Source organism: Globicephala melas, chromosome 13 (genome assembly GCF_963455315.2).
Source record: "Globicephala melas chromosome 13, mGloMel1.2, whole genome shotgun sequence".
Taxonomy (NCBI): Eukaryota; Metazoa; Chordata; class Mammalia; order Artiodactyla; family Delphinidae; genus Globicephala; species Globicephala melas.
In genome coordinates this window covers 75,719,555-75,790,523 of record NC_083326.1, presented here as the reverse complement: position 1 = coordinate 75,790,523, position 70,969 = coordinate 75,719,555, and the positions used below count along the sequence as shown (strand labels likewise).

Below are 70,969 nucleotides of genomic sequence, written 5' to 3'. Positions count from 1 at the left end.
GGATTCGGTGAAATGCAGTCATTTTTAATCAGGCTGAAATGTTCTAAAGAGCTTCTGGCCCAGATTCATGGTTCAAGATGCAGTTCATGTTGTCAGATGTTTCTGATGGTTGCTCAGGCCTGAGAAATTCATGTTCATCTAAGAATCTTTTTTCAGCTACTCTCTCTTGGCAAATGTCATTAACCACAGCCCTCACTACCACATGCCCTTCCAGTCACCAACTGGACTATTTATATGATTTAATGAATTCCAAAACAGTTCTTAATTGTGATTACAGGCCAGTCTCTATACGCTTTATTCCCATGAGCGATGAACACATCTGGCAAGGTACGGCATGCAGTGTCATGCGTCATGGACGTTTGATGGTTTGAGCTTTCTGTAAACAGTGGTCAATGAAGGCTCATGAACGAGAGTGCTTGGGCTGACCCTTCCAGGCCAGAATGAGATGAGAATTTGGATAGGCAGAAAAAAAGAGGAGAGGCTATTTCAAGCAGAGAGGAGAGGTTGAGAAAAATCAGATGTCATCATAGGGTAATCGTTTGTTACATGCCCATCTCCTTATTAGATCATGGTGAGGCCATTGAGAGTAGGGACTGGGTCTTACTTGTTTTCGTACACCTGTTGCCAAGCAGAGTGCCGGCAACCTAGTGGCCATATAACATAGCAGTAATTGTCAGGACCCGTGCAGTTCTCAACTTAGACCACTCAATGGACAGAAACACAATTCAAAGTGGCTTAAGTGAGAAAAGAAATCAAAAGGAGAGGGTTTTATTGCCTCATTAAATTGGGAAGTCTAAGGGCACGTCGGCTTCAGGCATATTTGCATCAAGGACCTCAACAATGCCTCTTCATCTTTTGGCTCTGTTTCCTTCTCTGTTGGATTCATCATCAGATAAAGTCTTTCCACATAGTAGTTACTGGATGCTCTGGGTTTATAGCCAACGAGTGCTCACTTTCTCTCTCTCTCTCTCTCTCTCCATATATATATATGGATACCTTTATATACACATGTAGATATGCACACATAATTTTTAACGAACCATCTAAGTTAGAGACATTGTTCCTTTTATTCTCAAAGCAACAGCAACCATTTACTAAACACGAGGAGGTTCTCTTATGCAATCACAGCACAGTTACCAAATCAGAAAATACAATATTGATTCAACACTATTACCAAATCCACACTTCACTTCCATCAGTTGCCCCAATAATGGTCTTCTTAGTCATCCCGTCTCCTCTGCCTCAACCAGTTCAAAATCCAACCCAGGATCATGCATTGTATTTAGTTGATATGTGCTGCTCTCTTTCAATCTGGAAGAATTTCTTAGCTTTTCTTTGTCTTTCTTGACCATGACATTTTTGAAGAGTACAGACCAGTTGTTTTGGAAAATGTCCCTCCATTTGGGTTTGTCTGACGTTTCCATTTATATTTTTGTGAACGTAATGTTTCTTTTTTTTTTTCTTTCTTCCTTTCCCTGCCACCATCCCTGGGACTGCGATGGTGGGAGGGAAATTATCCTTTGGATAGCGATGGCTTTCGCTAGAGATCTAATATGGCATTACCCCAAACCTTTGGCTCCTGTGAACTCCATGGAAGTGGGCTGTGAAGGAAGCCCGTCAAAGATTCCTGTGTTACTGGCTCACGATATCTTGAGGCTTGTTGGCCAAACGTTTATGGGTGCTGGGTTTTCAAAGACCATGTGACATTTTGGAGCTACCTTAAGCCCACAGGCCATTTTAGGTCATCTTCATCTAGGTGTGTCTGCTTACAGGTTTGGGTTACTCTTAAGATTTGTTCAGGAAGGCAGCCTTCCTGTGAAAACATAAAAGTCTTTGGTTTCCTTTATTGAATCACTTACACTCAGACCATTTCCATTGCTTCGTATTCCAACTTGTCTGAATTGACTTCGTACCCTCTAATCCATTCCCATAATTGAGGTTTTCCTCACAGGCTTCCCTTACACCAATTATGGTGGAGTTCTGAAGCGATTCTTTATTAAATCACATCACTTTTATTCTCTGAGCCTCAAGTGTTCTTATCCATAAACAGGAGACAATAACAGTATCTATTTCCTAGGTTGCTGTGAGGATTAAATTTGAGTTAAAGAAAGTGCCACATTTAGTAAACTGCCTGATACGATGCCCATACTCAAATCCTTTTCTGTAGCTCGAGCTATGTATTTGTATGTGTATCTGTGTCTCTATTTACCTCTCCATAGGGGTAGATTCCACCCTTGACTTTGCAAGTAAAACCCCGCGTGATCCTTTCCAGAATTGCACTGGAGAGAAAACCGGGAAGGATGCAATTGATACAGAGTTGTCCAAGCCCCTTATTCATTTGTGGTTGAGCAGCATGACGTTAGAATATGAGCTTCCTGAATGCAGAGATGTTTACTGATTTTGGTCACTGTTGCAACTTCAGCAAAAAGAATAGTTCTGGGCACACGGTAGACACTACCAATATTTATTGAAACTGCAAGCCCCTCCTTGGTAGCCTTGGAGGTTGGAATAAGATGGAGTTAGAGTATTAAATGAATTCCAGGTATAGCTCAGATCTCTTCCAGCTGGTCTGGAGAAAGGGGTGGAAAAGATGCTCTCAGCCTTAGACCTCTGAAGCATTAACTAAGTGCCAATATTTGAGCTGAAGCGGGGTGTAAAGGGAACAGCAGGGAGCTAAAGCTCAGTAAATGCAGTCTCATGGGTGTCTTCCTCTGATTCACCACTTAGGATTGAAATTATACTCGAGCCATTGTGCTTCTGCGCTGCGCCAGCCATGCCACAGGCCTTACTTACAATCCTCAAAATCTCCCTGCAAGGTGGGTGTTCACAGTCTCAAGGCTTCAGATAAATCGTGAGGCAGAGGGACAATCTACTCAGGAGTGGCTTTTTTTCCTCCTGTTAAAAGGCCTGAACGCTTTGTTGTGGGTTAAAGGAAACAAGCTTTCTCAGTTCTATACATTCTACACATGGACCACAGAGAGGAAGAAGGATGATTTTATCACATCTGGTGGCCCTCTGGCAGTGGCGTGTTAAGTGATAAACATGAATATCTTACTTAATCCTCTTAGCAATCCTAGAAGAGAGGTACAAGTGTGTCCATTTTGTAGAAGAGGAAATGAGGCTCAGAGAAGCTTAGTAACTCACCCATAGTCACCCAGGTCCACTAATGCCCTTCACAGGGGATCCAGCTACTGAGCTGCGCTGGAAACGTGTTTCATGGAATCCATGGGTGGTACGTGAATGAAGGCAACTGCCCAGGGCTACTGAGATGCGAAAGCTGGGCGGTGGCTGGTACGAGTGACCGCTAGCTCGACCCTCTGGCCATCCAGATCCGTGCAGACGGCAATGACTTTCAGCCAGAACGTGGGCAGAGAGATGAAAGGCCTTAGTTCAGATTTCCCAACCCTTAAGCCAGCCACCTTGACGTTAGAACCATTCTCTGAACCGTCTTCAAAATCCAGCGTGAGAGGAGCTATAGAGCAAGACCACCCCTATTATTGCTTAATAACTTCCTGGGGGTCTCCTGGTGTATCGCTTCCCCCAATGGTTTGCTTTTCCTTTTAAGGGGTGTGAAAGGGGAAATAAGGCTTTGATCTAAATAAATGGATACTAATATTCTTGGGAAAAGAGGACGTAGTCCTTGTGACCCACGTGGGCTGTGCAAACATCTTCCTTCATTGAAATGTAAGTTGTTCCGGGTCAGTGACAGAGGTCTCGTGGCAGATGGGTCAACACACATTCATTCAATGTCTTTTTATGTAAATTGAGTCGTGACTACTTGATGAGCTACAGGGGCGGGGGGTGGGTGTGTGGTGGGAAAACTGGACCGCAACAGCCTGTAGCTGTGTTGTCATAAAACGGTGCCCAGATGGCTCCAGGTGTCTGAACCAACACCCTTGCTTTTGGCTGTTGAGCTGCTGAAGACACTGTGCAATCTTAGCTTCATTCACTGCCGCATTGCAGACACTTCCTTGGGAACGCAGCGTGAGCCAATGTCTCACCTGGAAGTCTCCTCTTTCCAAAGAAGCGTGCCCCACCTTGCCCTAGAGATTTGAGTCAAATGAGCTGAGGCAGAAATTTGGGGTGATGTACCTTGCTTGACAAGTCTCAGCTCCAAGACTGGCCTCCAGAACTGTGAGATAATATATTTCTGTTGTTTAAGCCCCTCAGTCCGTGGTACTTGGTTACGGCAGCCCTAGGAAATTAACACAGCCCCAGAGGAGACGGAGACAGTGAGGACGGTCCTGAGAATAAATGTAACCCAAACTCAACTGACCCTCTGCACACGGTACCTTCTGCGGTGGCCACATCTGCGCCTCTCGTGACCGGGGAGAGTTCAGGGTGGCTCATTTCAAACCTCCCCTCACAAGAGCAAGTCAAAGGACATGCCTGATTAAGATTAGGATTTTCTTTGCTTAGAAAGACCAGCCTGGAATTTTACTAGCTCATCTGGAAGTATATGCCATACAATATGTTTGCCGGCATCCATGTACACATGGAAAGCATCATTATAAGGATCTGTTTATTTTTAGTTACAAGTTAAATATCAGATACAGATCTAGGCCGATGGTTACACCGAATTCATCACAATAGCTAACATCTACGGATCACTCGCCTGGTAGCTTTTCGTGTATTATCTCATTCAAACCCTCCTAATAATTCTAAGAGGGGACACAATTATTATCTCTTCTTACATGTGGGAATACTAAGTCCTAAGGATGTCAGGCGCTTGTCCTTTTGGGCAGCTCTCCCTTGGTGGAGCAAGATGGTTATCAGCGGCACTAGGCTTTCCATCCTTAAAACTCTAAGTCCGGTAGACCGAGACCTTCTTTTTTTTTCATTAAAGTATAGTTGATTTACAATGTTTCAGGTGTACAGCAAATTGATTTAGGTATACATATATAATATATATAAATTCTTTTTCGGATTCTTTTCCATTACAGGTTATTATAAGACACTGAATATATCAGTGCTATACAGACGGACATCTTCTTTTTCCAATATTTCTGGCAAAAGTCCCACAATAGCCTCTGATTGGATAGGATTTGGACACATGCTCATTGTTGAACCAATCACTATAGCTGGGGGATGGAATATGCTAATTAGCCGCCTCTTGGGTAATTGAAGAATGGGTTGCTTCCCAGGGGGTATCAGAGTGTTGTATCCAGAGGAGGAAATGGATGTTGTCTACTCTGGCCTGATAATGCGTTCTACAGAAAAACCTGCTGTAGTGTTTCTCGGAAAGCGCTCACTCATCCTGCCTCACTAAACCCAGATCTATGTGTTTCAGATTAACCAGGAAATTGTTTCAATGTAGACCTGACTTTATAGGAACTCTCCCCGACTCCTTGTCTCCTCCAGTTTCCATGGTCTGAAGCCAGAAGCACCAATCTATTTCTCATGCTTTAAATAACCAACCCTTGAAATTAAAGCCTGAGAATTTGCAGCTGGAACTTAAAACGTCTTTCCTTAAAAACTGGAATGTGGGGATAGTCAGGGCTGGATTTGGCACAAGACCTTGTATCAGCTACCTACTGCCATGATAGTGCTGCGTAACAAATAAGCACTACCACCAGTGGCTTACAACAATAACGTTTATTTTCGCTTATGAGTCTATGGGTTAGCTGCAAATGTCTGCCAGTTGGTGCTTACTCAGATGCTTGTGGTCACCTTCAGTCAATAGGTGATTTTCCTGATCTTGGCTGGTCTTTCTTATGTATCTATGGCCTTGGCTGGGACAACTGGGCTGGCTCAGCTCTGAGTCTCATGCTCCAGCAGGCTAGCCCTGGCTTCACATGGAGAAGACAGAGGGACAGGATAGCAGAAATGTACAAGGTGTTTAGTCATCCCATTGGCCAAAGCACGTCACAGAGGCCAAGTTCAGTGTCAGTGTGGGAAGGGGTTACCCAAGGGTATGGGTATCAGGTGGTGGGCAATGTTTGGTCCACTACCAGAAGTGACAGGGTCAGAATTTGAACCTGTGGCAACGCCTGGGAGCTGAGCCAGCCCACACAGCCAGCTTCCTCTCCAGGCGTTTTCTACCCCAGATATTTGCTCTCTCCTCAGTTCCTGGGCACACTTTGGGTCCAGATCTGCTCTAAATATAATAGAATACAAGAAATAGAATACAAGAGTGCCCTCCTCCATGAACCCAAGAGAGAGAAGTGGAGAGATTAGTCTAGAAAAATCAGTTTGGGAAAAGCCCAGCAAATGTTCCTTTTAAGCTGACTCTTCACTCAGCTCCCTAAATCTCCCCTCTCACCAGAAGCCCAGTTGTCCTCCTCCCTGGCCCCTGGGAGCCTCCACCCAGGGAAAAACAGGAGGTCAGGGGGCGGGCGACAGGCCAGCAAGATCAGCGAGAAACAGTTCTTTTTTTTTCTGCCGGCGACGGGTCCACACCCAGGGTGCATAAATCCTTTCTTTTATTTTTATTATTATTACAGCTCAGGGTCTAGCATGGGCCATAAATGGATTTAAGAGGCTGCAAGAGTATAGAATTTAATACAGTTGGCACCATTAAATAGTGGCATAGCAAACCCACTTGGAGAAGTGCGAACCCTCCCTCACCACCACCCGCCCCCTTCCCCATCGCCTCTCACCTCCCTTCTGATCCCCCAAATCCTTCTGGCAAAGGTTTCCCTCCCCACCCTGGCAGAGGGGGAAGGGCAGAGGGGAACGGGGCAGACGCAAGGGCAGAGGCAAGCGGGGAGAGTGTCTGCAGCCCCAGTGGAGAGGGCATTGGGCAAATGGCCAATTAGGGACATTGGGGAGATGGGGCAGAGCTTTCTAGATAAGCATGTTTTTTTATCAGCCTATAAAAATACCACTTTCACTTATCTGCTGGCTGCTTGTCCAGGCTTCTGGGAACAGATGGAAGGGGGCACAAAAGAAAGGCCCAGAGGACAGGGGAGGGACAGTCCAGGGTAGGGGGCATTTGGGGCAGGGAGAGAGGGAGCGGCTCTGAAAACCAAAAATACGCTGCAGGGACGTTTTCTTCCCTCCAAACTTACCACCATTCAGACTTCTATTCTTATTTTATTGCATGGAGCAGGGAGAGTCCTACAGTCTTGTGCGTCCTATGCATTTTATTGATTCCGATGCATTTATTGATGCTTTGTCTATGTCTCCACATCGTTGGGTCTGAGCCCATCTGTTACAATACCTTCATATATTCTAGTCAACTGACATTTCTCTAGTGCCATGTAGAAGGGACAGATGCTGTGTTGAATAAGACAGTCGCAATCTCTGTCCTAGGCAGTTTAGAGCCTATGGTGGAGGCAGATAATAAACAAACACATAACAAAGGTGATGGAAGGAGGCAGCCATGAGGAGAGCTGGGAGCAGAGGCAGTGGCACATGCAAAGGTCCTGGGGTGGGAACAAGGGTTGGTGCAAATGAGGAACAGAGAAGGAAGCAGATGGAACGTGGAGGCACAAAGGGGGCGGGAGATGAGGTGGAAGGGGCCGGGAGGGGACAGCTCGTGCAAGGCCTTAAAGATACAGAAAGGAGTTGGTTGGTGTTTTTTGTTTTTGGTTGTGCCATGCAGCTTGTGGGATCTTATTAATAGTTCCCCGACCAGGGATCGAACCCGAGCCTTTGGCAGTGAGAGCGTGGAGTCCTAACCAGTGGACCGCCAGGAATTCCTAAAGAACCATTGACTTTTTTTTTTTTTTTTTTTGGCCGTGGCACGTCTTGCATGATCTTTGTTCCCTGACCAGGGATTGAACCCACACCCTCTGCAGTGGAATTGCGGAGTCAACCACTGGACCGCCAGGGAAGTCCAGGAGTTGGGATTTTATCATAAGCTCTTTGAGCTGCCCTTTGGAGGGTTGTAAGCAGGAATGAGATGTGGTCTGATGACTCACTTTTGCTTATGGGCGGGTCGCTCAGGCATCCTTGGGCCAGTAGGTGGAAGGGCGGTGACGGCAGTGGTGGGTGGCGTGTCCAGTAATCTTGCAGTGTGGTCTGCATGAGGGGCAGAGGATGGGGGCCCCAGTCCTAGCTCTGCTCCAAAATCCTTGGGAATTGTGTCTGTTTCCTTCCCGGTCTTTAGACCTGTGAACTGTGCCTCTAGACCTCAGTTTCCCGAGATGTAAAATCAAAGAGTTGGACTAGTTATTGCTGAGGGCTCCCTTGGATCCCACTCCCTAGATGAGCCCCGGGACCTCTGTGGGTGGTTGACAGGCAGCTAGGGAAGAGGCGGACTGCAGGGCTGAGGGCAGAGCTGGAGAGAGGCTTCTCCCTCGCCTGCTGCAAAACCCCACGTGTCCTTCCTCCTCCTGACCTGGAGAGTTCCTGCCTGGGTGGGGGAGTTGACTCAAGGGGTTCTCTCCAGAGGAGCCCCCCGTGCCTTGGTAACGATCCCTGATCGTGTCACCCAATAACTGCCCAGCTGGGCAGGGGCACCCTGCCTCTAATGGCACCGTGTGCAGGCTGCAGGAGAGGAGAAGTGAGCGTCCAGGATAGGGGTGGACACAGTGACTGAGTGCAAACCATGCATGAATGGATGTGAATATGACTGTGTGTGTGTGTGTGTGTGTGTGTGTGTGTGTGCGCGCGTGTGCGACTCAGGGTGAAGGACTGTGATTGTGTGTGTGGCTTTCTGTGTGTGACTGTGGGCCAGTGTGGCCGCTTGTGATTGTGACTGCGTTAACGTTCACATATGTGCAGGTGTGAGCCTGCGGTGTGTGTGACCATGATTGTGTGTGTGTCTGACTGTGAATGTGGGCCGGTCTTTGTGTGACGACGAGCATGAGAGTGTGTGTGTGACTAAACGGGTGTGTATTTGCCTGTGGGAGCTTGTATGAGACTGAGTATGGGAGGGAGTCTGTGTATTCATGTGACAGAATCAGTGTGTGTGTGTGTGTGTGTGTGTGTGTAACAGAACTGCTGCCCCTGTACATGCAGTGGGTGGCCGTGCACGGCTGTGTGTGCTCCAAGTAACTCCCAAGTGGCTGGGTCTGGGGTACCTTGTTGCTTGATCCCTTGGGGACAGAGGGCTAGGACAGTGGCATCAGCGAGGGGCCGGGACACAGAGCTCAGTCAAGCCAGCTCCCTCCCAGCACCGTGGGACAGAAGTGGCTGGAAACCTCACTGCTTTCCGTGCAGGGGTGATGGAAGCATGGGCTCAGCAACCCAGATGAGCGCTGTGCCCCAACCTGGACCCCAGAAGGACTGGCTGCAAGTGGCTGTGGCCCTGGATGGATAGGGCTCCAGGGGCAGATCCACCCTGGAGCGAGCCCATCAGGCCCACGGCCTTGGGGGACAAGGTAAAGGCCACTTGGGAGGGGCGGGTCAGGCACTTGTTACAGGGGCAGCCAGGATGCAGCACGTGATGTCTTGAAACCAACTTCCGAGAAGGAAACGTGGTTGGGATGTAACGTCACCTCCCCGTCCTCTGGGACTGCGGAGGGCTCTGGAGGTGTGTGCAGGGCGCGCGTGCACACCTGGGTGTGGGCGAATGCTCTGGGCCGGGGGTGGGGCGTGCTTGTGTATCAGCTGCCCCCCTCCTGCACTCTGCCTGCAGAGGAATTAACTAACCTGCCTACTGTCCAGGTGTGTGGCCGGCACACTTATTACACCTGACACTTTCAACCTGCCAGGCGTGTGGGCCCTAAGCCCCCGGGGGGCAGGGTTGAGAGGGGACTTCATGTACAGCACTGACCCTTCTACTCGCAGGCATCTTCCAGCCAATCCCCAGGAAGTGACTGTGGAATTTGTTTCCAAATATAGACTCTGGTGGCCCGGGCCGCCTGTACACGGCCCCTTTGGCCTCCTAGCTGAACAGCTGGGCTGTGACTGCCTTTCAGGAGACGCAGGCGCGCAGACCTCCGCTTGGCGCTGTTGGTAAAAATAATAATCACACAAGTGGCCCATAAAAAAGGAGGGTTGCCGAACACGGGGTTATGAGCCCAGGACACCGGTTGCCCCGTGATGATCTTTGGGTGGTGGCTACCCTGCAGGCTATACGCAGACACGAGGCATTCCACAAGGACACACGGACCCACACCAACCTGCACCATACACACTCGGGGCCCCAACACCGGGACTCACAAATGTTTTCCCATAAGGAGATGCACAGAGAAAATATATATGTATTTTCAGTGTTCTCTCTCAAGGAAGGACACACGACAGCACACACACACACAAACACAACAGCAGAGAGACACACAAAGTCCCTCCTCAAAGGACACACAGTCATCCAGAGAGACTTAAGGATAATGTCATGTCCTTAAGGAGGAGACACACAGCCCATCTCTCCAGGTGGGTGGAAGAATCTCCAGCTTTGTTACAAGATGGAAACTGGGCAGGAGGCTGGGGAGTGAGCTAGAGCCAGCCCTGGCCTGTGCTCACATGCAGCTGTTGTGGAGTCAGGGACCCACTCCTGGGTCCTGGGCACTCCCTAAGATGTACCAGGAGCCAGTCCTCCTTGGGGCAGCTGTTGTTGGAGGACTGGCATGGGAGAGGTCGGGGATAAAACCCCAAGAACCCAGCTGGTGTCTGTCCCCCAGGGTCCTGGAAGTGGGAGGTACGCAGGTGGTGCTGGAGATCCTGGAGACGGGGCAGCCCAACGGAGCGCGCAGTTTGCATGGAGGAGGGAAGCATTGGTCCCCGAAGGCCATGGGGTCCGGCAGGTCCCGGGAGGAAGCTGGAGTGAGGATCACTTGCGCCTCCCTTTGGGGCGCTGTCCTGGGGTTTGCATCTCAGAGTTCCTCACTTTCTAAAGGAGTCCCTCCCTTCCTAACTTGGATTTGCGGCAGCCAGTGCTGCGCCAGGAGCCGGTGTGGCAGAGGTGCGCTCCCGGGCACACGGGTGGCAGGAAGAAGGGTCTAGAAGTGGGAAGGCGAGGCAGGCGCGGCTGGGGAGGCTGCAGGACTGGTGCCAGGCACAGACTCCTCCGAATCCCAGGTCCGGAGCCCCTAAGAGGTCTGGGACTTCCCTGAGACCCACGCCACTGGCGCACTCTCTCCACCCGAGCATGGAGTGTCTGGGAACTGCAGGCGGCTCCATGCCTTCAGCAGGCTGAGCCTACAGGCCGCGCACACTCCCAAGCGGCTAGGGTCCCCTTTCAGGCTCCCCCTGAAGGCGCAAAGCCTAGGGATGGGCACGGAGCTGGGTGAATTTCCAGCAGAGGCTGTGTGACTCTACCCACCCTCTCTGAGCTTAATTATTTGTTTCAAGAAAAGGAGCCAGGCACATCTCCTCTCCTCCTCTACCCTACCCACCCTATTTCTCTCCCTCCAGGGGACAGCGTGTACTGGCTTGAAGCTGTGATAAATACGGGCCAGGGTTTGGGAACGGAACGCTGAGGTTTGGAGAGGAGGACTCAGCATCTCCCCATCTTCTGTCCCATCCTGCCAAGTGCTGTGGATCCGGGGCTGTGTGTCCACAGGCCCCCTTTTGGGTCCCCCTGCCTCCTCAGTGAGAGTGGGGAGAGGAGATGGTGACGCGAAAAGAGATCTAAGCGTTTATCCCACGACTGAATGTGCTTTTAGGTGCTTATAAAGTGCCCTTCGCACCCCTCCCGCCCGCAATCCAGGAGACCTCTTCCCATTCCTTCCCTTTCCCTGGCCTTGTCTTGTGAAAGAGGAGCTCCTGGCTTCTGGAGTCAGAGTGCCTGGGTTCAGGTCCCACCAGCATGTGACTGGCCAGAAGCCACCTTCTCATGGAGCTATTTAGAACTAGCTGAGCTGAAACCATGTTACAGGCGCTCCTGGCCATAAATGTTAGCTCTGATGGCATCTCGAAAGCTAGTGGACCTTTGAGCCTCTCTCCTTGTGGCTGTGTGGACACAAGCAGGACTCTTCTGCAGATACGAATGCAAAATGCTGGGGAGGAAAGAAATGGGAGCCTGAGTGTGCTAAGGGAACCCCTGCAGGTTGTCTTCCAGACTCAGACGGAAAAAGTGGGTAGCAACACTGCAAGGCCAGCCCAGAGTTTTTGGAGACATTGGATGCCCCCATTGGAAGTAGAGGGAGAGAAGTTTTGTCTTTCCTGACCAGCTGGGAGATGAATGAGGTCCACAGCAGAGAGTGAAACGAGGCGGGGATGGACTCAGAACAGGAATTGCTCTTTCGGCTACCTCCATTCCGCCAAACCCGGCCGTCCAAGCTGGTCTGCAGCCTGGTTCTTTCTGAGGGCTTACTGCCTCCAAAATGAGAACAGAAAAGTTGTCCTGTATTGTCCATTGGCCACCCCACAGAGGGGCATTTCCCCCTGCAGTTTCAAGGAGAAAGCAATGCAACCCCCAAGTATTATTTAATGCTCTTTATAGTATGCCCACAATCCAACATTTTTCTCTCTTAAAGGAAAAGGAATATAATTTATTTTTTCTCTCAGTGAGATCTGGCAGACATTAATGCCATGAGTTTTAGCTCCTGGCTTTTCTCCTCCCACTTTGGAGACTTTTTCCAGGCAGGAGAAACCGTTGCCTGGACGGACGCGCGGGGAGCCTCAGGTGCCATGGGGGTGGGCAGTATGCGTGAAGAGAACCCCCTGGGATTCCTCAAGACCCAGGTCCCTAGCTGAGATGTGCCGGATGCGGGCTCGGATGAAAGTAACCCACCCGCTGCGTGAGCGCACGTCTCCGAGGTCATCATTCGCCATTCAAAGTGGGGGCTTTTGCTGGAGACCCGAACCTACCCAGCAGAAGTTCTACTAAATCTCGATTTTTCTCCCCCCGTTTATAAAAAGAGGGGAGTTTTTTCAATCCCTGCCGTGTTGAGCCCACTGAAGAGGCTCTGGGAAGCCAAGGGCGAAGCACGGAAGCGCCTTGCAGGCCTCAGGGCGCGCGGCAAAAGTGCGCGGCGATTGTCCTCCGGGCGCCCGGTGGTTGAGAGAGGTCGAGGGGACTCCAGGGTTGCCATGGCGACCAGGAAACCCAGGGCCCTTGTGGAAACAATTGCCGGGAACTTTTCCACCGTGAACCTCTGTCAGTTGCACCCCACGGCCAGCCTCTGTCGGTTTCACCCCAGTGTTTTCCGGGTGTGATTACAGCTGTATCGGAGGAGCAAGGCGTTTGGGGTCCCCGTTTCCGGAACCTTCTGTCGCTGTCGAGGCTGTCCCCAAAGGCCAGAAACCCAGTACAAGGAGCCCAGAGGCGACCCGCTGGGGCGCTCTCGGCCCGAGCTGAAAGGGAAGAAAAATTAGAGGTCTCGACCAAGCAATCGTTTTGGTGATAGATCCTTCCAGTTTGGGGTTTGGCCGCCCTCGTCATCCATGCCCCCACCCATCTCCCTTCACCTCCTCGAGGTCATTACTAGAGTTTTCCCTCGCAGCTCCAGGCAGGGTGGCCTCCTCCATCCTCCACCCCGGCACCGGTGCAGAACTCCTTTCCGGCAAGTTTCTCCCAGAAAGAAACGAGGAAGGGATGAGAGGTTTAGCCCTGCAGATGAATCTGCCTCTTCCCGCGTCTGCAAAACAGCCTCTAAGGTTCTCTTAAAACAGACAGGCCCAAAGCCTGATCAGACCTTAGGGTTTTCCGAAATCACTGGCCTGGCTCACCCCGGCCATAGGGTGAGTGTTACCTGAATCACTGGGCTGACGGGGAGATAGCAAGCTGAACTTTCTTAAAGGAGGTCAATATTCTCACAACTGCCATCTTCTGTATTTTCTTTGCTGTTACGTGTTCTGCCTCTCCGCAGGTAGACGGAGAGAAACCATGCCCCTTCCCCCTTAAATAAAACGCTTTGTGAAACATCGGATCGAATTGTCTCCGGTGGGGATGCCATGCTCCGTGAGACCCGGGCTGTCTGGAAAGAGGCCCGCGGGCAGCCAGAACTGGAAGAATCCGAGTTTCGTCTCCGTTTTGAATTCTGCCCTTTGAGCAAAGCTTAACACGTGTGGATTTAATTTCCCTTTCTTTCTTGCTTTCTTCCCCCCAGCCCGCCGCCCCACCTTGCGAGGAAACAAGAAAAATAGTCTGCCGTGTCGACAGCGCGACACCGTTCCCTTTGCCAAAGAAAATTTGTCTTTCCAGAGCCCCGGAGAGCAGCAGGCTCCCAAGTTTCCACCGCACCCTCCAGCTGAGGGAGGGAGTGTCCAGACAGCCACCTCCCGCCCCCCATCCCGCCTGCATCCCAGACCTGGAGGTATTAGCCTAAATCTCTATCTTTCCAGGGTCAGAGCCCTGGAATGTAGTCTCTTCCCCACCCCCCACTCCTTTCGGGGCTGTGGGGACATTGTGACCCTGCAGACATGGTGACTAAATGAGGAGGCCTTTCTACAGGTTCTAGGCTGCGGGTACGATTGGAGTTCTCAGGCTCAGAGCAGCCTACGGAATCGGGAGGGGGGGTGTGTGATCCAGGTTTTCTCAGCTCAAGACCCTCGCCCTTCTCTTCCACTGGGGACTTGCCAAGGTGGACGGAGCAGCAACAGGGGCTCCTTTGCCTCCAAGTGTGGTACTGCCTTCTCTGTTCTTCTGCAGATCTCCGGCGCTGAGATGCTCCAGGCTGAGCCTCTCGAATGAAGTTCCCGCCCGTAGCCATTTCTTATTTCATTAACCTGACTGGGGTGGTGGTGGCCGTGGGGGAAATCTCGTCCACCAAACTTGGGGAAGTGGAGGGAGGGGAATATTTCCAAAGCACAGGGGGCAACCTCAACATGCCTGCTCAGTAAAGTAAGTAACAAAACTAATTCTTGGTGGAAATATTGGAGAATAGTGGATATTGAAATAATCATAACCGCCAGTATTCCCGGATACTTCTGGTCAAAAGGGAGGAAACCAGGAACCGAGTAAAACATTGGGAAGGAAGATACTGCAGTCCTGGAAAAAAATACAACAGAGCCATATTTAACTAGGCAGCAGGGAAAGTGACCGCCTGAGAAACGAGGGAATTTCCCACCCTCAGTCTGACCCTCTCTTCTGCAAAACGAGTTGGTCGAAGTTTGCTTTCGCCATCATTTCTACTGTTGTTATAATTCTTATTAATTTTCCCAGTCCCATCTGCACTTCTACCTACTTTTTGCCTTCGATAGAGATCCGAGTCAGGCGGGGACACATCTCGGAGAGAAACGGAAATGGGGTGAATTCTTAAGCGAGTTCTCTTTTGGGAGGAAAGAAATACGGTGGTTTGGAATGCGACTTTCTTTTTCTTTTCTTTTCTTTTCTTTTTTTGCGGTACACGGGCCTCTCACTGCTGTGGCCTCTCCCGTTGCGGAGCACAGGCTCCGGACACGCAGGCTCAGCGGCCATGGCTCACGGGCCCAGCCGCTCTGCGGCATGTGGGATCCTCCCGGACCGGGGCACGAACCCGCGTCCCCTGCATCGGCAGGCGGACTCTCAACCACTGCGCCACCAGGGAAGCCCCAGAATGCGACTTTCTTAAAAGTAGAAGGCAAGAGTGAAGGAAAAAGATCAACAGCGGTCGCCCTTGCTTTTATTGTTTTCGATTTTTAACATAGGAACTTCTGCTTTCCTATCCACTGCAATATTAAAAAGAAGGCAGGAATTTTGCAAAATGAGGAAAATACATTTCGGGAGAAAACCGAGCGCGGGTGGGGGTGGAGATGGGGGTAGGGATGGGGGTGGCAGTTCGGGGAAAGCATCGGTCCTCCGAAAGAAGGAAGGGAGGTTGAAGATCGAAGCCTCTCTTTCAGGTTAACCGTCCAATGACTGGGGAAATAATGGAGATTCTCAAACCTAGTTGAGGTCTTCAGTTTATTCTACCAGTGGTGCGGCCTCCGGACCCTCTGGGATAGCGGAGCATACGGAATCCTTTGTGAGTCGGTCCGGGTCGTTGCGGGGCCCGCGCCAGGGATGCGAGAGAAAGGAGCGAAACGGAAAAGAGCTCGCCCCGCTCGGAGTTTCGCTTTCCCCTTCCAGTCTCGGCGGGGCCCAGGCCTCCGTTTCCGGCCCACCTCGGCCCAGAGGTCAAATAGAAACCCATCTCCAGGTTCTGGGCGAAGGATTTGGGGTTGCGCTCTCGGGCATCTGGGAACAAACGCTGCACCCAAAGGGCCTCGGAGTGGGTAAAAGATAACTATTAATAATTTGGGAAATGAAAGCGAAGCTCGGGAAAGTCACTGCGGCCCGGCCGAGAGGAGAGACACGGGTTCTGCTTGCTGGAAGCAGCAGAGTCTGCCGCCCGACTGGCCCGGGCGCCCGCGTCCGGCGCTGGAAACCACTGCCAGGTCTCCCCGCGGGCCAGACCTTAGCTCCAGAGGCTGCCCGGTCGACTGCGTTCCTGCACTTTTTGTTGCTGCTCCAGCCCCAGACAGACGCGGCCTGGGGCCAAGCCGTGCTTCGGAAAGCCCGGGGGGTGGGGTGGGGCTGGGGGCACGCGCGCAACCCAGGCTCGAACCCCGAAGCTGCGGGCAAGTCCAGAGTCCGATGTACGGCTCCTTCGGGGCCCCTAGGAGGGGAGCTTACCCTTTCCAGAAGGCCGGGCGCTCGCTCGCTCGCTCCGTGCTGGGTAGGCCTAGCTCTCCTTTCAGCGCCGCCAGGGGCGTCTATGCGGTACGTTTCGCAACTGAACCTAGTGTGTTTCCAGTTGCGCGCAAAAGCTTGTGCGCATCCGCCACGCGGCTGCTTAGAAGGTATGCCCCCTGACGAGACTAATATTAATAATAATAATCGTCATTACAAAACAAAATAGAGCGCCTCGTCCCTCTGCAGGACCCGGCACTACAATTTTTCTCTGCACAAATCACCCTCCCGCACCCCGCCCCCGCCGGGCCACGCTGGGACCAGTTGCATCCCCCGACCTAGCAAAAGGAGGATTCGCAGAATGGACTTCTTCTAAGCGAGAAACGCTGCGGACGACTCTCTCTTGCTCCAAACGTCTCTGTGTCTTTTCCCCTCCGCGATTAACCCAGTAATTACTTCTATGCACGCCGGCAAGCGGGCAGTGAGTTATCGCGTCCCAAACTTAATCAGCTAGAGAGGCGCCTCAATAGTCATATGCTGAGAGCTCCTCCTGGGAAAAAATTGTTTTTAAATAATGAGAAGACTCTTACCTCCTGCGAGAGACCTCGATTCCAACGCCCCCCCCCAGCCCCCGCCAACTCGGTTTTTTTCCAATCCATGGGCTGATGTGGGCTCCCACCTCCCTTCGCCAAAAGACCCCCTCCCTCTCCCTAAGCAAATCGATCTTGTCTCTATTTGTGGCTGATGTCCGCCACCCCCATTTCCCCAGAGAGCGTTGGATTTGTTTATTTCTTTATTTATTCCCGTGGCCCAGGCGTCTGAGACTTGTGGCTGCGCAGACCCGGGCGGGAGTGATAGGCGAAGACGGAGAGGACTCAACGTCCCGCCGCTGCCCCCCAGTCGAGCGTGACAGCGCGCGGGCCGGTTGCGTGACTCGTGACGTCTCCAAGTCTTATAGGTGCAGCGGCTGGTGAGATAGTCGGTATCGCCTGGTTGCCTCTTTATTTTATTGGGGTATGCCTGGTAATAAACAGTAATATTTAATTTGTCGAAGACCACAAACCAACTTCGAGCTGGGAGGTACACACTACTCTTGAAAGACGCTGGAAGAAGGCTTGGCCTAAAAGGGGTCTCTTTTGGGGGGTCCTTTCCAAACTCTTCATCTGAACACATCCCTCCCAGCGAGGCGTTACTCTCGGCATCTGCGCTGGAAAGAAGAGGTAGGATTTTTGGAGGTGAGTGTCGCCCTGGAGAGCTCTGGGGTGGGGGGTAGAGGATTCTCTTAGCACTGGCCTGCCCACGGCCCCTTGGCTTCCCTCCCCAGCTCGGCCCTGATGAATCCACTCCACTCCCAGCCTTGCTTCTTTTTTTCACCGTGGAAATAAGAATGCACTCTCTTGCTCGCGAGAGTGTCACCTGGCAAGAATAGATTCGCCCTTGAGATGTCAAAATCCCAATTTAACTTGGTGGCCCGCAGAATCTGCACTTCACAAACTAAGTGAATCTGGGCCAGGCAATTACTTGGGGGAGTACAGATTCTCCCTCTCGGGAGGGACCTGCAGATTATTTATGGGACTTTATTTTATCCGCAAATCTCTGAGAATGTAAAGGGATTGGAGAGCTCTTTCTGGATTTCCCCTTCCTTTTTGCCAGAGATGCGGAGATGCAGGCTTTTCCTGAAGCCATGTTTGTTTTCCGTCGTTGGCCGGGGGTCGCCCCCTGAGCGAGCCCAAAGTCCTCTGAGCTGACATTTTGGAAGGGTGAGGGTGTTTTCACAAATAAATAAACTGTCTCAGCAAAAGGCTGTTTGAAAACAAACCTGGAAGGTGGAGTGAGAACTCTAGAGAATGCTTGGGTTGGTTTTCTCCCCAGTTGCCCCACTTTTAGGGTTGGACAATCCACTTAGGAATTTTGCAGCGATGCATCAGGCCTGCGCTGGGATTTTAGTTCCCGGGGCCATAGAGGATGGTACTGAGGCAGCCTCAGATCTCCCTAGCGGTTCTCCTCCCTCCATCCCTCTCCCCAGACCTTGGCCTGCAGGCTTGAATCTCTAGACAGAGGCTGAGAAAAGAACAGGGTGACAGAGACATGGGTAAGAAACAACAACGGGGACTCTGACGTTTGTTCCAAGCACTAATTCTTGACTTTCCAAGCTGGGTCTGCTCAGGCTAAGACCTACTGACTGTGTTTACGCTTCTATTGACCTCTTCAACTCGACCCTCAAAATAATACATTTCAGATAGGGGGAGGGCAGGGAGAGGAGGCGAGTGGAGATGAAAACCCCAGCCAGCCCCCAGTGACTGTTTGATTATTTTAATAAAACTGGGCACGGGAGGTCTGGTGGCCCTGAGGGGGTGGGAGCGCAGGGCGATTTCTGGGCATCTTTGATCTTGGCCCCCATCCGCACGCACCTTCACCCTGCCTTCACCCCAGAGTCTCTCAGAGTCGGGGTGATGAGTGGGGATGGGGGGAGATATCAGGGCGGCTAGCGGCGGCAGGCTGGGCCAGGTGGGGTCAGGCAGTTCTCCGTCTTGAGGTCAGCGGTGGAGAGAGAACGCGGGCGAGGCTGCAGAGGAGGCTCCCAGCGCGTGTGTGCACGCCTCGTGCGTTCCTACTCCGTTCTCTGCACAGCCGCGTCACCCAGGTTACTTCCCGGGCAGAAGCCGAGCGGGTTTGCGATGATTTGTGCAGGATTTTTTGCAGCCTCCGAGCCGCGCTCAGAGAAGCAGAGATGGATGGAGGTTGGAGAGCGGGTGGAGAGGAGGGGGTGATCTCGAGGTCTGGGTTTGAGAGTCGTGTTGTGATTTGAGTGTTCGGGAAATCTAATAGAAAAGGTGGTTGGGGGAGGGAGTGGGAAGGGAGAGGGAGGAGGGAGGAGGGAGGAGGGGAGGGAGAGAGAGAGAGACAGACAGAGGCAGGCGGCGTGCAGTGGGAGCTAGTTGGATAGGCAATTTCAGTACTTTGTAAGCATCAAGGCAGCCCAACGTCACCGAGCTCAGCTGAGTCGGCTTGTATTTCTGAGAGAGAGAGAGAGAGACAGAGAGAGACAGAGAGAGAGAGAGAGAGAGGGAGAGAGACCGACTCTTACCTCGGATTCCGGAACTTTAACCCTGGAAGCTGCGCTCAGAAAGGACGTCGACCATTCCCAGGCTCCCTCTTGTCTCCCAGTTTTCCCTCCCTGCGGGCACAAGGGAGAAGCAGGGCACTGAGATTATATTATTGGAGGTGCTCCCGGAGGCTGCTTGTTTTGCTTCCTTCGGAGCCCTTCTGGCGCCTGACGACTTGGAAGTCTTTAGGGAGCGCGAGCGCAAGCGGAGGAGGTGTGTGTTGAATTGTGGGCAGTCACTGCCGAGGCTCCCGCGGTGGGTCCTCCTTTGTAGGCAGCGGTAGCCGCTGGTCTGGGGAAGCAGTCCCCCCCCATAGACCCCGGAGCCACCATGCCCGCGCCCCCGCCTCGCCGCCGGCTTCCCTGCTAGGAGCCAGAAGGGATGCAGTGAATGCACCGGCTTCACCGAGCGAGGTAACAGTTCCGCAGATGGCCCGGGAGGCTGGGGAGGCAGCCCGCCGGCCGAGCGGCTCAGGGAGGCGCGGAACGCGGCACTCGAAGCCTGGCCTCGGATTTTGCAGGGCCCGGCTCGCGGAGATTTTGCGCGGCCCGGAGCTGCCCGGCGTGTGGAGCCGAGGAGGCGGCCGGGGCTGGGGGAGAGGCGTTGAGGTTTGCAGGACGCGCGGCCCGGTTCTGTCAAGCCGCATCTCGTTCGGCCCCGCCAGCCCCGAGCTCCCCGGGACCCCGGCCAGGGCTCGCGGTGGGATTGTCCCTGTGGCCGGCGGTGAAATGGAAGCGCACGTGGGGCACGCCAGCCCCACTTTCTTTTGTTATGAGCAGGCTTCGGGGGCTCCTATCACCGCCTCCCCCAAACCCCAAGGGCGTGGTGCAAGAGGCGGCTTGGGTGGGAGTCGGGCCTCAGAAGCTGGTCTTCTCCTTGGCACCATTTCTGGGTCTCCGGCCACTGCAGACCCGGGGTGGGATCCAGCCTTTTGCCCAAGCGACTGCTAAGATTTGGGGGAGGGGGGATGCATTTCTTGCGCCTCCTTCCCAGTCTTCCCGGCTTTTGAGGGAGGAAATCCCTACTTGGGAACGTAGAGGATGTTGGAAGGAGATCAGAGCAGGAGGCAGGCTCCTCCAGGCTTGAACCGTTCTGCAGCTGTTATTTTGTGTGTTCCAACCTCACATGCCTGTAACCCCGGGCCATTCTGCAAGTTGTGTCGGACCTCAGTGGCCGGTTCAACGCCGGAAGCCCAGGATTTATCCGGGCACCACTCTGGCGTCGCCAACCCCGAGCTTGGGCCTGCAGTTCCAGCGAGCCAGGCCCGACGGAAGCTCGGAGAAGCTCCTCTCGGCCAGGCCGCTCGACAAAATGCCCGTCTCGGGCTGGAGAGCCGAGAAAACGAGGAGAACGCGCCCCCAGCGCTGGCCTCCGGCACCCAGCCGCGCGCCGCCCTCCGAACCGCTGCGCCGCCGCTTTCCTGCCCTTTCTGTTTGGCTCCTTTCTACTTTTCATGTTGCTTACGGTTGGGGAAAAGGGGAGGACTCAATGTTAAAGGACTTTTCATTTCAAGGCCTGTGACTGATAGAAGATGAACGTGAATTCTCAAGACCTGGTTTCTGGATCTCCAGCTCTTTCCTTTCCTATGTTTTTGGTTTTTGCGAGAGGCGGGTTCTTTCAGGCATTTTGCCTGCTGCAGAAAAATATTCTTCTTGTGAGTTTTCATAAACAGGGCTCTGCTGGCCTCTTGTAATTTGATGAAGAAAAAAAAAATCTCAGAAGGGCACCGGGTTTGTGTTTTGTTTTGTTTTTGGTTCGTACCCAATGGCTTCCAAAAATACCCAGGCCTTATCTTTATTGGCTCTCCCAGAAGTCCAGACAAATTTGACGGGCAGCTCGCTTATCGCGGGGGAGCCTGCGAAGGGGAGATGCGGGCCTCGCCTCCTCCCGCTGTGACGCGGGTCTTTCGCAAGAGGCTGTGCGTGGTCTTAAAGTAATAGTAATGATAATCATAACGGGACCTTCTGCAGCTTCCTTCAGCTGGGGACGGAGGCGCTGGTAGCTGGAAACTGCGGGTGGCAGCCTAGTCACTGCCCCCTCCTGTCACCAGAACTGTGCTTCCAACCTTCTCTTTTTCTTCCTCTGCGCCCCCGCCCCCCGTCCCCCGCCATCTGTCTTTCTCTTTCCTTCTCGTCCTCAGAGCAGGACCCCGAGCGGTCACAGGGCCCCGGGCTCACCATGGCCGACGCAGACGAGGGCTTTGGCCTGGCTCACACACCCCTGGAACCAGACTCCAAGGATCTACCCTGTGACTCAAAACCCGAGAGCGCGCTAGGGGCCCCCAGCAAGTCCCCGTCGTCCCCGCAGGCCGCCTTCACCCAGCAGGTAAGAAGGGCCTCGGGGCCCTTTGCAGGAACCAAAGCCCCTCTTTCGAGTGTTTGGGCAAGGGGGGCGGGCAGTGCCCATGATCTGCCCCTTTTCTTTTCATCCTTGCTCAATTCCACCCTTCTCTGCCGTGCCTCCCTAAATGCCAGTATAGTCCCATCCACTTTATTGTGACGATTATCTTTACGGCCAGAGGATTTTTGAAATACATTGAAGTTGTTAGGGGAGCCTCAAAGATCCGGCTGTTTGGGGCCAGCGAACAATGGCCCAGATCATTTCTTTCCTGCTGCACTAGGTGTAAACTCGGCTTGAACGCCTCACTAAGGGTCGGGTCAGCGGCCGCTTCAGGCCGGCATGAGCGATGGCTTGACCCCTCTTCAGATCTTTCGTAGCCTTCGCCTCCTCCCGCCTCCTCCGCGCCACCGCGCAACCTCGCGCGCTGCACCGTTTGTCTGGCGGCCGGGGCCTGGTGGGCTGGCTCCGCGGGGCCGGCGGCGGGGAGCACGCACGGCTGGGCCGGGAGGGCGCGGGGAGCCCGGGCTCGCCTGGCTGGAAGCTGGGCCCGAGCCGAGCGTGAAGCCTCGCCTCTCGCCCTGTGCCCTTCACCCCCGGCGCCCTGGGCGCTCAAGGCGTCGTCCGCAGACCTTGATGGTTTTGGAATGGGGTGTCAGAGGGCTGGAAGCGGGGTGTCTTGACCAGAAAAGATATTTGCACACAGCTAAAACCCTTCTTTGGAATTTAGATGTCCTTCCTGGCTTTTTCATTGTCTCTCTCCTTTGCCCTTCACAATCTCAGGAAGATGCGCGTATATCTGTAGTGAGACAGTGGGCACGCGTTTTCAGAAACTTAAGAGGTTTTCTTTCAGGGGAAAACAAATGTACTTGTTAGACATTTACAGATTATTGCGAAACGAAGACTTTGTATGTAATTTTTTGGGTATGGGTTTTGTAAAATAACTTGTAGTTGAAGGTAGAAATGTTAAATCGCTTTGCCCATAATCCAAACAACTTGAAATGAACGAAGCTGGATGCGAGGAAGGCCTAGGACGTATGTTAATAGAGACATTTGAGAATTAATTTTTGTTTGGGATTGTGGAAACCTATTATATAAATATTTAAAATTTTATATTTCACCTGTGTCTACCTATGCACTGCCATGGTGAGAATAAACACGCATATATACAGTGCACGTCTGTCTCTTTTCGTGTGGACATCTGGGTGTCTGCATAAGAATATCCTGGGTGGGTTTTTCAGGATTGAGGTTGGGTTTCTTTTTTTCCTTTTAGCTGCCCCTTGGCTAAAGCGGATGGGGATTGGTCCCATTTTTTTCTCAGCCCCGTCCTCCCCATGCACATACTGGAACACCCTGATGGCTGGGTTTTTTTTCGCTAGCCTTGTGTTGGTGGCATTAGAAGGAGACAGCTCTGCACTGTGGGGTTAAGACCTGCCCGGGAGAGAGCATACACAGGGCAGGGGCTGTTCCGGAGCCCAGACAGTGCTGCCGTGGGTTGGGGGCCGTTTTCAGCCTATGAGCCCACTGGCTCGAGGGGGAAGGAAGAGAAAGCTCTTTGTTTTGGGGGAGTTTGGGGAGGGAAGGCTCATTGACTTTTCCTCTCCTTCTTCTAGGGCATGGAAGGGATTAAGGTGTTTCTCCATGAAAGAGAACTGTGGCTGAAATTCCACGAAGTGGGCACGGAAATGATCATAACCAAGGCTGGCAGGTGAGATGGTCACCTCTGTGGAGAAGGTACAGGAAACTTGTGGGAGAGACTAAGAAAGGTGTGGGAGACCAGTAAAAGGGGAGAATAGAACCAGAGGTGGGGGGGAGAGACAGAGCGAGAGCGAGCGAATATGAATATATTTCATTTGACCCTATTCTGGTTAAAGAGGAGAACGGTGAATTCCTCCAGTGATCTCCCATTGTGAGGGGAAAAGCCTGAAAGATTCAACTCAGGGACCTGGGCGTTTCTTCCACCTCGTATATAAGAAGAAGCAAGAGCTTGGGAGGCTGTGCTCTCTGGATGGATTAGTAATAAGAGAAGGAGGGATGAGGTGGGAGAGCCAACGGGAGAACAGAGAGTTGCAGAGACACACAGAGATGAGACGGGGTTTGGGTTTCATGGGATCTCAGACTTGATTCCTGGCCCAGACCCTCCTTCCCACCCTCCCTGACCTTGGAGCGGTTCCAGAGTCCCACCCGATCGCCAAACTCGGAATCGTTGAATGTATTCGCTACCTCTTTCATTGTTTATAGAAAGCAGGCGAAGCCTTTGAAAGGGAACCGGGCTACGCCGGGCTCTATATACAGACACCGATAAACACGGCCGTTTCATCAAGACACTCACCCCGGAGTTCCTCTTAAAAGCTCACAGTTTTAGCTAGAAATGCGAGACTTCTGCGGGAGGGGGTAGGAGGGTCGTGCAACTCGGTATCTCGGCGTCTGAGTGCGCCCGGGTGCGGGGACAACCCCGCCACGTCCCTACCGGTGCTGGACTGGCCCTCCGCGTCCCTGAGGGCAGAAAGTCCCAGTCTGCGCACAGCAGGCGTGTGAAGCCGAGCATCCGGTAGGCCGAAGCCACCGAGTGTGTGAAAGGGGCGGGTGGAGCCGCCTCGCCAGACGCCCACCGCTTCTGCAGCCCAAGCCTCTCGCAATAAACTGACAACAGTGACATTTATTATTATTTGAAATTAAACAACGTGTGCCCCCCCGCTCGGCCCGAGCGAACAGGAGGCGCGTTCTGTTTATACCAAAGAACTCAGGTCCTCTTCCCATTCCGCCGAGGAAGGAAAGGGCGGCCGGGGCCTCCTTTTTCCCTCCCAAGCCTGAGCCAACGGGATTTAACTATAAAAGGCCTGCGAAGCCTCCGGCGCCTCCGCCTCCAGGCGCGCTCGCTCGGGCAGATAAACACCGCGAGGCGAGGCTCCAAGGCCAGAGGGAGAGGTCTCCACTCAGCCACCCCTTCCCGCCATCCCTGAGCGAGCCAGGTTCCAGCAACTGGTCCTTGCGCCCCGGGCGGCCTTGGGAAGGCTTGCTTTCCGGGGCGCCCTCCTCCCGAGGCCGGATGGAGACGGGGAGTGCGCCTGTGCGCGGAGAGGGAGCCGGGCGCGGCACACGCGGGGCGGCGGAACCTCCTTCCAAGCACCAGATCCTCGCGCACGGCCCGGTTCCTTCCGAAACTAAATTTCTTTGAGGAGGGCCAAAGCGTTTGGACTCTCTAAGGAGGAGTGCCAGGCGCCTCGGAGATGCGGTGGGGGCATTTAGGGAGAAATTCCTGCGCGACACTCGTGTCAGAGGTCACGCACCGAGCTGTATCCTGGGGGCGGAGTGAAGCCGGGACGTGCCGTGGGCACCCACGCGCGGGCAGCCCCAGGGAGCACCCACTTGGGTGCCCACGTGACGCGCAGCGCTGCTCAGAGCGGCCAAAGCACCTGGCTGGGCGGAGGAAGCCAACTTTTTTCTTTTCCTTTTTTTTTTTTTTTTTAAACAAGCCTTTTCCTGACCCCAAATTTAAAAAGTAGGTGTCTGGTTCTGAAAAGAGTCTTTAGCAAGAGTTGAAATGAGGGGTCCCTTTCAGGACTTCCTCGAAACCAGTCTGTAGAAGTCCTCGCCTTCTGCTTTCTATTTCCTCTTGTAGATGGTATAGTCCCAGCCTGCTTTCTCATCTCTTGGCCTTTCTCCTCCCCATAACTTGGAGGGAAACCTGGGATGGATCTTGGCAAGAGCGGAGCAGGGGCCGCGTTTCTCGTCCACGATCGATTCTTCCATTAAAATTTGTGGACGCGCTCTTCAGAATGTTTGCATTAATTCCCTCTGCCTCTGTGTCTCCTCCTCGTCTGTCCTAGGCGGATGTTTCCCAGTTACAAAGTGAAGGTGACCGGCCTTAATCCCAAAACGAAGTACATTCTTCTTATGGACATCGTTCCCGCCGACGACCACAGATACAAGTTCGCAGATAATAAATGGTAGGCACCGTAGCGGCTGGCGGGGAAGGCAGGGAGGACCGTGCAGAGCGAACTTCCCTCTCCCCACTGAACCAATAAACATTGTTTTGAGCTCCTACTGTGTGCTAGAGGTTTTTGCTAACCCCTTCCGCTGCATCCTCCTGACCTCACCCTGAGAAAAAAAAGAGCAGCCATTAGCCCCCATTTTATAAACGAGAAAACTGAGGATCAGAGGAAGTAAAGTGCCGATGTCTGTTGCCGCACCGGAGGGTTGTGGATTTTTAAAAAGGGTGTTGTTACCAAGCGTTGGAGCTATTTCTGGGGGCATAAACCATTAACAGTTATTTTTTATGAGTTACCTGCTTTGAACATGCCTTTTTTATGAAATTGCAAAATCAGTCCGGGGTATTTGAGTTAAACAGGCAAGAGAGGAGAGGCGCATTCCTTGGGTACGTTGCTCCCGCGGCTGCCAAGAGTGCAGAGGCTTGAAGACGAAGCCCCTTTGGAAAGCCCTCAAGGAGTGTTCCCGAGACTTTTTTGCACATCCAGGCTTCCAGTACCCGCCAGTTGTTCGTGGGCAGAGAGACGCTGCGAGGCTCCCCACGGCGCCCTTGGTGCTGGGGGAGGAATTAGGTGGAAGGAGAAAGAGCCGGGCGGCGGTGGTGGTGGGAGCGCTCGCCTGGACACCAGCTCCAGGCTTTCTGCGCGTCTGGCATTGCAGATGCCCAAGCAAGACCTGAGGGTCAGGCCATTTCCAGATCATTCTCGTAGTCGGCAGCCGTTGCTTTGCTCAAGAACCAGCCGGCACCACGGTGCACTAAGTCTAGGCGGGGTGGCGCCTCTCCTTGGTCTAGGTCTGTGACGGGCAAAGCGGAGCCCGCCATGCCGGGCCGCCTCTACGTGCACCCGGACTCGCCGGCCACTGGGGCGCATTGGATGCGGCAGCTCGTCTCCTTCCAGAAACTCAAGCTCACCAACAACCACCTGGACCCATTTGGGCATGTGAGTACCTCGTGCAGCTCTTCCTCGTATCTTCAGGTTCACACCTTCTCTTCCTCACCTGACTCTCCTCTCCCTCTTCTCCAGGACTGTCTCTCTCTTCTTCGTTCCTCACGCCCACCCATGCTTCCTTCTTTGCTCCATTTCACCTGCCTTGGTCTTTTACTCTCTCTCCCTTCTTGACCTGGCCTTCCTTTCTCTTCCCCTTTCTCTCCTCTTTCCATTTCTCTTATTTCTCACACCTTCTAATTCTTCCTGGCTCTCTCCACCTCTCTCCTACCCAGACATCTCCCCTTTGCAGTCCTCCCTGTGGTCCACTAGTCCACGCTCTGGGTGTGTCTTTCCTGGGTGGCTGGCGATCGAGCCCCCTAGGTCTCCTGGCCTGGGGCTCTCACCCTGCATCCCTGCTACCAGTACCCCACCCACCTGCCTTTGCTGAGGGACAGGGGTCATGGGGTGACTAAGGCAGCTCATTCTGGGCCTGGAATTCCTGTTCGTTCAGCCCCATCTGTGATTAGGGGTGGGGAGTAGTGTTTCAGTCCTGCAGAAAACATGGGCCCTCTAGCTCGGCAGGTACTCAGCACAGACTGCAGAGGCTGGACCACGATGGGAGCTGTATACCTTACCTACCTCCTTGCAAATCCTGCCATATTATGGGGATGTTCCGGCTGAAAGGGAGACCTGAGGCCCCCTGCTTCCTCTTTTACAGATGGGGAAACCAACCCACCAGAGGCGAACTCCGGTACTCCTGCCCCTTTTAGCTCGACGCTCTTGGGTTTATCTGTTTTTTTCCCAACTTCCAGCTTTCCCCCCTCCTCCCACCATGCCCAGAGTGGGCAGACCAAGATCAGGGTCCTACACCTGGAGTCTGGACTGGCCCCGAGAGAGAGGGGCCTGATGAGCTCCCTGAAACTGCAGGATCTTGAGTGTGCAGTCCCCCACCCTCCAAGAGAATGTGTAACTTCTAGTAGATTCTCTATAGGGTATCATCCTCTCTTCCCCCAAAGAAAAACAAATGAACAGAACACTGATTTGAGGGAAAATGTCCCTAAATCTCTTCATTGGAAATAATCACCGGGACAGAACGCAGTCTCTGAATTCAGAGTTTGCAACCCTTAGTTTGATGATTCCACCAAACAAGGAGGCCGGTTCGTCTTAGGGCATTTGATCCTCATAGCAGCCTAGAGAGGAGGGTGGAAATACACAGCCTTTATATGGAGTCCGGGGGAGGGGAGGTTACCTGCCTGAGGTCACACAGCTTGTATTTGGGAACAGGGATTTGAGGCCAGGTCTCTCTAATTGCAGAAGTGACCTGCATCCTGCCACTTTGGAGAATCAACACACAGGGTTCCCAGTTTGGGGACGTGAGGGGACGGGGTACAAATGCATTTGATCCGGAGGGAGGACAGTTTGTGAAGGTCCAAATGAGAAATCCGTTCTTGTGGGGCCTTAGGGCTGAAGCACTGAGTCTGTGGTGGGAAGGAGACCAGGGCCCTCCACTGATGCGCTCAATGCCACTGTACACGTGGTTGGTGTGAGGTCGGACTGTTGACCACTGGAGAAGAGAGAAGGAAGGCCTATTCCCCTTCTACGCTGTAGGAAGGGAGAGGAAAGGGGCTGGGGGGGGGTGCATTTCTAGGCAAAATGCCGGGCCTCCTTTGCGTTTCAACCACGGTGTTTTGCCTGCAGCGGCCAGCTCGGGGTGCATCCCAGCGCAGACGTGACCTCCACCTTGCGTGGGTGTTGGCTGGCTGACGGTGTACCTGCTGTCCCTGCGGATGCTTTAGGTTAAGCGCTGGGGAGAGAAGGGACCATTTTGTAAAGGTCCTGCGTGCATCTCCCAGGACCGCGTCCTTCTGGAGGCTGGGCCTCCGTGGCACCTTGGTCTGGGCTCCTTAACTTTCCCTCTGCAGCCCGGGTGTGCCTTTGGGGTGGACCCCCGGGGAAGGCGCGCGCACGGTCCCGAGCCCTGGGCGCCCCTGTGAGTTTCAAGTCCTTCCAGTTCCGCGGAGGAGGGCGCGGTGCTCTGAGCCGCTCCGGACTGCCCAGTTGCCACGCATTCCCACCCCAAACTCCGGACTTTGAGTCCAGAGCCGCCCTAATGAAATTAAGGGCCATTTAGATCGCCCTCGCGCTGATGTCTCCACACTGTCCCCAGCCGTCAAAGCAATTTGGCTAAGCCGGGATGGTGGCCGCGCCGGCCCGCAGGGCCCCGCTGCGTCTCTCTGTCGCCACGCCGCCCCGGCCGGCGTCGCTATCGGTCAGGGAGGCGGCCGGGCCGCGGCGGCCGGAGATTAGAGCCGCGCGGCCCGGGGTCGGGGAGCCGCGGGGTCCCGAGCTTTTCGCCCCTCCCCCGGCCTAGTCGGGCCGCGCTCCCCTCCCCCTCCTCCAGGTCGGTTTCAAGGGTTGGCCCGAGAACCCTGCCCCAGGGTCATCCAATCAAAGACACTGAGACTACCTCCGCCGCTCAGTTTGCGGTCCTGGGGTAAAAGCAGGCCAGATTTTTCAGCTCGTGAAACGCGGCAGTTCGCCCATTCGGTGGGTATAGATCAGGACGTTTTGAGAGATATTAGCGTTACCAGCTTCCCGGGAGCATCAAAAGCACGGCGCCAAAAGAACAACAAACTCAGTTGTTTTTAGTAAAGATGCGCATCTTCTCCGGAAAGTTCCGCTCCAGCAAGAGTGTGATGACTGCACACCCCCTCCTGATATTCACAATGGTGTCTGTAAGAAGAGCTGCAACCGTGAGACCCCCCCACTAGCCCCTGGGACCCCCCCCCAAAGACATGGAGAAGATAGAAAGGAAGGAGAGAAATATTCCCCCCAAAGCAAATGCCACAGTGCTGTCTGGGGATAACTCCGGTGGCGGAATTCAGGTCTGGGGATAATTCCGGTGGCGGATCCTGAAATACTGTGAAGTTGGAGACAGGGAATCTCAAGGGCAACCAGACCCCTGTTTGATGTTAGGGGTGGGGTGGGTGGGGTGGGTGCTTCCCTCCCACCCAACTCACACCCTAGAGTCTCCCCCTTCCCACCATTTTCCTCTCTTTTTCCTCTGATATTTCTTCCAGTTCTGCAAATGCTTGGTCTCTTCTTTTGCATCTCTTTGAGCCTTTTTTTCTTGGGCAGGGCTAGTTATTTTTATATATATATATATATATATATATATGTTTGTTTATTTGTTTCTGCTGTCCTTTCATTCCAAAATTTTTGCCCAGGCTTCCTCGAGGCGGGTACCAATTCCTTGCCCCAAACTTGCATCACTCCCGCTGGGGGGGGACATGCCCTACGCAGGGAGTTAATTTATTAAACTAACTTTATTAAGCATTCTGATTTACTGCTGTGTGTGCTCTGGGTAGATTCCTGGAATATTACCCTGGCTCTTTCATATGGAAATTGTCATTTTTGAAATGTTTCTTTTTAATGAAATCACTGGCTTCTTTTCAAAAACAGGAGAAAAAAATGGGACCTTTTCTCCGAGAGCCTATATAAGGAACGTAATTTTGGGGTGGAGAGTGGGGCTTTATGGAAACAAAGGGGTTTGATTTTTCTTACAATCTCATTTTCTTTATTATTTTTAGATTATTCTAAATTCCATGCACAAATACCAGCCAAGATTACACATCGTGAAAGCGGACGAAAATAATGGATTTGGCTCAAAAAATACTGCGTTCTGTACCCACGTCTTTCCTGAGACGGCGTTTATTGCGGTGACTTCCTACCAGAACCACAAGGTGAGCCCAGTACCCAGGAACCGGTGGGCCTGGGGCCGCCCGCTTTTTGGCATGAATCGCAGTGGCTTTATGGGCACCTTTATTCCTCCGCACGGTGGGCACCAACTTCTGCTTCAGTGGGCCGGGGCAGGGACAGAGCTGCAGACTAAGGATCACAGCTGTTTGTACTACATTCATGCGGTTGGCACGAAAGTCACACATACACACACACACACAGCCCAGATAGAAACGAAATTATCAAACCATAGGTGACCACGTGGTATCAATGCTCGGGACTCAAATGTAACAAGGAGGCATCTCGCTGCAGTCGTGAAGTGATCAGTGAGAAGAAAGGTCCCCGTATTGGCCGGCTCCGTGCTCTTGGGTGGGGATGTGGTGCTACCCTTCCTGGGACCACTTTTTCTGTGGGGGGTCAGTCTCCTTCCCTCCTCCACTCTGCCCTTTGGATGCATTTCAGTTCCAGTCGGGGCAGGTGGCAAAGTTGCCGGAAACCTTGAGCTTGGGTTTTCCCAGATGCTTCCTTAATTGTTTCAGCGATCACTGACCCTGGACCACATACTAAAGCAAGGTTGGCATTGCTTAAAACAAAAGCAAAAACTGAGTAACCTGTGTCACCAGCTGCCTGGATCAAAGCTCTGGGGACTTAAATATGATCCTGCAAAAATACAGCTTGGCGAGGGGAGGCATGCACGCGACCAATGCATCATTTGGTGGCTGTAGTGTGGTATAGAGGTGGGATGTCGCAGGTGGATTGTGTCACTGTCAGACCTCCACGCCGTTCGAAATCCAGGCCCCGATTTGGGCCATTCAAGGCTTGACCGTGATGTTGGAACAGGGAGCCCCATCACTGCAGGTTGGGGGGGAGTATCTTCTATTCTTGCCCAGGAGAAAGGGCTTGTCTTGACTCGTCATGGTTCATGTCTGTTCTTTAGAAACCTGAGTGCACGTGGATTCATTTTATTGGGGGGGGAGGGCAGGACTGAATGATTCCTAAGCCTCATTACGGAAAGATCTGGAATCAGGAAAGGCAAGATATAGGGGCTGGGGAGAGGCCGCTGCCGCTGTGGGATTGTGGACGGTTGGGAGTATTATGAAGTGACTTGGGGTTAGAGGGCTGTGGGAGGGGAAAGTAGGGGGTCCACATGGGATCAGTGAGGGCGGGCCATGTGGATGACTTACCCAGATGGACGTGGGGATGGGGGCCCCTCCCCCTCCACAGCTCCTATCCCTCCCCAACCTGCAAGGGAAAAGTGGGGTGGAGGGAAGTTATATGGACTGTGGAGCCAGGCAGGAGAGGCCAGGGTAGGGTGAGAGATGGGCTTAGCACCCTAAAGCCTCCAGTCACCTCTTGAAGGTCATTTCATGCAGTCTGTGTGTTGGTTAATCGCCCCCCCGCCCCCTGCCCCCATGAAGCAAGGGCAGTAACGAAATGCTGTGGGTAATCTCCAAATTCAGATTGTCAGTGACCAAGGCAAGCTGTGATGGATGGTCACGTCCAGGCCACACGGCCTGTCTGGGATCCCAGGCCTTGAGAGAAGAGCCTCCTTTCAGCAGAAAACTCACTCCCCCCCTCCCCCCACGCCACACAATTACTTTTTACAGGGAAAGAAGGATTCTTTTTTTTTTTCTAAGTTCTTCCCACTCGTTGAACCAATAAGAGCGGAAAAGTAAGGTCAAGTGTCCTGAAAGTTCCAGCACTGTTTCAGGCTAATTTGAGATTGGCTGCTAGAAACCTGTTTCCTCCATGGCTGTTGTAAACCTATGTTTAGCTTTGTGGTGATGGCCACAGGGCGGAAAAAAAAAAAAAAAGGAAAACATAGCAACCAGGATGCTCAGTTCCTCATATATATGTACGCTTAGAGCCTGCTAGTCCCGACAGGGGGTCCAAAAATCTGTGGGATTTTTTTTTTTTCTGCCAAGGAAACCCATGTTCATCCACAGAGGACAGGAAGTGATAGACACATGAAAGTGATCTGTAAAGGAAACACGTGGGTGTTCAGGTCTTTTGGGGGAAATTCCTAAGTTCTATGTAGTAAAGATCTTAGGGGTCCATCAGGAGTGGGTAGATCTGGGGGACCACGCATGCTTTCTCTGTTTATAGCTTTATTGAGGCATAACTCTCATACAGTAAACGGCACTATTTGATGTATTCGATTCGCTAAGCTTGACATATGTGTATACCCATGAAACTATCACTGTAGCCACTTAGGAACATACTCCACATCCCCTAGATTTCTATATAAAAAAAAAAGTCTTCTCCAGTGAATATATTTGGTGATCTGTGTGTGTGGAGTGCCTGTCCAATGGGGTGTGTATGTGTGAGTTTTGAACACAATCTAGGAGATTGTGTATCTAAACACTCATGGGTCTCAAAACGTGGGTCTCCAAGTATGTATTTGGATATATGTGTTTTGTTTTTGTTTTTTTCCCAGTTTTATTGGGGTATAATTGACATACGTACTGTTTGAGTTTCAGGTATATAGCATCATGCTTTGACTTACCTATATCATGAAATGATGACCATGGTCAGTTGAGTGATGGATATAGCTGTATTTGAGGATCACACAGGAATTACTGATTTTCTTCATTGGTTGGGCCAGGGAGCCTGGTTGTGCTGTACATATAGGTCTTTTTAGCCAGCCTGACATCCAGAAGAGGGATTTCATAGGAGAGCACTTTCAATCACTCTCCCCAATATGAGGTTTTCCCCAGTATTTAGTTATTGAGTACCAAAGACACCTATTTTCTTTGTCAGGAGGAAGTCTAAAGCAATGGATTTTTCCAGTAGAATCCAGGCCCATGCAGACATTCCTCGCATGGATATGTGATGTGTGACTTAAATAAGCGGGTCAGGTTGAGTGTGGTTTGTGGACTCTGTTTTGTTACTTTATTGTCCCACCTGAACGGGATGTTGAGACTCCTGGCTTCATGGGTAGAAGCCACCTGAGCTGTTCCTCACTCTCCTGTAGGGTTAGGATGAGAATCTGCAGGCAGACTGCCTGGGTTCAAACCCATTTGACTTGGGCAAATGATTTAACTCAGTTTTCCCCGTCTGTAAAATGGGGATAAGAAGAGAATTTATTTTTTGTTTTTTTTGTTATTGTCTTTGTGGGGATTACAATGAGATAATCCGTGGAATGTGTTTTGTGCAGAACCTGGTACAGAATCAGCACAGTGTTAGTGATGATTCCATTGATCGACTACTTAGCTGATCAGTTTATTAACGGGGCAACTCCATCCAAAACACACGTGTTGGAAAACTCTTTGCCTACCCTATTTCAGAATCTGAAAGACTGAGATTTTTAAATAACTTCTTATTACTGTGGTTGAAACACAACTACAAATGTTAGTCTTTGTGGTTTAGTTGCTTCATTCCGTGGTTGCATTTTCAATCCAAGGACTCTTTGCCCAGCGTTACGCTTTGGATAATTGCGCAGGGAAAGAAAAGCAGTCTATGAGATTAAATTGCCAGGACAATCTGGAGAAATACGAGCCACCCATTTTGGGTCCAAAGGGCTTAGTGCCTCCAGACTGATTTGGAGGCAGGTACCAGGTACCAGGTGGAGGCAGGTACGTGACCGGGTTCATTTCTTACACTGCTGTCACACACCTGTATACCACGGGGTTCCAACGACACGACATATTTCCTGAGCCCAGCTGGGATCCCAAGCTGGATTTGGGAGTTATTCCCTCAGATGGTTGACAGCTTGAAAAAGATACTTAAACGCTCGACTCTTCCCCAGCGACTGTTCACTCTGTGAAACATGTTTTTGGAAGGTTTGCGCTAGTTGTCAGCAGCTCCCAGAGCAATCCCTAGAAATATTTAGGTGTTACAGAAAGATCACGTGGGCATTTCATTTCACTGCTTTTGCGACAATGGCTTTGTATGCAAGCACGTCTCTCCCCCGATATTAACTTACTTTGCCATTAAAAGGCATTTTCGTCCTGCTTAAATCATTGTGTATGGAGCTTGTATTTATGAGGTACGAGCCTTCTGCTTGGGACCAGGAAATGAACCCCTAAGAGAGAGACATAATTAAGACTTTTGGCCCTCGAGAGGGTTTTTTTTTTTTTTCAAAAGTGAGAATTCACAACAATTATTCTCATTAATTTTTACAACCTCTGTCTCACTGGTTGGAGCTGGCTTTTATATTTGTTTCCCCCCCCACCACCACCCATGCCCTTCCCCCGGATATCCGGTTTTATGCTGATTTTGGAGGGAGTACATTTGTATGACGAATGGAAGTCAATTTCAGTGGAGCCTTTGGGTAGAACTCAGACATCCAGGTGTATCGGTTTGTGTGCCCGTGAGTGACTAGCTCTGTGTTAGGAAGGGAATATCATAGACAGGGTTATGGTAAGTGAGGGGACAAGTGTGAAATAAGTATGAAATCAGATGGACATTTTTACCTGCACCTAAGCTTGCATGTTAACTTTTCTCAGGGGTAATTCTTATGTCCAATAGGCATCTACACTAAGACATAGGTAAGACCCACACACCTAAGTGTATATCTAGCAAACTGTGTGTATCCTTTGCCATCGTATTTTTGGAAGCTACGGTGATAAGAGCAAGAATTAGGTAGTAGTTAATCTGTTTGCGGTGCAAGGAATGGGTTTGAGTAGAAAATTTTTGCTGATAAAATACCAAAGCCACCCTTTTCTTTTTTTTCCTCAGGGTAATTTTTTTATCCTGAGCTCTTGGTGGAACAGTGACGTCATGGAATAGGCATTAATTCAGCCCTGATGCCACACCCTCATTGTCTTACTGTCCTCAGTATGTTCAGGGGATGCCTTCTGTCACTGGGTGGGTGGGAGGTACAGAAGGCGGGATAAGGATTCCCTCCACCCCTTTTCAAAATGATCTAATTTTTACTTAACTTTTTGAGAATTCCCCTCTCCCCCTTTAAAAAATGATTTATGGTCAATTGGGTTGCATTTTATTGTCATAAAACCGGAGTGAGAAAGAAATCCCCACTAGGTGATGGGCTTTTGGACTCAGAACTGGCTTGAGGAGTACACATGTTCAAGACTGTTTTCCAAAGAGATTTTTTATTTTTTATTGCAATATCATTGATCTACAGTATTGTGCCAATCTCTGCTGTTTTCCAAAGAGATTTTACAGACGTTTCTACTCATTCTGAAGAGTTAATTCAAAATCAGAAAGTTGCAGGAATGGGTACAGTTAAAAAAAATGAAGGAGGAGGGAATGTGTATACATAGAAATACCCAGACATATTTAAAAAGTTTTACAATTGATTTTATTTTTTGGAGCAGTTTAAGGTTCATAGTAAAGTTGAGTGGAAAGTACAGAGAGTTCCTGTATACCCTCTGTCCCCCTGCATGTACAGCTTCTCCTGCTCCCAGCATCGCCCCCCAGAGTGGGACATTTATTACCGTTGTTGAACCTACATTGACACATCATCACCCAGAGTTCGTAGTTTGCGTCAGGGTTCACTCTTGGAGTTGTAGACTCTGAGTTGTTTTTTTTTTGACTGTGCCATGCAGCTTGTGGGATCTTATTTCCCTGACTAGGGATGGAACCCGTGCCCCCTGCAGTGGAAGCGTGGTGCAGTAGAAGCGTGGAGTCCTAAGCACTGGACCGCCAGGGCAGTCCCTAGACTCTGTGGGTGTAGATAAATGCATAATGACACGTCTTCACCATGATGTATCCTACATCATGAATCGTTCCACCGCCCTAAAAATCCTCTGCGCTTCTCTCGTTCATCCTTCCCTTCCTCCTAACCCCTGGCAACCACTGATCTTTATGCTGTTGCCATAGTTTTGCCTTTTCCAAGATATCATATGGTTGGAATCACATAACATTTAAAAAATGTTAATTTTACATATATATTTTACTGTGAACACACACACACATGTAGTAATTTTATGTTCATGGTAGAGTCTTGGAGTTAGAAGGAAACTTTATAATACCACCTCTTCCAGAAAACTGAACAGACCAGAATGCTTGCCCCCAAATGGACAAATTATGGGTGCGTTCATCGAGTAAGCCTAGTTTTGCAAAGCAACTACTTGGTTTCTCAAAGTCTGTAACGATACTACTGGGGATAGAGGAGATGGTTTTGTGGGTACTTGAAGATGATGGGATCACAAAGAAAATTGTTCTTATTCCAATGATCTTTCTATTCATTTATCAGAGAAGAGTCTTATTTCAATACCAGTTTATGATAAATACTTCTCTAAAAGTGTCGAATTTCCCCTTGCAACAAAGAGAAGGCAGGCCTTAGGCTTGGAACTTTCCGGGGGTACCAGTAGAGGGAATTTTTTTAAAAAATTAATTAATTAATTAATTTTTGGCTGCATTGGGTCTTAGTTGCGGCATGTGGGATCTTTCGTTGCAGCGCGCGGGCTCTCTAGTTGTGGTGTGCGGGCTTAGTTGCCCCGTGGCACGTGGGATCTTAGTTCCTTGACCAGCGATCGAGCTAGTTCCCCGACCAGGGATCGAACCTGTGTCCCCTGCATTGGAAGGTGGATTCTTAACCACTGGACCACCAGGGAAGTCCCAGTAGAGGGAATTTGATATACTTATTTTCTTTTTATTGACTAGCAAGTGATTCCACTTTGACGTATAGAGAAGTGATATAATTATTTTTATAATATAAATTTAAATCAAAAGTGGTTTGATTTAAATAAAAACATTAAGCAGACCAGTGAACAGGGACTGTATAGATACGATAATGATGGTGAAGGTGACCTTGGAATGACTGGCCTCTGAAGAATGCTGCCCTGGTTTCCATGAAGTGATTATATATATAAAAATTCAGTTCACACACAGTTTTTAGGAAATACTTCTGGCAAACTCCATAGGGATGCACTCTTTTACCTAGACCTGCTACCATACGCTCACGCTAACAGAATATGTGTTGATGGTTTCCATGAAGGTTCTGGACCTTGAACCAAAGACCCTGTTCTATCACTAAGTTTTGTATAGTGCAACAAAAATTTCCAAGAAGAGGGCTCTCTCTTCCTTACCTAAGCAATGTTTTTTTTTTTTGCGCTTACCGTGCGACATGCAGGATCTTAGTTCCCCGACCGGGGATCGAACCCCACTGCCCCCTGCAGTGGAAGCGCGGAGACTTAACCACTGGACCGCTGGGGAAGTCCCCCTACCTAGACAATTAAAGAGTTTTGAAGCTGTTTGGTAGCTATCATATACGTTATAATTTTATATGTTGGTCTTTATTTAATTAGACACCATTTTCCACCTGAGCTAGCAAACTGTATCTGTGAAACTATGAAATGAACGTGAAATGAGGCATAGGAGGATTTTGAGAGCAATCATCAAGACCTTCCCAATGGAGATTGCCACGCTGCAGGAAGTTGACACCGTGTCAACGTGGTACAATTTTCCAGGGAGCAGGGGGTGTACCAAGTGTTGAGGCCAAGATTGTGTTTGAAACACAAAATGCTACGATTTAGAAAAAAAAAAAAAGCCACTCCAGCCGGAATGATGCAGAGTAGGACTTCAATTAATGGGCAAACTGAAACCAGGTTTTCTTCCCCTTTTCAATACAATCTGATCTAGGACATTTTCCTCCTTTCGAATGAAGTGATGGGTCCTGTTGATGTGACGGGCTTCACTTGCTTCTTTGGGTTGCCAGAAGGTTGCGTTTCCATGACACTTATTATTAGCCGGGTCCCGAGGTAGTCTTATAACAGTCAAGTGAAAACGGAACTCTCTCTCTCTCTCTCTCTCTCTCCCCTTCCTTCAGATCACCCAGTTAAAGATTGAAAATAATCCCTTTGCCAAAGGATTCCGGGGCAGCGATGACATGGAGCTGCATAGAATGTCGAGAATGCAAAGGTAAGAAAATGGTGTCCTCTGCTCCCCGCCTCTGCACTCCCCACCCCCACTAATAACACAGGTGAGCCGGCAACACCAGAAGTGCAGGCACAGAGAAATGGGGTCCTCTTTGCCATCCAGAAAAAGGAGAAAGAGCCTCTTCAATCCCACTTTCTGGTAACCCTCCAGAAAGGTGGTTTCCTCTATCAGGCAACGTGGAGTGCGTAGCTTTAGGGGAGAGCATGTCGGAGGGAATGTGATGGTCTCCATCTGCCTCGGGAACACAAGCTACAATCTTGTCCTCTTTCTCTGTTGTCTCTCTCCCTCAAGTGAAGTCCGCTCTCTCTTTCTTCCCGTAAGTCACAGCCGATGAATGATGTTCTTTTAGGCAACAGCTCTTGATAAATGAAAGGGAAGTTAATGGCTTGAGTTCCTGGGGGTGATATACAGACAAAGTTGACACCACGTGGTGTCCCAGGCATGGGGGATTGGAAGCTGGTGATAAAAATTGCTCGGTGTTTTTACATATCCTGTGGTCACGGTCGCTGATATGATGAATAGAAGGGGCTGTGGAGAATGGGAATTTGGTCTGATTTGAAAGGATTGTACAAGCGTTGCCAATTTTGTTAAATATTCTCTCTACCTCTTGGTAGAGTTCCAAAATAACTTACCATATGGCAAGAGAATTAGAAATACATCTTGATCCCTTTGACCAAGAAAGTTTTCTTCCTCTCTTTTTGGTGGGTTTAGTATTTCAAAATAAAATGAGGTCATTTAGGAAGCTTTTCCTCATCCCTTCTGGAAGACACAAAAAGGGAGAGTTGGGCAAATTGACAGATGTAGCCATTCAAAGGAGGACAAGAGACCTAAGAAAGAGAAAGAGAGAAAGGCCGCAGCTTTGTGGTTTGAACATTGGGTTTAGAAATGAATGCCGTGGAAATTGTTTTCAGATAGCGGGCTTACCAGACCTAGTTTTGCATGCTTTTAAAAAATAAATATGCCATTATCCTCAGATGGGGCATGTACACCACACTCATATGAATTCCTGCATTCATAACTGGGTTCCTTCACAATTGTGGATTTGTAAGACGCTTTTTGTGGCGAAAATAACCAAGTTCTTAAATGATTATTTAGAAACATTTTTGGCTTTATGTGTCTACATTTGAGAACTGGAGTTGGGTTTAATCTATGGCCGTTGGAAGAGTTGACAACAAATACCACGTAAAGGTGAAAGAGGCCAAACTATTTTCAGCCGTAGGCTCAGGATGCCAAGTTTTTATTTCTATGGCGTCTAAACCCCCATCCTATCCTCATGGTCATCTGTCATCACAGCAGCTTTGCCGTTGATGGACAGTCTCATCTTGGTCCTCCTGCAGGTAGGGGTCCAGGCTGTGCAGGTAGGGACTGGTTCCAGCCTGCAACTGAATACCTTCTTCCCTCCCCCACTTCTTCCTTCCTTTCCACAAGGTCAAGAGCAGGTGGGATCATGGGTTTAAGGTGCTCGAATCGCCCCCTCAATCTTACCCAGTCACCAGGTCCTGTTGATGCTACCTTCTTATCATATCTCTCAAGTCGCCTCCTTTCTCCATCCAGGCTGCCTATTCCAGCCACCACCGACCTCGCCTGCTGCAGCCTCCTAACCTCTTTAGACCTGACGTCAGCTCTGTTCCCCTCCCGGGGGACGTGCTCCAGGCAGCTGCCAGAGACATCTTTGTACCACGCAAATCAGACACGCTTCCTGCACAGCCTAGAACACTCCCAGGCCTCCTATTGCTCTCAGCGTCAGGTCCAGACTCCTTGGTGTGGTTGACCACGCCCTTCCCATCCAGCCTTGCCACGCCCCCTAGATTTGTTCCTCACCAGCGTCCCCTCTCCCTTTCAATCATGCTGAAGGAGCTGCTCCAAGTCTGTCTTCTTTCCATTATTTTTGGCCCTTTGAACACCACAGTTGGTCTGGCTCTGTCTTTCTCTCCTCCTTTTCCATCTCCTGCCCATCACTAAAACCTCCCTGTAGCTATTTCTTCCTCCAAGAAGCTTCCCCTGGCCACAGACTGCGTAGTCAGGGTGTGTCTGTTCCCAAGAGCCCTCGCTGCTTTCCTTTGTCAGGCCGGGGCCCCTGTGCTCTGGAAGCTGATTGGGCAGATGATGGACATCAGAGGAAAGGCAGGTGGGGAGGGACAGGTGTTTGAGAGCTCACATGTCAGCGATCCTGGGGACTCTCTGTTACAGCTCTGAACAACACGGCTGGTTAGATATTTAGGCAGATGACTATACTTTGGTCTGAACGGGCTGCCCTAACCGTCCCCTAGTTACTGCAGATTGGCTGAGGGGTCCTTTCCGGGTAGGCCCTTGGAGATGGAAGGAAGGCAAGGCGGTTGGTCCTCAGAAGTCAGTGATTGACGTGTTGGATCGAAACTCTCAGCCTCCGAGCCACGTGTGTCTTTGTGGCCGCATTAGGAGTTGTGCTGGGGAACAGGGAGTGGACAGCGTCATGTGCCCAGTTCTCTAGAGATGGCCCCTGGGGAGGAGAGGGAGCAGAGAGGTTCCAATAGGCTTTGGAGTCAGACAAACCTGGGTTCAATCCTTGCTCTGCGTTTATCGGCATGTGACCTCAGGCAAGCAGTTTCACCCCACGGAGCCTCAGTATCCTCATCTGTAAAATGGGCATAAATAAATATAGCTTCCCCTTTCTGGGGTTCTTGCGAGAATTATGTGAGAAAATGCCTGAAGAGTGCTTGGTTCCTAGACCACGCTCCAAAAAATGATCCAAGCTGGGGAAAACTCCTCATGACTCCCAGTTTTACCCTTGTTCAGAATTTATTCTGGGCTGTGGTCCCAACTCCCAGCTCGCAGTAGGTAGTGACAAGTGGGGAAGATGGCTCTCCGGAGACGGCTGTGATAACAGCCTGGCTGGAACGGCAGGCTCACTGTTGATCTTGTAATCCTGTTTCCTGTCCCCCACACACCCGGTGACAGCTGGCTCAGGGAGCAAAGCGGGAGGAATGAAATTTCCTCTAATTCCAACAATCGGACGAAGGGAGAAGGGTGGGGTTAAGGAGGGTTGAGCCTTCACTCGCAGTGATCCCACATAAATAACATTGGGATTAGCTTGGCCAATGTCTGGGCACTCACCGCCCTCTCCTCTCTCTTCACCCAGCAGTCTGTGTTTGGAACACGCAGAGGGTGTCTTAGTTTTCCAACATTGAGGTGCGGTTTCTAGTTACAGAAGTAGTAACTGCTTATTCTGAAAATGGGGGCGCGAAGGGAAAGCACAAAGAAGAGAATAAAATCATTCCACAAATCCTGCCTCTAGCCGGCTGATTAAAATACATGCCAAGGTTATTTTGAAAGGTTAGTCTGCGGCTTACAAACTTCTTAGCCCTAAAAAACAATATTTCCCAAATTGCAGTGCCCCCTCCCCTGGTGAGAGATGAGATGATTTTAGAAGGTGCCCACAGACACACAGTTGCATCAGGCTGATTTCATAGACAGTATTGTTTAGAATGCGACTAAGTTGGGTTTTTTTTGGCTACGCCGTGAGGCATGTAGGATCTTAGTTGCCCGATCAGGGATTGAACCTGCGCCCACTAAGCGCAGAGTCTTAACCACTGGACCGCCAGCGAAGTCCCCGAGACTAAGTTCTAAGGAAGGAAGGGAAGAAGGAAAGGAAAGAGGAAGGGAGGGAGGGAGGGAGGAAGGAAGGAGAGTTAAGGCTGATTATTTAAGGAAAATGTTAACTAAATGGCAGGACAGCTGGTGGACGTTGTCAAGGTGATATGCACATCGCAGACATCTGGGAGTTGCACCTAAATAAATGCTCACCTTAATGAGAAAGTGTGGGAGCTTCACTGTCAAAGGTGAACAGGAACTTCCTTGGCCTATGGGGCCGAGGCCAGGGCCCTGGGGTTGGGGAGGGCACCTTTATGGAGAGGATGGGGTCCAGGCATTGCCCTAGCAATGGGATTTGAAACTGTTGGGAGGAAGGGTTTTCTGCGTTGGATCAGGGAAGGAATGCACAGGGATCTACCTGTCTTGGGCTCTGGAGGAGGCGTCAGACTCTGAAGATCTCTGGAAGCCGGCTGGCGTGGCACTATGACAGGGAGCACTGTTCCTTAGAAGCGTGGGGTTCTAGAGGTAGAAGGGATCCCGGGAGGTGTCATCTGGTCCAACCTTCTTCCTTTTGCGGAAGGGGAAACTGTGGCCCAGATACTCTTTTATTCAGTTTTTGATCTGTTGCTTGCTTCTTCAGCTAACACACATTCGTTCAGGGCTTACTCTATGCCAGGTCCAGGGGATGCAAAGGTGAATCCGTGCATCGAGGGGCAGGGTCCACTGATGGAAAAGCAGGCTCTGGAGCTGGGGTCCAGGCTACCATGCTGATTAGCCCCGGGGCTCCCCTACTCCATGGGGCTTCTATCTCCTCATCTGTAAAATGGGAGATAATTATAGAACCTACCTCCACAGCTGTTGCAAGGATGAGACGAGGTAATGCGGGTGTCCTAATTACTATTGCTACGAAACGAATTACTGCTAAATTTCACATGGACCGGCTGCGAAGCCTTGCGCTCTGAGCTGTGCCGTCCGCTGTGTGTGTGTGAGACTAAATCCGGGACAGCCAGAGCTGTAGCACTTAGCTTCCGACGCCTCCGCAGCCCACTCAAGGGGAGGAGGTACAGGCAGCCTCGGTCCTTCCATGGGGAGCTCAGAGGCCATCACAGCGCTCCAGATTTCATCCGCTTGCAACCTGCTAGCCCTCAGGAATGCTCCCTCAGTGCTACTTATGGCGGAAAGACCAGGCATCGCTCGCTGTCCCTGTGCATGAGGTGAAGCAGGAAGTCCCAGGGAAACACTTGGGTTTAGTTCAGGATTTGTGGGTCGGGAATTTGGGAAGGATGCCTCTGGGCGGTTGTTGCTTGCTGTCCGGTGTTGGTGGGGACGGCAGGTATCTGAAGGCCAGACAAGGCTGGACGTCCCAGATGACACACCCCACGACCAGCAATTGACTCTGCCTTTCGGCTGGGAGCCCACCTGGGTTGTCCACTGGAGTGTGTGCGTGTGACCTGTCCGGCATGGTGCTCTCAGGGGAGTTAGGCTCCCTCCGTGGTGTCAGGCTGCCCCTGGAGAACCACAGCGTCTTTGCTCACCAGACCTTGGGAAGCTGTAGTGTCTTTTCTGCTGCGTTCTGTTGGTTGAACGGGACTCAATGAGATGGGCCCAGATTCCAGGAGGAAGGGCAGGGATCCTTCCTCTCGATAGAAGGAGGGTCAAGGAGTGTGCGCACATGTTTTAACACTGCCCCAGTGTGCCCAGGAGTGCCTGGCACGGTCCCTGGCCTGGAGTGACCCTGGGTCATGTTAGATGCTGAGATGGGGTCCTTCCCCTCGTGAAACCAGAGGCCAGGTTGACTGCCAGTTAAGGTGCAGAGGCCTGGCCGTGAGCTTTGTTTCTTTCGGATGGAGAGAATGCCCCCTCCGCCCTGCCAGGCCACCACTGGTCTTTTTGGAATGACAAGCCCCAGAATCTGAACAAGCAGCAGCAAAGTGCTTCCTTGGGCACTTCCTGCTTTAATGCCCACAGAGTGGCCGTGAGCAGCGCCTGGTCTCTGCAGCATACACAGCATTTACTGGGTATTATTGGGAGACTAGCAGAGTGCAGCAGTGGTGGCTTCAGAGCTCTTCATGGGAGAATTGCGGTTGCCTCTACTTCCTCAGGTTTTTACTGGACTGCCGATACCTTGGCAGGAAGTCATCTCCAGAGCTGCGGTACTTGGAGTCTCTGTTCGGCTGGCCTGGATTTTGAGCCCCTCAACCAGAGAGCGGATAGAAAAGCTTAGAGCCCAGGATGTCCCAGGTAGAGCCAATAGGTTGGTTTTGTCAGCCCCAGGCCGTCGACGTCTCTCCACCGTCGTGGGAAATCCACCACTGTCCCCCACCTCTGCACTGCATGTCACCTCCTCCTCTCCTACCTTTAGGGCGGGGCTTCTTAATCAGAATCTAAGATCCCGTTGGAAAATCCGATTAGCAAGGAACGCTGAAAAACTCAAAATATATAAATAGAAAAAAATGTCAAAGAATTTCAAGGGATTCATGGGGTCCGGGACCCTTCAAAAGTTAAAATCCTTCTACTGGAGCCGTCCCTCCTTTTCCAGCCCTTCCTTCCTGATTTCAAATGAATGTTCAGCTCCCTAACCTCAGACGGCCTTTTTCAAATGAAAGGCTCAGCGCTCTTGTATCCTCATGCTTGTGGTTAAAGGTGATGGGGAAGTCCAATTAATGAGGCGTGATTTCCAAGACAGCGTCCTGGAGATGGCGTTAAATCCCCACTTCTTGCTGTACTTTTGGCTAGGCACGTGGCTTCTCTCAGGAAATTGTGAAGTTATGTAAAACAAGAGGGGGGTTATGTTTGGGAGGCCAAGCCAGCCTAACCTGTGAATGGAGGTTTGTCCCAAGGGGTCCCATCCTGAGTCCTGGTTGTCCATCATGTCCACCATCGTTTAAGGTTTCCCATTCGTCTGCAACACTGTACCCACCCCTGTCCTCCCCAGCTCCTGCCCCAGCGAACCTGCTCTTCAGGGATAGTGTCTAAGGGCAAACCACACTGAAGCCGTGTTTCTCAAACTTTTGGCAGACGTCGCATTAGCTGGGGGTGGGGAGGCTCGTGAAACATGCAGATCTCTGGGTCTCACCTCAGAGGTTCCGAATCAGTGGCTCTAGGGAAGGGGTCCGAAACTGCCCTGTAACAAGTTATCTGTGGAAGGGTCCCCTGGTCACACCTGGGTAATTTGTTTTGGCCCTACAGAATGAGCAAAGACATGCAGGTAATGTGTGATCTTATTTTCTGGAAATAGAGCTCTTGTGCTGGGCTGTTTTATAAAAAAGAACCCTTTTCTCTACTTGGTGGTCAACTTTGGCTGACTATTAGGAGTTCCTGGAGTGCGTCCCAGTGTTTCATTATGAAACACGTAAGACATATAGAAAACATGGAAGAATTGTACGGTGACCACCCATATGCCCACTGATTAGGGTCTGCAATTAGCATTTTGCTATACGTTTGCTCTATCACACATCCATCCACCAATCTGTCCATTTGTCTATCCATCCATACACCTACCAATCTATCCATTTATCAATTCATATGTACATTTATTCTTCCACCAATCTATCCATTCACCAATCCATCCATCCATCCATCCATATTATTTGTTTTTTGGATGCATTTCAAACTCAGTTGCAGACCTGAGTACCTTCCACCCTTGTGTACTTCAGCGTGCATACCATTAACTAGGATTCAGTTTTTGTTTGTGATTGTCTATTTCAGGTAAAATTTACATACTGCGAAATGCACAACTAAGTGCGCCATTCACATCCTGACAAATAGCCATACCTGTGAAACCCAAGCCCGTATCATGATATAGAACATTCCTTCACCCCAGAAAGTTTCCTCAGGCCCTTCCCCTGTTAATTCCTCCTCCACTCTCCCACCAGAAACAGTTGATATTCTGATTTTTTTAAACTGTAGGTTAGGTTTGTCTGTGATCGAATTTTATATAAAAGGAATCATACAGTGTTTACCCTTTTGCTTAAGGCTTTTTCCTCCTGGGTAGCTTTTTAGAACTCCCAATGTCCAGGCTGCACCGCAGAGCAATGACATCAGTATTTAAAACAACATTCCCCAGGTGACTGCAGGGTGCAGCCACGTTTGAAACTCACTTCTCTGGAGAGATTTCCCTCTCTCTACCCATCCCCACCTTAAGCCCTGTCTCTCACCTGTCCCATCATAGTGGTTAACGTTCTCACATTAGGAATTTGTTTTCCTAGAGACCCATTACCCCATAGGTGTTTTTTGGTTGGTTGGTCTTTTTTTAAGGGGGAGAGGCAGACTTTTTTTTTTTAACATCTTTACTGGAGTATAATTGCTTTACAATGGTGTGTTAGTTTCTGCTTTATAACAAAGTGAATCCGTTATACATATACATGTGTTCCCATATCTCTTCCCTCTTGCGTCTCCCTCCCTCCCACCCTCCCTATCCCACCCCTCTAGGTAGACACAAAGCACCGAGCTGATCTCCCTGTGCTATGTGGCTGCTTCCCACTAGCTATCTATTTTACACTTGGTAGCGTATATATGTCCATGCCACTCTCTCACTTTGTCACAGCTTACCCTTCCCCTTCCCCATATCCTCAAGTCCATGCTCTAGTAGGTCTGTGTCTTTATTCCCATCTTACCCCTAGGTTCTTCATGACCTTTTTTTTTTTTTTCTTAGATTCCATATACATGTGTTAGCAAGAGGCAGACTTTTATATTAGTCCACAGAACATTTAGTATTCCTGCAGAAGTGGCTGCTTTGGGGTGACTTTAAGGTCATCATTTCACTGACGGTCATTCTGCAAATGACCAAGGGGCCCCCGTGCTTCCTTTCGGAACACAGGAGGCCTTAACACAACCCCTTGAGTACAGGAAGCAGTTTCAGAAAGGTCCCTGTCCCAGGTTAGTCCCAGTCCCTCTGCACTCTGGCTTCCAGAAGTACCGAGGCCCAGCCTCAGAAGGCATCCCTCTACCTTCTCATCCTCCCTCCAAAGTCATTAAAAACAAAACAAAACTAAACTAAAACTAAAATCGGTAAAGTATTAAGCTCTTCAACTTAGTACTAGATACCTGGGAATACTATCTCATGTACTATTACTAAGAGCCCGCCACAGGTTCAGTTTGCTTTGATCTTTCATGACTGTAGCTTCACATCCAGCTTTTACCTTGGGACTCGCAACTCAACTGTGACGGGGGCCTTGTTATCCCCATCTGCAAAGGGAGAAACTGAGGCAGAGGGAGATATCCTGAATCACCCACATAACTGGTCCAGCACTTTTCTCTCGATTCTGGGGCTGCTTCTGTAGTGTTACTCAAAACCTTTTTGTGAATCTCAGACCCCTTCAGAGTAACCGATGCAAGTATGGACCTCTCCCTAGAAAAACTGACAAGCTCTACTCATCTGCTATTAGGGGTTGGGGGGGGCGATTCATAGATCAGTTGAAGCCCTTGCAAGGTAAGAACTTCTGCTTCAAAACATAATTGTGTGGTTTATAAGCTCGTGTTCATTGAGCAGTGTGTCTGAAATATATGCTAAGCCTTTCCAAACGTTGTATCATTTGCCCATCCTGAGAGGCGGTGAATCTGATATTCCCATTTTACAGACGAGAGACTGAGGCTCAGAGAAAGGAAGAATTTAGCCAGCCCCACAGTGGCCAAGTTGGTGGCTGGGTACCAAAGGAAGGTACACCCACACAACCTAACTTCAGAGCTGCAACTTGAAATGACCACCCTGGTATGAACTTATATATATGAGATTTAAGAGGTTGCCAACCAAAGTTGTCATAAATGGTGGGTGCTCATGGCTAGAGAGGGCAGTGTCTTTGAGTCTCTTTTTTTTGGTGCGGCATGTGGCATGCAGGATCTTAGTGCCCCCTGCAGTGGAAGCTCAGAGTCTTAACCACTGGACCGCCAGGGAAGTCCCAGTCTTTGATTTTCTTGCTGTCGCTTACATCAGACAACCCTGGTTGAATCAATGGTGGGAAATTCCCTTTACTTCTTTGTGTCCCCATGGCCTCGCCAGCGAGTTGGAGCAGCGTCTACCGTGCTTTTCTCCAGCTCAGTGGTGTGGTGAGATCCGAGTCATAAAGCGGTCGTGAAGCACTTTGTAGACGAGGAGGGAGCGATTCGTTATTTGCAGAGCAAAAACCCACTTGGGGTGAGCTGCCTCCTGTCCCTTGAGTGTCCACACACGTTAGATCAGAATCGCTTCCCCAAGCGTATCAGAAAGTTAATAAACCGGGAAGACTCTCATGGGACTTTGGGGCCCCCCTTTTCAGTTTAATAGCAGATTGAAGTGCTAGCGAGAGGAGGAATTTGCTCTTCGAGAACAGAGATTTCACAGTCCCCAGCCTCGCCCCAGTGCGCTGCTTTAGTCGTTTGAGAAAGGCTGCCAGAAACTGGGTAAGCATCGCCAGGGGAAAACAACAGAAACCTCCCAGCACCCCAGAACCTCTGCCACCTGCTCCCGTGAAAAGGCCAATTCAGTCGGCTGCAGTGGAAAACATTCTCGGGGCTGTTCGTTAGCAGGCTGCGTCGCCGTTTGGCCTTGGATTTCAATATTCCCTTGTAACGTTTTACAACCCAGACCCGGCGACAATGGTGTCATTCATGGCATCCGCTCACGTGGAACAGAATGTGGGAGGGAGGCGGAGCTGGGGAGAAGCTGGTCTGCAGCCCTGACACCCAGAGTGAGCTGAGGGACTCAGGACCCTGGTTGGTGTCCAGACTGGGCAGAGTGCGTCTGTGTCTGCAGGAGACGGCGGAGAGCAGAGGGATTTGACATTTGGTAAAGCAGGATTGATTGACAGTTTGACCGGTAAAGGTTGATGGTGCCTGGTGTAGCCAATATCTAACTCTGGCATCACAGAGGAGGATACTCTATGTAACAGAATGGTTGTGTCATCCCAGCAGTGATGGGAAGGCAGCAATTCCCTATTATCAAGTATAAGTTGGCAAGAGCTTTGGAATAGCCATGACCTGGAGCGCAGCTCGGCTTTACCTCTTCTTAGCTGGGTGATCCGGAGCAAGTTGCTTAGCCTTTCTGAGCCTCATTTTCTCTACCTCTAAAGTAAAGCTAATCGTAGTGATGAAATGGGATTCTTGCCAGGATCAAATGAAGGAAAGCATGTAAGTCAACCAGTCCAGTAGCTGGGACATTAGGACGCACAGAGAGAACAACATGGACGTTGAAGAGGAAGACGAGGATGAGGGTGGTGGAAAAACAGTCCCCAGTTGCTGCCCTCTTCCCAGACGCACGAGGGCTTTTCAACTTTCACTTTAATTCTCTGGTATCCTTGGTTCTTCAATGATGCTCTCAAACTGTGGAGGAAAATAGTTTATCTTCTCGTCATAGGGACGTTAGAGGCTTCTGCTGTGTTGCTACTCACTGAGTTCCTTTGATTGGTCCATTGATGAGTCCAGGAAAAACAATCCCGGGAATTCCCTGGCGGTCCAGTGGTTAGCACTCGGCGCTTTCAATGCCGAGGGCATGGGTTCGATTCCTGGTCAGGGAACTGAGATCCCGAAAGCATTGTGGCCAAAAAAAAAAAAAAAAGATGCCAATGTTGTTTGTTGGTACCATTTTCTCCTCTTTGCCTCTGTAGCCCCATCCTGATTGAGAAGTCACTCTACTCTTCCATGCCTCAATCTTGACACCTGTCAGATGGATTTGGGGATGTTGCATTTCAGGCATCAAGAAAGATGTGCGTGATTGATGGTGGGAATGATGTTTCAAGTTCTTCAGAGAGGAACAAACTGAGAGGGACAAGTGGTTATTGGGATAATATGCCTTTCCCACTTCTGTGAGTGTTAGTAATCAAAAGCAGAATTTGGCCTTTCCAGGGAGTAATTTTGCAATTTGGCAGTGCTGGAAGGGAGAATTCCACGGAGTCCATTGATACATTCTCTTGTAAATTCCCTCAGCCAACATTTTTTAAGAGTTATTTTCTTTAATTAAAAAAATAACGGTCTCCATTAAGAATATCAAATGAAAAGAGATTCCCCCCTTCCTGTTGGCTCTCTGACAGTCCAGTACTTGAACTAAGCAAGACCTAAATAGAATTGCCAATGAGATTTGACAACTTTTATGTTTTATTATTATTATAATTTTTCTTTCTCTTCTTCTTCTTCTTTTTTTTTTTCCTTTCCATTACGCAGCTTCAGCAACCAAGGGAGAACTGTAAAGCTAATTTCATTCCTTTCAGCCTCCTGGCCCGAGAAGGAGAGTCTGAGCAGTGACGCTGCTCAGGATGGCGCCATCTTTAGTTCTAAGATGACACAGGCCGCGGGAAAGCTGGGCTAGGAGACCCCTGGGTGTCGTGAGGGTGTCTGTAGCCTCATGGAAACTTGGCAGATACGCCATTGTCCCCCGCCTGGTTACTCTGACGTACTTTCAGATGACAAAGGCGGGGGCCCAGGATGGACATGGTCATCCCCCTGAGGGATGGGAGAAGTGAGAGAGGAGTCTTGGACCCCAAACACCCGCACCCCCAAAAGCATATTATGTTTTAAAATGGAAAGAAGTCAGTAGGAGATTGGCCACAAGTAATTCGGGGACAGCTGGGTTAGAAATCTGGTGGTGTCTCTTTGTAGCTCTGTGATCCTGGACAAGTTATTTAATCTGCCTGGGCCTCAGTTTTCTAATCTGTAAAATGGGGACTAAAGCAGTACCCACTTCATAGGGTCATGGAGAGGCGAAGTGGGCGGATGCAGCATTCTTCAAAATGTGCTAGGTGTAGTGCTCTTCATATGCAAGATGATTTCAGGTGTACCTTTTTTTTTTTTTTTTTTTTTGCGGTACGCGGCCTCTCACTCTTGTGGCCTCTCCTGTTGCGGAGCACAGGCTCTGGACACGCAGGCTCAGCAGCCATGGCTCACGGGCCTAGCTGCTCCGCGGCACGTGGGATCTTCCCGGACCGGGGCACGAACCCGTGTCCCCTGCATCGGCAGGCGGACTCTCAACCACTGCGCCACCAGGGAAGCCCCAGGTGTACCTTTTGATTTGAATAGGTATTTACTTTAAATTGCATTAGAGAAACTGTAACTAGTACCCAAACCCCCTCATTGCATGTATATTACTACTCAGAGTGAGGCAAAACAGATAAAGAATTCATTTTAAAAATGGAATAAGTTAAAATATAGTCGGTTCATGGCAAAAATCACAGCTAAGTTCATGATTTCCTGATACCTATTTCTTCTAGAGAGGCGTCCTTACTCTGTTTCAGGCCGGGGGCCTCTCTGGCAGTCTGGTGAAGCCTAGGGATCACGTCTTAGATTAATCTGATTAAATGTGTAAAATAAGTTGCATTGATTGCCAAGGAAGCCAGTTATATTCAAATATAGCTGTCAAAATCTTTTCTAAATGGTGATATAGTCATATGCGCACTTTACGAACGTCTTAAGTAACAGGATCTAGTGGCAGGTCAAAAACGACTGTATTTTTGTAGTCATCATGAGCATAAATGGTGTCTGGAGACACATACAGCTGCAACGGGATGTGAAGCTATTTTGTTTCTGTTGATGACAGTCGCTAGGGCTGCTAACTGAACTGTGGCTTGTTGCTGACACCCAAACAGAAAGAAATACTAAATTCCAATTCAAGATTAGTGAAAACAAAGACATCATTTTGAAAATCTAAGTTTACACCCCTAAGTTTTTCCCCAAAGTTAAGATCTCCAAGTTCAGGAGACAGACAGGCTTATGGCACTGCTCCCTCCCGAGAAATTTTATGGGCTGAAAGCACGAGTCATTTTGTAACGGCAGTCACGATAGTTTCTACTATGTGCCAGACATTTTCTAGAGTGTACTGTTGGGTAATTTCAACAATCTTGAGAGGTAACTGATGGTAATAGTAATGATTGTTTTCAACATGGAAGTATTCATCTAAACTTCGTAAGCGCTCACTGTAAAAAGAGCCAAGCCGTGCAGACGTACAGAAAGTAATAAGTTGATCTAAAAAGTCTCCCGGGGCTTCCCTGGTGGCACAGTGGTTGAGAGTCTGCCTGCCGATGCAGGGGACACGGGTTCGGGCCCCGGTCCTGGAAGATCCCACATGCTGTGGAGCAGCTGGGACCGTGAGCCATGGCCACTGAGCCTGTGCGTCCGGAGCCTGTGCTCCGCAACGGGAGAGGCCACAACAGTGAGAGGCCCGCGTACTGCAAAAAAATAAAAAATAAAAAAATAAAAAGTCTCCCGTAACCCCAACTTCTGGAGGGAACCTCTGGGATTCATTTCATAATCTAGACCATGTTGTTTCTCCCTTCTTTAACTTAATTCAGCTCACACAGATTTCTGAATTTGTGCATATCCAGCCTTCTCATCCTTTTCAAGGCTGCATAATATTCCATCGTTTAGCTCTATCAAAGCTGACGCTACCATTAATGAGGACATTTAGGTTATTTCTGGTTTTTCCCTTGTTACAGACAGTGCTGCAGAGAAAATCCTCATACTTACGTCTTTGGATACTGACCTGATGGCTTCTTGGGAAAATCCTTCGTAATGGGATTGCTCGCTCCATGTTATTGTATATTATTATTATTATTATTGTTACTGTTGTTGTTTTGGCCACGCCTTATGGCAAACGGGATCTTAGTTTCTTGACCAGGGATGGAACCCGTGCCCCCTGCATTGGGAGCGTGGAGTTTTAACCACTGGACCACCAGGGAAGTCCCTGTATATTTTTAAAAATGGATGCTCTCAGGAATTCCCTGGTGGTCCAGTGGTTAGGACTCGGGGATTTCACCACCATGGTCCCAGGTTCAATCCCTGGTCGGGGAACTAAGATCCCACAAGCCATGTGGCGTGACCAAAAAAAAAAAAAAAAGGGTGATATCATATTGCCTTCCAGAATAGATGGGCAAATCACCCTTCCATCACTGTACTAGTTATTCTCCTGAACAAGGTTTCCTTCCCCCATCCCAAACGTTGGCAGCCCCCTCCTCTTTGTGCATGTGGGAATATTATGGGTTGGGCCGTTCTCTTCTTATACACCCCGGATGTTTCTCTCAATTCTACCTGTACCTTTGAGCTGTCCCTCCTCTCAGCTCCTTTGCAAACTCTCACTCTGATCCCTCCCCCACCCACCTGGCTTCCTTTGGGACTCTTGTGATGCTCAGCACCTCTTTCTTCCTTTCCAGGAGAGGTTTCTGTTGAATTTCCCAAACTCTTATGTGGAAAAAAATGGTCTGAAAGCTGAAGGGAAGGGAATGTGGAGGACGGATCCTATGAGTGTGAGGGACCAGATTTTGAGCACTTTGGAGGAGGCTGTACCTATGGCGTCATAAACTGAGGCTCAGAAAGGTTGTGGCCCAGAAGCCTGTGAGTGGTGGAGGTGGGACCTGAATTTGGATCTGCCTGGTCTTAGTCTCCATGCTCTTTTCTCTATCTCCTTTGTCCTCCTTTTTCTTCTCCTTTTCCTTCCCCCTCTCTCTCTCCCTCTACTCTGCCTCCAAAACTGTGACAGTCCTGCCGATGGCTACCATCTGTTGTGCCAAACACTGTTTTAAGCCTCTCACGTGTATTAACTAATTTCCTCTCTCAATAACCCTTTGAACCTGGGGTTTTTCATTATCCCTTTTTTACAGATGGGAAAAACAAGGCACGGAGAAGTTAAGTGCTATGTCATTGGCGACAAGTACGGCAACTCAAAAGGAAAGTCTAAGGCACGAGGAGCAAACTATTCAGATTAGGGTCACCTAGGTTCTTACGTGGCCACCCCAGGTGGTCAGCTACCATTCTTTACTAATGTTGGGCAAAGGCCACAGCCCCATTTTAAAGATGGAGACCCAGAAGTTAAGTCTCAGTGAGCTCTCAGCTCTTTAGCTTTTGAATTAGGGAATTCAAAGACGTCTAGAATAGGTTGAAATATTTCAACTGCCATGTGTGTTTATTGATTGTTGAGAGGGGTCTCAACTGGGGGTGCTCATTTATCTTTCTGCATATGTATAGAACTATTCATAAATCTACTCGCCTAATGTATAAGACATGAAAAGTGGTGACTAAATATATATGTATAGGATAGGATGCATTGGATGCACTTGAGTATAACTGGATTATTCATTCATCAAAGATCCCTTTGTTTCTTATTCTGTGAGTTTTCTGGTAGAGTCTTTGACCCTGTGGTTCGGCCAGTGGGAGGATCTCTATCAGGCCACTGATCAGTGATACTTCACATCTTCTCTCTTTCAGTAAAGAATATCCCGTGGTTCCCAGGAGCACAGTGAGACAGAAAGTGGCCTCCAACCACAGTCCTTTCAGCAGTGAGCCTCGAGCTCTCTCCGCCTCGTCCAACTTGGGATCCCAGTACCAGTGTGAGAATGGTGTGTCTGGCCCCTCCCAGGACCTCCTACCCCCACCCAACCCGTACCCGCTGCCCCAGGAGCATGGCCAGATTTACCACTGCACCAAGAGGAAAGGTGAGTGTGACAGCCCTGCCGTCCTGGCCACTGTCTGTACTTCTTCCTTCTTTTCCTTGAAAAAATAAGTACACATAACTACGTGTATTTATTTTTAAAATGTAAGCAATACAAAACTACAAAGAGATTGCAAGAAATTCAAACCATTCAAGTAAAGCTAAAGATTCCTTTGATGCGTCCCCCCGCTTCCTTGGGGAAAACTTATTTGAAATGTTCAGACCCATTTATTTATTTACACTTGCACACACCCACAAATACAAAGAGTTTTGCTTTTAGTTTTAACAGTTGATATCATACTGCATCTGTTTTGCAATTTGCATTTTTTTAAACTTTAGAATGCATCGTAGATACCTTTTCGTGAACTTAGAGTGGCCTCATTCTTTTTAGAAGCTGAAGAGGAAGTATTGCCCCAAAAGGATAAAGCTGAGTTTATGTTGCCACTAGTCGTCAGGGAGTGTGCTTCCAGGGAACCTCCTTGGAATTGGATGTGCCCTTTAGTTCACGTGCAGGGTTTCTCCCAAGTGGATTCTGAGCTCTTCTTTCCTTTCCAGATCAAATCAATACCGAAAAAGGCAGGGAGGGAGAGAACAAAATCACAATAGATTTTTCTCTCCTGTGCATCCCCTCTTTAAATCTACTAGGCTGCGGTCTGAGACACAACCTCGTTTCCTTTGCTAAATGAGAAATGGATGATTTTTTTCCCTAAGTTATCTGAGTCCAGAGTGGAGGTTAAGGAAGGAAATTTCTGACAGTTTTTCGAGGCAGAATCGAAATTTCTGACAGTTTTTCGAGGCAGAATTGAAGGCGTTGATGCGGGCAGCGGGACCAGAGAAACAGATTTGAGTCTCAGCTCTGCCCCCAGCTTCCTGTGTGACCTCAGGCAGGCGTCCTAGCCCTGCTGTGTGTCACTTTCTCCCTTTGTAAGTGATGCTAAGTTCCCTAGAGCAGTTGGTACTTGGTAAGCTGGGTGACAGCTATGAAGGAATAAGTGGCAGGTATCCCTCCAGAAAGTGAGTCCTGGGAGGAAGTGAAGAGAAGGCTGCTTATCTAGGTGAAGGTCTGGGATAACAGACATAAGGGGAGGGGGCCATGTAGCCTCGTGCTTATGCCTGTGGTCTTCAGAGTCAGAAAAGCAAGATGAATCCTACCTTTGCCATTTTCAAATGTTTATGATTAGGTGCGAGTTACTTAGCAAACATCACTAAAAGTTACTCTAAACATCACTAAAAGTCATCTATAGGTTCGGGCCCGTGATTGGACCTGTCTCATAGACTCGGTGTGAAGATGACATGAAATCATGCTTGTCCTGTGTTCAGCACAGGGTTGACTTAATAAACCGGCCCTGTTTCGCTCCAGCAGGCTCACGGCTCCATCTTTAGAGTGGCCCTGTTGGGCCTCACAGCCCTAGCAGCCAACACGACGCCTGTCAAAGCCCAGTGCCTGGTGCCTGGACCCCTTTTTTTTTTTCTCTTTTTTTTTGGGCTGTGCTCATGGCATGTGGGACCTTACTTCCCCAGCCAGGGATCGAACCCGCACCCCCTGCAGTGGAAGCACGGAGTCTTAACAACCGGACCGCCAGGGCAGTCCCCCATGGGTTTTCTTTAAAAAAACAAACAAACAAAACCCAACAACTCACTAACCAGAACCAATAGAAAAGGATGCTTTTGCAGCTTTCTCTGGAACGGGGGTGACGTCAGGAAAGGATCACGGTTTGGTGATTTGACATTTACCGAAATCACGTTTTGAAAGAGGGAAGAGCTATCATGGCTCCAAGCCTGGGGCTGGGGAGCTGACTTGGGTGAGACTGAGCTTCCCAGACTTACCTGAAGCCCATCCAAGCTCCTTGGATCTGGAAGTCCTGCGCAATATCACCCCATCAGGCCCCCTGGCCCAACTCCCAGCACGACCGCTGCCAGATGGGCTGGAGACCAGATGCCTGCAAACATGCCTCTTCAGGCACAAGCAGGGGTTAAGAATGTCCCATGAAACACAGGTCCCTGCACAGAGATTCTGTTTTATATTATATTTAAGGGTGCCCTGCCTAGGTTCCAGACCACAGCCTTTTCAAGAACGTTATTAAGTAGGTACTCTTATTAACCCACTTTACAAACGGGGAAACTGAGGCCCACAGAGGGAAAATTGTGAGCTCATGGTTCTTGAAGGCAGCATTTGAACCCAAGCCTGGTCTGCAGACTCTGCCTGGGCCCTGAACCACCGCCCTATCTGCCTCCATTACCTTTGCTTATGGGCTACGGTCTCCAAATTTCATCGTCCACCAGAGATCTGCTCTTGAGGCTGGGTCGAACACGCTGATTAAGAGCTCACCAGGTTTGAATTAAAGAGTTCTTTCGATTAAATTAATGCCAGACCAGCAGAAGAGAAGGAAGTTACAAAGAATCAGGGCGCTGTTTTGAGTTCAGCATTTACAGCAGCATCCTTGTAAACGCACTCCTGGAGGATGCAGGGTGGAGGCTTTGAACGCAAGCCTGACGGACCCTCTTTGGGTGATGTGAGGACTTGGTTTGCGTGGGGGTGTTGTGCGGGATCCTCGAGTGAACTTGGGATCCACTTGAGGCGGCCCCTGGGGAAGCTAGAGTCAGTGGCTGGTCCGTTGCCGTATGTTCCAGCGGCTGACACTTCGCAGCAGTGTGACCGTGGGTCAGTTGCTTCTCAGCTTTCTCAACTACCTTTTCTGCAGAATGGGGATGACGGTAGCACCTACCCCGCAGGATCGTTAGCAGATGAAATGAGATGATCCAGGTAGAGCACCTAAAAGAGAGCCTGGTACCTGTAAGTCCTCTATTGAACGTGAGCTAGCCCTGCCCTTGGGAAACTCACACGGTTGCAGGCAGCTCACACATTCAATGACTTATTATAGATTTGTTTGATGACAGTGGCGATCGAATGCTCGAATGCTATAACGGAGATACGGAAAGTGTTAACAAAATGCCGAGTGGGGTATCGATTGGACTAGGCTAGGGCATCAGGGGAGAATTTCAGCTGAGGTCTGCGGAGAGTGGGAGTTGGATAGGAGATTGGGGTGCCGAATGGGTGTCCAGGCGTTGAGAAGAGCACGCGTGCAGCCCCTCGGAAGATGGGGAGCCCGCTCCCACTGGGGCAGTGGATGGGAGGCCAGGGTGGCTGGAGCGCAGAGCAGGGGAAAGTGACGGGAGGGGAGGTTGCCAAGTAAGGCAGGGGCTAGCACGACGCCAGCCCTTGTGAGCCATTTTGGGGGATTCGGATTTTAGCCTAACACCGATGGGCGGCCATTGGAGGGGTCTGAACCCCTGAGTGGCGGGATTCAGGTTGTGCTTTGAGGCGGTCACTTTGCTGTGATAGAACTGATGCCAGGGCCCCGTTCAGAGGCTGTTGCAGGCTCTGAGGTGTGAGATGATGGTGGCTCAGGCCGGGGTGTGTGGAGAAGAGCTGGCGATGTCGGGAGAGTCAGGACCTCGTGACTGGTTGAAGATAACAGGGTGAAGAATTGCCCCTCGTTCACGGACGCGTACACTGGGGCTCAGAGAGATTGAGAAACTTGCCCAGAGTCACCCAGCTAGTGAGCCGCTCCGCCCCAAATTCATACATACTGAGGTCTGTGCACTCGGGGTGCCAGGCTCTTTTCACCTCTGCAGAAACCTCTGCCCTTCTCACCTCCCTCCACCCCCCAAAAGGGAGCTCCCAGAGACAGAGAACATTCCAGCCAAGCTCGGTCTGTCCTGCCTGCCTGCCTCGGAGACGACAAAAAGCAATTCATCATCAACCTCCATTGTAAAGTGATAAGGAATCAGCCGAGGTTTCCTTCCAGTTTGGGACTCCCGTTAAGTGATAACTCCATGGGTGGCTTCCCCCGACCCGGCCCCTGACTGCCCCACTATCTGACTTCCCCTCATTGTCTGTCTCCTTTCCAACCAGCCCAGGAGGCAGCCCCAATGAAATGTCAAAGGGCCAGGCCGGCCAGAGGGCCCCTTGTGTTTGGACCCGGCTGTCTCCAAACTATCTCTCTCGATGGTTGGAGCCAAAAAAGCTGGGAAGGTCTTTTATCAATGCCACTCAATCAAATCCAGGACCCCAGGGCCTGGGAGAGCACTTGTCTGTCTTTCTTTCCCCCTCCCACCCTGACTACCCTCCCCACAGTTAGAAACCAAAGGCAACCCAAATAAAGATTTCAGCAAAGCCATTTTCTGCGCTGGTACGGAGAGGGAATCGGAGAGAGTAAAGGGCTTTGCATCTTCTCAGTCTCCGTAGTTTGTAGAGCGATTCTACCTCCTTTTCTTTACTGGATCTTCACTGCAGTCTTTGAGCCGTGGGAGATGCCCTCCCATCCCCATTTTGCAGGGGGGAAAATAGAGGACTAAGAGCTTGGATTCCCAAGGTTATGTGGCTGGTGAGTGGCCGATCCGGGATGCGTTCATCAAGTAGATATTAACAGTACACTTACGTTGTACTGGGCACTGTGCTGTGTGCTGAAGACAAGGGGAGAGCACGATGGAAAAGGTCCCTGATCCCAGGAAACTTGTATTCTCGCTGTGGGAGACAGAGAGTAAGCAAGTCAGTACATTTCATGGCTTCAGATAGTGGCTGAGATCTGAACTGGAGTCTTTTGATTCCCAATCTAGGATCTGCCCACAATACCATCCTAGTTCTTTGCACTTTAAAGTTAAGAGCTAACAGCGTGGGGACAAACGCACACACAAATCCATCCATCCATCCTTAAGTGTCAAGGTTACCACCTTGTCATACTCTCTGAACACAGTGGGTTGCATGAAGGCTGAAAGGTTGGGGCCATCTAGCCGAAGGAGCACTGTTTGAGGAGTCCAGAGGCCTGAATTAGAGTCCTACTTCTGACTTGCTGAAGGTCACTCAGCTGAGGAGTGGCTGCTCACTGCTCTACCTCCAGGGTCTGTCTGTGAAGACTCCACCACGGTCTTTCACCTGAATGAACTCCAGCAGCAAGGGAAATGACCCATTTGGGAATGGTGACAATATTTACTCAATGGCATCAGTGATTTGCAAGCAGCTCTGTGAGTTTTCTAGCTCTGGAAGCCACCCGAACACCTTCAAGTATTGGATGACCTTCACAGAGCCATCTGTCCGATCTTCCAAGGGGGAAAACAGAGTCGACCCACATTACTTGGGCAGATAAGATTTGAATACTTACTTTAGGTACGAGGAAGATAGAAACTAGACTGCACTGTTATTATCTCAATTCCTACATGAAATGTAGGTATTATCCCCACGTACAAACAAGAACTGAGACTGGAATGGTCCAATGGTTCGCCCAAGGTCACGTAGCCAGTGAGTCAGAGACGTAACTGTGCCCTAAGATCTGTGTTCTGGATTCATCATTAAAGTCACTTTATCCAGAATCGACAACATCCAGAAACACGCAAGGCACCAGGGTTTTTCACACTGCCGTGTGGTGATCCGTGGTCAGAATCACGAAGAGGTTTACTATTGTCCAAGAGACTCCTCTGGGCTCGGGACATTATATCAGTATAATTGACCACCCTTACGCAACTTTCTGAAACCAAGCCGTGGACTCATCTGATTGAGGACTTGACCCTTGACTACAGCCCATTCCCCAACCGTGGAAGAGAAACAGGACTCGTCTGGGACAGAGGTCTTTGCTGTTGATCAGTTATCAGGCTCCCAATAAAAAGATAGAAACCAAACCGTCACGAAAATAAACACAGAGATTACATCCCAAGCATTTATCACGATCGACGTGAAATTTGGATCCTGGCTTTGGAATTTCTTTACAGTGAGATGAGAACCAAGAGGCACTGGAGAATGCTCACGTCCTGTTTCCATCAATAAGCCAGCATTGAGTTTTTCTTAGGACTCTGCATCAGATCTTTGGGGTATTAAGGATTGGAATGTGTAATTTTACGATTTTCCAAAATGTGCTCTGGCCTTTTTCATATTATTCTTCCTTCTTTACTTGTAACCAGTCTGGAAGGGGATCAGAAACTCGGGAATGGTTAGTTTGCCTTGTTTTTTTTTTTTCCTCTTGCCAGGGTACCCTGCAGCTGTACTTTCTATTATTGAAGAGGGGAACGCCCTGGTTAAATGGAAAACCCAAAGGTTATGATTCCAGCAACAATGGAAACATTCAGATTTATGGACCTTAGGGGGTGGGTGGAAGGAAGAATAGAGGGAAGGGATCAAGGGAGGAGGTGGCCAGGACAAACAAAGAAATAAGTCAAGAGAAGCAGTGTCTTTAAGACGCCCTCAAAACGCCCGGTTGAAAAGTGAAAAAACGTGGACGCTTGCTCATCTGAATGTCTTCAAACATCTGGATGGTTGGCACCATGTAGCTAGAACACCTGGAAGAGTGAGGACTGCATTTTTCACTTTTTTTTTAGACCGATGTTTGGGCATCCTACGGGTCCCAGATGTGTCACAGAAAGAGTCTAGTTAAAAATAAGTTTGCTTGCTGTTAGGTGGGTACAACCTTTGTGTAGATATGTGTTATTTGGGGAGATTTTTGACTTACCTGGGGGTATCACTTGGAGAATGATGCGAGTAGAGGGGTTTGGTGGAACCCACACCTGTTGGTTTATAGTCCAGGGTGAAGCCGTAGGACTTCCTGTGGGGAGAATGACTGACTTGGAGCTTTACATCCAAGGAGCACCTGCTCTTCACACAGTGTCAGCCTCCTGCCCTTACAGGTCCTGCCCTCGTGCAGGGGAGGATGGAGAGGGGCCAAGGATGTGTGCGGAGCAGGACCACAGCTACCAGTTGACTAGCACCTGGCACTCGGTAACGGCTCAGTCAGTATCTGTTGGATGACTTGAGTGAGTGGCGTTGCGTAGTAGAAATCGAGAGAGCTTGGAGGCAAGTTGTGGTCGGCAAGGTGAAGCAGACCCAGCTTTGATTCCAGCCTCTGCTCCTTCCCAGCTTCGTGGCCTTGAGCAAGTCACTTCTCTGAGCTTCAGTTTTTGCCTCTAAGAGATGAGAACGAGAGCAGCCGCCTTGAGGAACGACTCTAGGAGATTAGAGTCAGGTCACTTAGTAGGTGCTTAATAAATCATGGCTCTTCTTTCTTTCCTTACTTAGTCCTGCGTCCTGCCCACATGCCATCAACCATCACAGTGGTGACAGTTGTGGGAGTGTCCCAGTGTTTCATTTTTCTTTATACTTGCCAAACTCAGGCCTATTTCTTTTCTTTTTTTTTTTTTAAATAAATTTATTTATTTTAGGCTGCGTTGGGTCTTCGTTGCTGCACACGAGCTTTCTCTAGTTGCGGCAAGCGGGGGCTACTCTTCGTTGCGGTGTGCGGGCTGCTCATTGCGGTGGCTTCTCTTGGTGTGGAGCACGGGCTCTAGGCACGTGGGCTTCAGTAGTTGTGGCTCGCGGGCTCTAGAGCGCAGGCTCAGTAGTTGTGGCGCACAGGCTTAGTTGCTCTGTGGCATGTGGGATCTTCCCGGACCAGGGCTCGAACCCGTGTCCCCTGCATTGGCAGGCGGACTCTCAACCACTGCGCCACCAGGGAAGCCCAACCAGGCATATTTCTTAACGTTATTCATTAGGAAGAGATTGGAAGCGAGGAAAGAAAAATCTCCAGTTTGGGGAGTAAAATTCCAGCCAAGGAATGAATCTGTATGAGGTTTACATCTTGGTAGAAACTCCCAAGCATTGCTTCCCTTGAAGGAAACACCTGGAGGTGTGTTATTACAGACGAGGTCTGCCATGACACAGGTGGTGTTACCCTGGTAACAAGAGCTGCCCTTGGTGATGGGTATCAGGAGATTTACATGCTCGATTTTATTCCTTAGCTGCCCAGTGAGGTAAGTATTGCTAACTCTGATTCAAAGGTGATAAAAATGAGTCTCAGAGATGGCAGATGCCTTGCTAGTGTCACACCGACATTAAGTACAAGAGCTGGATTCAGACTCACGCATGTCTAAGTTTCTTAACCTGAGGTCTGCATTTTAGGGAGTCCTTGAGCCCCTGAAGTTGTGTGCATCACTTTGGTCTATACATACAGTTCTCAAAACTTCGTGTTTCAGTTTATTTTTCTGGGACAGAAAAGAGCCCAGCTCTTTTGTTAGTCCCCAGAGGGGTCAGTGACCCCAAAGTGGTTAAGGAAGACCCTCTTTCAGAGACAGAACTCTCTCTACTGCTCTCCAGTAGGGATTAATTAGCGCTTACAGAAGGGAAGTGACTTGTTCAGTGATGAAACAGTGACACATGAATTGGTACCAACTCAACAGATCATGACTGGGTCCTTGTTCACATAAGGCATCAGGAAAGGATTTGGGGATTCATTCGGGCTCCCGTCCATTTATCCACTTTTCCATCCACTGTTCCATCCATTGCACAAGTATTTGCTGCGTGTCTTTCTGTCTAGCATGGCATGGAAGAACAGGAATTTTGTCACGAGATTCCTAGGATTCTAATCTTAGCTCCACTGTTTATCAGCCATATAAGACCTTGGGCACGTTTCCTGACCTCTGTGTGTCTCCTTTCATCTGTAAAATGAGGAGACTGAGAGAACCCACCTCATGGGGTTGTTGAGAAGATTAAACGGGTGACCTCGTGGAGAGTACTCAGAAGAGTGCCAGGCAGAGTAAATGCTGTATGTGTTGTTACTGTTACTGTTGATGCTGTTGTTATTATTTTTGTCACTAGGTACGTCCCAGGTTCTGGGAATACAGTGATGGGTAATCCAGACCATGTCTTGCCTTCATGAAGTTCACATGCTGGGGAGGATGGAAGATAGTAATTGTTATTTACTGAGTGTTCCCTTGTACCAAGCTCTGGACTAAGTACTTAATCTATATGTTCCCATTTCATTGTCAACACTTCCCTTTCTAGGAGGTGCTGTCATGACCCTTTCCATTTTACAGATGAAGAAACTGAGCTCAATTTCCCCAGTTTACTAGAAACTATACAAAGCATCTTTTCTAATGATTGCATTAATGTTCTATTGAGGGAATATAGTGAAAATTATTAAAAAAAAAAAAAAGGAAACTGAGCTTGGAAAGGTCAAACTGTTTGCTTAGAACTCCGTAGCCCAAAGTCTTAGCCGTGACAGTCCACCCTCTTTTTATCAGAATGGAGGTTGGAGCCAACCATCTTCCGGACTTAATTCTTCTGTCCTTGGGCCAGATGGCTGTCTCTGCCTTGAGCTATGGGGTAGCTGATCTGGCCTCACGGGTGTCTGTCCTCCTGTCTCAGCAGATGAAGAATGTTCCACCACAGACCATCCCTATAAGAAGCCCTACATGGAGACGTCGCCCAGTGAAGAGGACCCTTTCTACCGCTCCGGCTACCCCCAGCAGCAGGGCCTGGGTGCCTCCTATAGGACAGAGTCAGCCCAGCGGCAGGCCTGCATGTATGCCAGCTCCGTGCCGCCCAGCGAGCCCGTGCCCAGCCTGGAGGACATTAGCTGCAACGCCTGGCCCAGCATGTCCTCGTACAGCAGCTGCACGGTCACCACCGTGCAGCCCATGGACAGGCTACCCTATCAGCACTTCTCTGCTCACTTCACCTCGGGGCCCCTGGTCCCCCGGCTGGCTGGCATGGCGAACCATGGCTCCCCGCAGCTCGGAGAGGGAATGTTCCAACACCAGACCTCCATGGCCCACCAGCCTGTGGTCAGGCAGTGCGGGCCTCAGACTGGCCTCCAGTCCCCCGGCAGCCTTCAAGCGTCAGAGTTCCTGTACCCTCACGGCGTGCCAAGGACCCTGTCCCCGCATCAGTACCACTCGGCCGTGCACGGAGTCGGCATGGTTCCAGAGTGGAATGACAGCAGCTAAGGCGAGGCCTACTCCTTCACTGCCATTTCCAGAGGGAGGGGAGAGAGGGAGAGGGACAGTCGCAGGGAGAACCCCAAGGACGAGATGTCTCATTTCACCCCATGTTCACGTCTGCACTTGAGAACCCCCCACCCTGCCCCAACACTGATGTAATCAGTCGCTTGAAACCACAATTCAAAAAATGTGACTTTGTTTTGTCTCAAGACTTAAAAAACCGCCAAGAGGAGATGAGTCTTTGCCTCCCCCGCCCCTCCCCCCCACCACACCCATCAACCGGCCACATTCACACCACCTCCAGATGCCCTCCTTGATTTCTTTTCTTTTGGTCTCCAGAAAGTCCTGCCTCCTGGAGTGTTTGATCCTCATGCGTAGTTAGAGTCCTTCCCTGTCTTGGTGTTAATGTTGACGTTGTTATATAATAAATAATAATATATTTTTTTTCTTTCCATTTTCTTAACGGGACCCAGTCCCTTATTTTGGGGGAGGTCTGAGGCAAGTATGTTTCAAAATATGTATTTGTGCAGTTGCCCTCAAATACTCCTCCACCCCCAAACCTAAATCCGCAACCCTCCGCCTTGACTAAGAAATTACCTACCTCTGCCATGTGGTGTCTCCGATTTTGTCCTCCCTTCCCCATCCTCACGAAGTCCAGTTTCGCCTGCTACCAACCAGTGGAGTCAGGGTAACACCAGACTCCATCTGGCATCCTATCTTACTCGACCCTCCCTGTGTTCCCGGCTCCGTGTTTTTCCCGCCCGCTAAAACGTGGCCTATAGCTTCCCGACCGGAAAGCTTGCTTTGAAAAACTTAAAAAGCCCCGGTTTACATGCGGGCAGAACTGTGATAAGCAAGGCGCAAGCTCTGTGCTGACAAGAGTTGTGAAAAAGCCAAAATAAATATTCGTCCTGATTAAAAAAAACAAAGCCAGCCCCCAGCTTCCAAACCTCCATCACTGACGACCCAATCTGGATACAAAGGCAAAAGCCACCATCCTAAAGAAGCAGCCAGACGTGCTCACTGAGGAACGTTCTCCAAAGACATCACACCAGCACCAAATGCAGGCCCAAACTGTGGTTACTGAAGGCAGAAAACAGAATGAAAAAAAGTGTGTAAGTAAAATGTTATTGCAGGGTTCTTCAGATGTAATAGTTTACTGGTACTATTTATTTATAAATAGGAGGTCTAATTAAGTAATAACCTGAAATGAAATCCAGCATGGGATCTGGCCCAAAGCTTTTAATTTTATGGATACTCAAAACCAAGTTTGCGTTGTTTTTGTTTTTTTTTTTCCTTTCAAATGTGCTTTGCTTTCTTGATTAAAAAAGTGTTGTTTTGTGTTTTTTTTAACTGACCCTAATAAAGAGAACAGGGTAATACGTGAGACTGCGTATGTTCAAGTACGTGAGAGTGTGTGTCTGTTTGTCACGTGAGTGTCTTTATGCGATGATGTCTTTTTATGTTGCTAAGGCGGGGGGCGGGTGAGAATTAAGTACTCGTTTCGTATATTTGTGTGCCAGTTAAAGCCTAATAAATGCCATGTGCTTAAAAAAGTACAGGGACTTGAACACCCATTTTTTCTCCCCTGTTCTTTCGATGGACTGATTTGAGAGGAAATGTGGTGGAGGAAACTGCGCTCTCCGGTTGTTCTCAGGGGTATTTGGAATCCTGTACTTGAGCGTAATGGAGCTGAGTGTGTTCACCACTGGTTTAGGTCTCTGGAATGGAGATATTTGTTTTAACTGAATTTGGGTCGGCATCGGAAAGGAAAAATCATCAGGAATCCCAGCTGATCAAAAAATGATATCGGCCATACTGTACATAACACCTAATCCTTGGTTTTCTGAAGGATCTCCCTCTTTGAGTTAATTTACTGCCAGCAAGGGTTTTGGAGGTCCCGATACAGGCAACTTTACAGACCTTCAATGGATATTTACTTAAAACCCACGAATTTAGGCTGTGTGAGTTTGTCCTATCTAACACGTGGAGGGCAGAACAGAGCAGCAAATTGATAAGTAAATCAGTGCTGCAGTTTCTTTCCTATTTTTATAATTTCAGCTCCCACACCTTTCAAATGATCTAGAACCATTGAATATGTCACATCCCCTTAAAACAGGAACAACTGGCTTGTTAATTCCAAATTGTTCACTTCATCAGGTCCCTCTGGACTTTTCCTAGGCAAAGAACTCCCAGGAAGTGTGAATTAATTATACAGAAATGACAATTCAGCTTCTTTCAAGTACAATGGAGAAACTAGGTCAATGGCCTTCCTGTCCCCACAGAGAATGAATGAGGAAAGTTTCACTGGATAAGTTCTGACTGTCTAAACAGATACATACTTTGATGGGTTAAAAAAAATCTTTGAAAAAATTACCTTCTAAACTAATTTACCAACTATACAAGATAGGCAGTCTTACTCTTTCTCTTTCTGTCGTAAGAATAAGGAATTCATGTCCCCATCCCCAGCACTCAAACAATTGCCCCATAGGAAAAATCATTAAAAGCAAGTCCAGGGCTTCCCTGGTGGCGCAGTGGTTGAGAGTCCGCCTGCCGATGCAGGGGATGCGGGTTCGTGCCCCGGTCCGGGAAGATCCCACATGCCATGGAGCAGCTGGGCCCGTGAGCCATGGCCGCTGAGCCTGCACATCCGGAGCCTGTGCTCCGCAACGGGAGAGGCCACAACAGTGAGAGGCCCGCGTACCGCAAAAAAAAAAAAAAAAAGCATGTCCACAGCAAATTTCATAAATCAAAAAAGGGACACTGTCCTCCCATAACAGATGCAGGTTGACCTCTTTGTGCTCCAGACAGTGGTAATAAAGGAGATTTTCAGGGAACTGGTAGGTTTAAGGATGTCATATCCAAAGATTCATGTGGTTTTCTCGTCGTTTCGATGTCAAAAGACACAACACAAATTACTGTATTTCTATAATATGTTTAGTGGATGTTTGCTCTGGACTGGACATGTGATAATTACTGAGGACACAGGGATAGAGGTTGTGTCCTCCTGGACCTTATGGTTTACTGAGAAAAACAGCCCTTAGGTAATCATCTGCGTAAGTAAAGGATTGCAGAGGCGGGGAGAACTATGAAAGCAGCGTTCATGATGTCATAAAGAGATAAGACATGGAGTCCTAACCTGGGTTAGAGGAGCCGAGTCCTGAGTGATGAATAGGAATTAGCCAGGTGAAAAGTTGGGAGGGAAACATCTCAGGCAGAGGGAACAGTTTGTGCAAAGATGCCGAGGCAGAAATGGTGATGGAGAAATGAGAAAACAGATTCATGAATGGGTAGTAATCACTGAGTCTGCATTCATTCATTTGTTCAACAAGCATGTGTTGGAGTTCCAGCCTGTGTGACAGATAGACACCCTTACTTGCTGAGGACCTACTAATGGTGTTGAGGTCTTTCCCAGTTTGTTCCCACTGCTGCATATGGCGGACTGGATTTGTGAGCCAGTAGGCTTCTTTGTATAATACCTGGGAGAGGAGTGTTATAGCATTCTTCTGGCTGCCTTGCCCAACACTGAGTACTCAAGTGCGGGACTCAAAATTATGGGGCAGAGGATCACCAGAGCCATCAGAGACACTGATCATTAGTATTCTTGAGCTCAGAGAGGTTGGGAACACCCATAACATCACACAGCTGATGTGTGGCAGAGCTCAGCATGGAACCTAAGTTTGTCCAAGCCTTAGCTTCCTTGGTTACTAAAAGGAGCTATTTTACCTGCTTCAAAGGACTGTCATGAGGTTTAAATGAGAGAATATCTCTGGAAATGTCCAGTTAAGTACCTAACACAGTACGTGCTCAATAAACACTTAAAAAGAAAGACTTTGATCCATGAAATGCAAGTTACGTAAAACTTTTTATTCATTGATTTAGCAAATCCATATTTAAGAAATAATAATACAGGGAATTCCCTGGCGGTCCAGTGGTTAGGACATGGAGCTTTCCCTGCCGAGGGCCCAGGTTCAATCCCTGGTCGGGGAACTAGTATCCCACAAGCTGCCTGCCATGGCCAAAAAAAAAGAATAATACATGTTGCTAATGCGGAAATAGGAAATTTCATAAACTCCTGGCTGGAATGAAGATAGATAAACTCTTTGGGAGGAGACTTTAGCAAAACAGATGAAAAGCCTTAAAAAGGTGCCAATCATTTAATTGGACTATTCTGCTTTAAGGAATTGGTCCTAAGGTCATAATCTGAGGTGTGCATAAATATTTATTTTCTGGGATGTTCATCATGATTTTTTTATCATGCTTTCTTAATCATACAAAACTGGAGACAGCCTTATTATACAATATGGAGTTGGGGTAAATAATTTAATGTCTGCCCAGACAGTGTAATATCACTTTGCCATTAAAAACCACATTTGTGGGCTTCCCTGGTGGCGCAGTGGTTGAGAGTCCGCCTGCCGATGCAGGGGACACGGGTTCGTGCCCCGGTCCAGGAAGATCCCACATGCCGTGGAGCGGCTGGGCCCGTGAGCCATGGCTGCTGAGCCTGCGCGTCTGGAGCCTGTGCTCCGCAACGGGAGAGGCCACAACAGTGAGAGGCCCATGTACCGCAAACAAAACAAAACAAAACAAAAAACCACATTTGTGAAGACGATTTGAAAATGTCAAGATCCATTGCGAGTGAAAGAACGGGTTACAAGAAGCATGCCCACCAGCATCTCAGTTTTATTAAATACAACAGCATTCATTCATGCTCAGAGGAAAAAAAAACCCAGGATGTGTAACACAATAATAACAGTGGTGGGAATTGTGAGCGTTTAAAATTTCTTTGTGTGTTTGAATATTTTCCGTCTTTCTGTGATGAAGATGAATTCTCTTTATAATTAGGAATAGCATTAGTAAAATCTAGTTTATTTTTTGTTTGTTGACCAAATCGAGTTTGTGAGGAAGGTGAGGCACCGGTGTCTGCTTTGAGGATGAAAGTTTGGAGACTCCATCGGGGGTGATATTGGCCTTGGCAGTGACAGAGCTGGGTACCAGTCGGCCGCCTGCTCGGCGTGGAATGTTCTCCTTCAGAAACAAGGAGGCATCTGGATGTATCTCTGGCTCTGTTTTCTGGGATTGATTTTTGCAGGCTTGGTCCTCTTATTGGGTTAAACTATTGTCCTGGGAAAACTGTCCTTCTCTTGTTAACAAATACACACCCACACATACACCCACCCACACAAACACACAAGCATACACACACGTACATACATACACACACAAGCACACACACACACACACACGTATGTTGAATCAGGCGGTTGTAAGAATCTCACCTTTGTTCTCTACCTGACCCGGCTTATAAAATTCACCTTATCACTTAGTGCTTCTGTGACCTTGGGCAAGTCACTTAACCTCTTAGACCCTCCATTTAATCATCTGTGAATCAACGACGATAAGAGTACTTACCCAAAAGAGTTGTTCTTGTAAGGATTCAATGAGACATGAGTGTAAAATGCTGAGCACAGTACCTGGTGTAGAGGAAATACTCAATAACTTTTAGCTAATAAGAGTATTAATTATTATTATCATCATGGTTAGGAGTCCTTCTCCTCCGCCCCTTCTTCCTCCTCTTGCTGGGAAATCTACCCCTATGTTCTTCTATTTTTATAGTAGACTTAAGCTCACAGGAGTTAGGAAGGCATCATCACCACCATCACCATCATCACCATCATCGCCTTCAACAATAATTAAAACATAGCTTTCCCGAGCAGGCTCCATATTGAAGACTATCTAAACAGCTGGCTTTGTAAGTGGTTATCAACCCTGAACCTTCTATGGCAACAAAGAAGGAACAGAAGTTTCTACATCTTAGAAGGCTGACAAGCCAGCACCTTTTCTGACCTCAGAATGCGTTCTTATACCTCTTCAGAAAGCAGTCAGGCATGTTAATCCTACCGAATTTAAGAATGCTTGGTCCCTGTTCCTGGAACTGTAAGGGCTGAGGGTGAGAGAGAGCAACAGATGTGCATCTCGGAGGACAGCACGTCAAGGTGGTGATTCTCGTGCCCGCCTTTGCATCCTCCCTGCCCACCTCAAGTTGCCGATGCAGTGAAGGGGGACAGCTGAGCACACGCTGACAGTGTGCCACCTCAGACAGCCCCTGAGGTCTTTAGCCACAATCAAGGAAGCAGGACAATCGGCCACAAAACCTCAGAGGCATGTGTGGAAAAACATTTATTTTCGCTCATGAACTAAGTGAGCGACTGAGTTGTTCTGTTGAATCAGCTGAGCGGTTCTGTGGATCATGGCCAAGTTCCGCTAGTCTTGCCTGGGCTTGTGTGCCGTGATCAGCCGATGGGTCGGCGGAGGGCAGGTTGGTCTAGGGTGTCCTTGGATGGGTGACTCGGTTCTGCTCCAAAGCCAGGAGCGTGTATGCTGTGCCTTAAGTCAGTTACAGGTCTCCCCTTAATAGTTCTATAGCCGGGCTTCAACCAGAGAGGCAGAACCAGTAAGAGATGTACAGATATGTATTAAGAACCTTATTGAAAGGAATTGGCTCGCGTTTGTGGAAGCTGGTAGGTAAGTCTGAAATCCATAGGGCAGGCCATTAGGAAGGGCAGTGTATTAGTCTGCTCAGGCTGCTGTAACTGAGTGGCTTAAATGACAGAAATTTATTTTCTCACGCTTCTGGTGGCTGGGAAGACCAAGAACATGGTGTGCTTTGTATTATAACCCCAGCTCACTACCCGGAGAACCCCATTTAAAAAATCTTATTTATTTATTTTTAATTGAAGTAGAGTTGGTTTACAATGTTGTGTTAGTTTCAGGTGTACAGCAAAGTGATTCCATATATATAGACTATATATTCTCTCTATATAATCATATATATATATGTATATTTTTTTCATATTCTTTTCCAGAGGAACCCCATTTTTTTTTAACATCTTTTCTGGAGTATAATTGCTTTACAATGGTGTGTTAGTTTCTGCTTTAT

At 49.5% G+C, this 70,969-nt stretch overlaps 1 protein-coding gene across 1 annotated transcript; it reads left to right on the top strand.

The window, feature by feature from the left end:
- Positions 1–19,864: 19,864 nt before the first annotated feature.
- On the top strand, positions 19,865–64,035 carry TBX5 (T-box transcription factor 5). Its single transcript, XM_030860938.3, has 9 exons — positions 19,865–19,886; positions 21,614–21,798; positions 23,424–23,518; positions 25,641–25,760; positions 26,594–26,741; positions 30,320–30,472; positions 38,203–38,294; positions 54,045–54,271; positions 63,458–64,035. Exons 2-9 carry the CDS (start codon positions 21,652–21,654, stop codon positions 64,033–64,035), a joined length of 1,560 nt encoding a protein of 519 aa, XP_030716798.1. The 5' UTR covers positions 19,865–19,886; positions 21,614–21,651.
- The last annotated feature ends 6,934 nt before the right edge of the window (positions 64,036–70,969 follow it).

Coding starts and splice junctions, on each gene's coding strand:
- TBX5 (XM_030860938.3), top strand. CDS start 21,652: ATGGCCGACGCAGACGAGGGCTTTGGCCTGGCTCACACACCCCTGGAA. Junction 30,473..38,202: donor CTTCCTACCAGAACCACAAG/GTGAGCCCAGTA, acceptor CCCTTCCTTCAG/ATCACCCAGTTAAAGATTGA. Junction 54,272..63,457: donor CCACTGCACCAAGAGGAAAG/GTGAGTGTGACA, acceptor CTGTCTCAGCAG/ATGAAGAATGTTCCACCACA.